The 72,089-nt window shown below is 37.2% G+C and overlaps 4 protein-coding genes across 6 annotated transcripts; 1 reads left to right on the top strand and 3 right to left on the bottom strand.

The window, feature by feature from the left end:
- Nucleotides 1-14,601: 14,601 nt before the first annotated feature.
- LOC126799112 (E3 ubiquitin-protein ligase PUB23-like) lies at nucleotides 14,602-15,991 on the bottom strand. Its single transcript, XM_050526235.1, has one exon. It carries the CDS (start codon nucleotides 15,937-15,939, stop codon nucleotides 14,740-14,742), a length of 1,200 nt encoding a protein of 399 aa, XP_050382192.1. The 5' UTR covers nucleotides 15,940-15,991; the 3' UTR covers nucleotides 14,602-14,739.
- Nucleotides 15,992-27,944: 11,953 nt separating this feature from the next.
- Nucleotides 27,945-29,356, bottom strand: LOC126799756 (E3 ubiquitin-protein ligase PUB24-like). The gene has a single exon (XM_050527022.1). The coding sequence runs from the start codon at nucleotides 29,298-29,300 to the stop codon at nucleotides 28,059-28,061; it is 1,242 nt and encodes a 413-aa protein (XP_050382979.1). The 5' UTR covers nucleotides 29,301-29,356; the 3' UTR covers nucleotides 27,945-28,058.
- Nucleotides 29,357-46,627: 17,271 nt separating this feature from the next.
- Nucleotides 46,628-49,715, top strand: LOC126799044 (BTB/POZ domain-containing protein At3g05675). The gene is made up of 3 exons (XM_050526155.1): nucleotides 46,628-46,774; nucleotides 47,672-47,746; nucleotides 48,082-49,715. Exons 2-3 carry the CDS (start codon nucleotides 47,717-47,719, stop codon nucleotides 49,390-49,392), a joined length of 1,341 nt encoding a protein of 446 aa, XP_050382112.1. The 5' UTR covers nucleotides 46,628-46,774; nucleotides 47,672-47,716; the 3' UTR covers nucleotides 49,393-49,715.
- A 3,964-nt stretch (nucleotides 49,716-53,679) lies between these two features.
- LOC126797951 (BEL1-like homeodomain protein 1) lies at nucleotides 53,680-57,813 on the bottom strand. 3 transcript variants are annotated; one of them, XM_050524727.1, is made up of 6 exons: nucleotides 57,657-57,813; nucleotides 57,403-57,461; nucleotides 55,846-56,748; nucleotides 55,220-55,593; nucleotides 55,054-55,114; nucleotides 53,680-54,872 (listed from the first exon to the last, which is right to left on the bottom strand). In XM_050524727.1, exons 3-6 carry the CDS (start codon nucleotides 56,677-56,679, stop codon nucleotides 54,024-54,026), a joined length of 2,118 nt encoding a protein of 705 aa, XP_050380684.1. In that variant the 5' UTR covers nucleotides 56,680-56,748; nucleotides 57,403-57,461; nucleotides 57,657-57,813; the 3' UTR covers nucleotides 53,680-54,023. The 3 variants fall into 3 exon arrangements, with proteins under 3 accessions (XP_050380684.1, XP_050380685.1, XP_050380686.1); XM_050524728.1 differs by lacking the exons at nucleotides 57,403-57,461; nucleotides 57,657-57,813 and adding an exon at nucleotides 56,851-57,250; XM_050524729.1 differs by lacking the exons at nucleotides 57,403-57,461; nucleotides 57,657-57,813 and adding an exon at nucleotides 57,087-57,250.
- Nucleotides 57,814-72,089: the final 14,276 nt, after the last annotated feature.

Genomic DNA, 72,089 nt, shown 5'->3' with positions numbered 1-72,089 from the left:
GCAAAGTACTCGCCACCATCCTAGGAATAACACGGACGCAATGTTCTCAATCCGAGACAACGCTCACCCCTACTTCTTGAGGAGTTGAAATAAACAAAAGCAATAAAAGGAAAATTACATAAAACATAAACAATATATGGAACTTGAACAACGATCCAAGCTCTGTTTATTTGCAATCAAATCCCAACCGAAGTCTGTGCTGGAACAACCCACATACGGTGGACATCATCCCGACATTCATCATCTACTATGAAATTAACCTTAAAAAGAAAAGCAGAAGCTAAAACACAAGCCCAGATTGAGCCAAAAAAACAAGGCCCAAACCCAGAAGATGAAAGAAACCACCTCCGTCGGCGAAGCCAAGGCTACCGTTGCCCTTGCCCGCATGATTCCCGAATTTTCACCAAGACTCGAGTCCTCTTTAAGATCCACCTTGCTACTAGAGAAAAAAAATTTGCCGATCACCATACTTTGCCCACTAAAATGCTCACTCTCTTTATCTATTGACACATGTCCTCTTTGTTAACCATAGTTAAATAATTAACAAAATAAATTTCTGGAAATTACAAATCATTCTCAGTTCTCATTATCTCTCTCTCCTAGTCTCCTTGCATCCTTAATCTCTGTCACTATAGGTATTTTGTCATGACACTCTTTTCTCATAATAAATAATAGTTTCTTCACAATCAATAATCAAACTTTGATATTAAATTAACTCTAACTCAGCCTAAATCGATCGCCTTAATTAACAACATATATACTTCCCAACAAAGACTTAATTCCTCTCCAAAATCACATCTCTTGCTATCACACCTCACACCTCGAACCCAAATCCTCACTGCAACCTTATTCAAAAGACCAAAACCCTCACCAAATTATGACCACCAGTGGAGTGAGTGAACATAATCATTAGAGGTTTGAGCGGGTTCACGAGGGAAGAGAAATACTTACAGAGGTTCATGAGAGGAGAAAAGAGTTCAAATATTGTTCATCTGGGTTCATTAACCCATAAATTTGTTTTTATATAAATAAAATAAAAATAGAGATTAAGTTTAAATTAAATCATAAGAAATTATAATTTTATTATGATAAGTTTATATAAATTGTTAACCATGGTTATACCATAGTTGAAAAATGACACATGTCATTTATTTGTGAGATGGGCATGAGGTAGGCAACTTATGGGTGGTTAGCAAATTTGCTTCATTGCCACTAGGCTGGATCAGAAGGTCTTCATTAGACCCAGCACCCCCCAAATTAAAGAGAGCCTAAGCGTCGATCCGACTCCAACCATTCAACACGGGCAACACAACCGCTCTCGACAACAACCGTGATCTCTCCCACTCCTTCTATGCAATCTCTCCCACATATTCGAAGACTACCACAGCTTAGTTCCACCCCACAAGCACAGGGATATAAATTAAGTCATGTCGGACAACGGCAATAAAACTCGCCGCCGAACAAGGTGAGGAGAAAATATTTTTCTAACCCTAGGAACTGACACCAAGTTTAGACCATACAAATCTCTATATTTAATGGAATAACTTTTTATCTTTGGTTCATATATAATTTTTTTAATGGAATCTCTGGTCCATAATTAGATACGTTGATTTTGTTTATTTTGTTTATTCCCTTCAAAGACTGGGACATTTTTTTAGGATGTAAATAAATTCATTCAAGAGCCAAGGAGGCCAAATACTTTACACATCCAACCGCTACCACATCACGATAGACAAGTATTTATGGTATGAGCCGCTACCACATCATGACAGGCACGAATGGAACTCAAAACCAAAGGGACACGTAGTAAGCACCATATTTTAGCAATGAAGCACGACGCCTAAAAATCTATGATCAAAACATGGGAAGCCAAAGACCCATTACAGGCCAAAAGAAAAAGAAAACAAAAATGAAAGCTAGAAAACGAAATAAAAACCAAAACAACACAACGAAAGACAAAACAAAGAGGGAAAAATTAAACTTTCTCCTTACCCATAGAGCTAGGGCTTGGAGTATTCACTGACACCTGATAACTCAAAACCAAAGACCCTAACGACATCTTGTCGGTTTTAGGCTTCTTATTTTGACTTCCAATAGGATGCCCTAGCTTAGCAGTCCCTGAACTCTTCACCCTCTCCCCTTTCGGCGGCAAAATCAGCCTCCCTCTTTTCAAATTCGGAAGTGTCACCACCCTTCCAAATGACTTCAAGAGCCCAGTGAAAGACTTAATGGTAGAAGCTTCTGACCTAGACACCGGTCCAACATCACTTGATTAAATACACGGCCCAACAGCCACAAGATCAGCAACAGTAATTGGCCCAAGATCTGATATTGGCCCAACAGTCTTGCATTCCGCTCTAGACCTAATAGAAGTCCCGGTCAAACTCAACCTATCTTGACCCTCATCCAACTCAGTCAACCCCCATTTTGAATTAAGGTTTCCCGCCTGAAATTTCGGAGAAGGAGCCGAGCGCAGAACCGGCACCGCCAACTGCACAGATGCTCCAACCTTTGCTTCCGGCTATGCACCTTCCACAACCCCCAGCGTCGTGTTCTCCTTTAAAAACTCAGCCTTCGCCACTGCCGAACTCTCAGCCATCTCCACCACTCACAAGCCTCGATCACAAATCCCTCCACCATGTCCAAACAATCCGCAATCCTGACATAACCCTTTGCATTTTTCATACATAAACTCCAAATCCACTGCTACCACCTCTGCAAACTGCCGAAACAGGTTTTGACGACGAACATCATGTAGCACACGAATTCGTTGAACATGAGTATGGCGCTTCAAAGCAGTTTGATCCGGCTTCACGAAACGACCAAGCAAATTCCCAATATAGGCCAAAGATCGTTCATTCCGGCTAGGTTCAAAGACTGGGACATTAATCTGTGAATGCCCCTATTAATTTCTCTGGCCGAAAATTAAAAACCCTAATCACATATTGATTCATCGCTCATATTAGCTAAAATCCGCAATACATTTATAGTATATGTTTGTATGGATTAACCTAATTACCACTACATTCCAATTGTTCGCATTGTAACCCAATACAGATCATTCAGTACGTCTGTCACTATGTCCACATTTTACATATATACGTTTTGAAGGTCTGTTGGGTCAAACATTGTCATAGTCACGGATTTTTTTGAAGCCTAGGGTTTGCAGCAAGGGTGGACTCACGTGGGGGCAAGTGGTGGCAGCTGACCCCACTCAGTTTTTGACACTTAGTTTTTTTTTTTAAATCAATGTACAAGGCATATATATAACTTGTCGTTGTATGATATTATTCATAATTTGGTGTGTATAGTTGTTGATTGCTCACTTCTTATCTTCATACTTCTAATAATTGGTTCAGAAGTTTTGAAAATTATAATATAGGTTGGTATTAGGATTTTAGCTTTAGTTTCTGTTGTATTTTGTTTTCTTCATCAAAACTAAACAGTCTTCTGCTCCTACCTCATTTTACTAAATTTTCTGTCCAATCCTCTTTTATCAACAACTAAATCTTGTATATACTAGAACCCTCCATAATTTTTTTTCCGCTTGGCGCAAATTAAACTATTTATTTGCCCCCACTTATGGATTGTTCTACGTCCACCACTCAGAACCTACGTTTTTGATATATTCCGTAGTCCTCAGTGTTTAACACGTGTCACTGTTGGAGTTGTTTGAAATCGAATCGGTCCATGGACAAATTAGAACCCACGAAAGAAGCTTCTGCCATTCACTGAGAATAGTCTACTGTTGAAAAGAATTTGCTGATGGTTCATATATAACAGAAATCCACACAAAAGAAACCTGCAGAATCTTTTATGTTTTCTTGGTCTTTTTCTGAAGGGGTTGTAATCGAATTAATTAATTGTGATCAAGAGATTAATTGTACAATTTAGACTGTTGAATTGATAACTTTATACTAAGTTACCAACTACTGCTACGTTGAAGTTCAACTACTTAATGCCTTTCCATCGAGACGATTAGTATCGAAAACTACCCGGCCGTCAATAATGAAAGAAATCAATTCTTGTCAAGATCATATCAAGGACTCCAATAGGATTGATATAGTCCAAGTGATTCCCTCTGCCCATTTTTTGAAAAAGATATATGATAGTATAATACAAAGCTTCTCTATGCGCCGTACGTTATTATTTGTCTTTTGGATGAGAAGCTAGGAAACTTTCTGAAAACTAATTCAAATCAAGGATAAATCGAAATCATGCTCAAGTTTTCGAAGAACTGATCCAGCAAAAAGCAGCTAGCTAGGTACGTAGCTCGATTCAAACTTATGTATACGTAGTCTACTATCTAGTCTTGATATTATTTCTGAAGTTAGTAATCGGTTAATTGGAACTTGGAGTGAGTCCCTCGTTAATCTAATTAATAAATGGAAGAGTACGTATGTGTAGCTAGTACTGGTGAAAGGCCTGGCTTAGCATATTTTAGGGGATTGCGTAGCTGAAATTGAGTGCGACTCTTGATCCCAGAAACGCTCATGATCCTAGAATAACTAACTTCCATGCCCTTTGATTATATATCTACTCCACTGACAAATGTCTAGTATGAAGTGCCTACAATTAAACTACAAAGTTAACCTCGTCAAATGAATGATACGTACCAGCTGCAGTTTATCGATCAGATACAAACTTGATATCGATCAGATTATTCAAAATTTTTTGATCATATTGGGAAATGCAGTTATAAAAATGTATTTGCAAATACAGATGATTATTAAAAAAAGAACGCACTAAAATTAATGCCAGCTGAAACATGTACCGAGATGGTTATTGACATGCCCCCAGCCACTTGCATCAAATGAACAACTGAATGTGGTTGTATTACGGGTGAAGTCCTGTGGTTGTAACGGGTTCCTCACACTCGTTACATGTCCTGTCTTCAAGTCTATTCACTTCCGAGTTCCTGCAGAAGGGGGTAAACTCGATCAAGTCACAGGTCAAGGCCGAAAGCGTCTCGCATATGACTCTTCAATGCTTAAACTATCGTACATCGTGAGTAATTATGTTGAGAGTTAAGAACATAAGAACATATTCCCTAGTTTAGAAAGTTGTCCCTGCTTTACTGGCTTCATGTGGTGGCGCTAGTCAGCTCACAACAACATGGAACTGAACATTGCCCAAGGCAGTGGGAAGTGTCCCAAGAACCCACCTTTAATTAAGGTGGTGCTAGCTGAAGGTCACTGGCTGAAGTCTGAGAATGATCTGTCACCACCCAGCTTGGCCTTTAGTGACCGGTAGGGGAACAAGCACTCCGGCGTTTCTAGCACCGCAGATGGGAGGTGAAAACAGGTTGCAAGTTAAGCATGTATTACACTCACCAATGCTTAAACTATCGTACGTCGCAACACCAAATTAATTATTGAATCTGTTAATCCACAAGTTTTGTAATTCAATAGCAATCACATAGTAAAACAAAAAAAAAGGATATAATAGTACGTATCAATATTAAAGAAAACAAAATCAAATATGCTTCTTCCTTTCAACAACCAAAGACCTTAATTAGATTTTCAGATTTTATGAAATAATAACAATTAAGGATAAGAGAGCCAAAAGTTCTGCATTTCTTTCAGTCCAACATTAACAAATTAAAATCTTTTTCTTTTTTAAAAGAAAGACAGACTAAGCGCGTAGACCCTTGGGCTTTGGACCGTTTACCCTTAGGCTTGACTAGACAGCCGTGGTTAAAAGTTTGATGCACCAACAATGTAAGCTTTAGACCTTAGGTTTTGAACATGTATTCAACTATTATTGAAGCGGCCTACGTACTAGGGGTGACACTTTTGAACCGAAAATTTGAGAACCGAGCCGAAAAAACCAAGCCGAAGTCGAAAAACTGAACTGGCTATAAAACCGAACCGAAAAAAAAAACAAAAAAAACAGAAAAAAATCAAACTGATCCGGTTCGGTTTCCCCAAACCGAACCGAACTGAGAAAAAAGAAAACGGCGTCGTTTTGCCAAAATATACATATCGCCAAAAAACCCTACGTCTTTGTCGCCTCAAAGTCTCAGACCCTCAATGCCTCACTCACTCACTCAGCCTCAAAGGCTCAAACCTGCGACGGCAGCGACGCCTCACTCCCTCCCCCACTCTCTCAGTCCCCGACGGGGCCGCCTTTTGCTCTGGAACCCGATGTTACGGCCTCAATCTGCAACCTGACGCCTCACTCACTCCCCGATGCCGACGCTATCTACTCCCCGATGTCGCTGAGTCTCTCTCCCACCCGTCGCGACCTTTTCCTCCCACCCACCACATCTCTCTGCTACCCGGCGCCGCCGAGGCGCCGACTCTCTCTCTAGTGATCATTTGAAATCAAATTTCAACTCTTTCTGCTACTTGTAATCTCCTTGCTACTGCTACTCCTAAAACTCCTAACTCCTAACTCCTTTGGTGTTTGTGGATTGTTTGTGTGTAATTTATAATTTTCAATTTGAAAACCGAGCCGAGGTGGGTTTATCTCTGTACGTACTAAAGTTTGGATCTTTTTTAGTTTACTCAATTGGATTCTGAAGGTTGTAGAGTTTGTGATGATTAGTGGTGTTTGTGTTGTATGGAGTAATCGAAATGGAGGTAATGGGTTTAAAGTTTGGGGCTTTCTTCGTAGTTGGACTGTTTATAGTTTTGGTTTCATCATAAATTTCAAAACTTTATGTGATAAGTGCTGTTGTTTGGGTTTCTGAGTTCTGAGATTTTTGCTTTGTTAATAATTTGGAGCATTTAAAGTTTTCATTCTCGGAATTGGGTTCGGGTTTGTGAACATAAAGTTGAGGGCTTTAGGAACTTATTGCAGGTCAGTAGGCTAATGGATTTGATAGTGCAGTCTCTACAGCCACACTGAGGTGTTCCTTTAGGACATGGTTAGATAAGTACAATATATAATACAATTCGAATCTGACCCAGAGAATGGGACTAGTATGTGCATTATGTTCTGTGTTTATATGCCGAGTTTGTTTTGTTATGGTGTTTCAGTATTGTAAGTGATGCTTTGGACAAGTTGAGATTTTGAAGTATGACCGAGCCCTCGCTGCTTGGAGATGCTGGTGAGCTACAGAGATACACATCAAACCCAACCCAGAGAATGGGACTATTATCATATATCTTGTATGTTGCTTCTATTTTATTTTGTTTCAGAACAACTTATTAGCTTGATTCAATAGTTGATGTTAGTTATGAATTCATGCTTGTTTATTTAGGTCCCCATGGTTTAGTATACAGGGTTGCCGAACAATCTTCATATTTAACCAATTGTTCTTGTTTCAATTTTTCCTTCTTCATATATGTATTTGGGGAAAGCCAATTGCTATAGAAGTCTATTTTTACTGTAGATTATAGTTGAGAGCTTCAGATCTTTGCTTCTGTTAAACTGACTATATACCCCAGTTTTCTTTCTTGTATTAATTCAAGTTTGTTATTCTGGTAACGTCACTTTAATTAGAATATTACTGTGTTTAACATGCATACATAATTGTTGGTTTGCTGAATTGGTTTTGCTACTATGAACAAAGTGATAATCGTTGAGTATTTAAAATGCTACTGTGACTTTTGTAGGATAAGATTCAGAGCGTTGTAGCATAGTAGTCTAACACTACTTTGAAGAGGAAAGCAACATTTCATAATTAAGAGATTGAAGAGGAAAACATCCTCTACTAGTACTCCTGGTTGTGCTACTATTTTAACTTGAAATGTAATCTAACTTGGAATTTAGAGGCTCTATAATCCCGTTTGTAATTGTTATGCTTACAAATTTGTTTTAACATAAATATATATATATATAAGAAAAACCGGAAAAAAACTGAAAAACAAAACAGAACTGATTTTGATCAGTTCAGTTTCAGTTTTAGCAATAGGAAAACTGCAAACTAAACTGAAAATAAAATTAAGTTCAGTTTTCAGTTTTAGTTCAAAACTGAACCGAATGAACCGAGTGACACCCATACTTCGTACGAAGTAAGTAAGTGTAATTGGTTGTTAATAGAAAATCAAAACAATACATATCTAAAGATAAAATGTTTCATTACCAAAAAAAAAAGATAAATGTTTTAGACAAAAAGATGTCAGATTTGTTTTTTGATATATAGTCAAAAATCACATTTCACAGCCACTACGATGTCTGCTGTGACTAGTTGGCGGGTGAAGTATTTAGGGCTGTCATTGTGAGAAATTTAAACCACATGACTTGTCACTTATATATGCATTCATATCTAATTTCATTCTAATTGCACATTGTGTGGTTGGTGATATACATTTTGTAAACAAACAAAAAAAACAGAAAATGTATTTTTTAAAGAGAATAAATAAAATGAGAGGAAAGCTATCATCCTTGCAGTCCAATGCATCAGTAGACTTGCTTAATGCATGTATACATTGTACATATATATAGGACTTGGTACAACAGTAGACTTTTATGTATTTAATACTTCGTTTATAGGTTTGATAACCTTCTACGCTGTCGATCATATCGATCGTGTTGGGTAACCGACTTGAAAAAATTCCATGGGATACGAGTCCTCAACTCCTCATAAATAAGTTGCAAATGCTGACTGGTATTCTAATTGGTGTTGATGAGGAATAATTAAGTAATCGACTATGACTCGAGTGGATAGGATATGAAGGACAGGCCATGCATAAATTATATTAACATTTGATGTCAGGAACCCTTGATTTCATTAATGTCTAATATTATACGGAGTATATATATTCATGTTGAACTATTGGTATCACGTAGAAATATTGTCGGATTTCATGAAGAAGTACTCGGAATGGTGCCATGTGTTGCATTACCATTTGCCAGCTGTGTCTTGCGAGTCTGGAGAGCTTCCTTTTTGTCAACTACCTAGCTCCCATTCCGGCGCCGACGACTGGCATGAATTGCATGCATGTATTTTACGGGTTTACTTGACATTATCATTAGAAAGTATAGAAACGGTTTTGCGTGTAGCTCTTTTTCAAGAGTATATCGCATATACAGATGCTATTAATTTTCCACCCAAGCGGTTATCTACTATTCCTCGCTTGGACAGTTAAATTAGCAACCTTTTATAAGACTATATATTATATATTGATCTGCATCTTAAGACCTATTTTTATCAGGTATATAACTTAGTTAGTACAACTAAGTCTGGCATGGTCGAATTCATAATCTTCCACTTATACAGGGAGAGCTGTGCCATTAGATGGACCAAATGAGACTGAACAAGCAACCACATGTCAATACAAGTATATATAATGCTATGAAATCAAATAAATAATAAAAATAATAATAATAAAGTGATGCTTGCGGCTTGCCAGAACAGTTTCCATAAATGGGAAGGAATAAAATATAAATGGAATGGGGTGACTATTTTTATGCATGTCTTTGGATCTTTGACGGTTCACTTAATTATTCAACATGAAAATTACACTATTTCGTAAGTTACAACAGTCCAGTAATGACCAAAAAATCAAATTTCCCATCAATAAAACAAGCATACTTATGATGGTTTGTTTGATAAAGCTCAAAGTATATTAGCTAGTTGGAAAAGTAACGCTCTCAGCCTTGTTGGTAGACTCACAAAAACAAGCATACTTATGTCATCCCAATTTATGTCATGCAGACTACTAGATTTCCCATCAGTTTTTGTGAGAAGATAGATAAATTAAATCGAGATTTCCTATGGGGGGACACTGAGGCTAAGAAGAAGGTTCACGTAGTCAATTGGGATATTGTTTGTAAACCTAAGTCCATTGGGGGTCTTGGTATTAAGAAAACTTCTGAGATGAATCAAGCAATGTTTGCTAAGGTCAGTTGGAGATTTCTGCAAAAGGATGCTGGTCTGTGAGCTAATATGCTTCAGAAGAAATATTTAAAGGATATGGACATCACTGATCATGATTTTTGTGCTCTTCTGATTGCTCTTCAGTTTGGAGAAGTATTTCTCATGGTGCTCATTTATTTAGGAAAATGTTAAGTGGAGAGTGGAGAATGGTAAAAAGATTAATTTTTGGCATGATGTGTGGGTTGGTTCTCTACCTCTTATTGATTGTGCTCTTTCCTATGCTCATATTGATCATAATGCTCTGGTTTGTGACTTCTGATGTGATTATGGGTGGAATATTCAGCTCTTAAATTTTGTGCTCCCTTCTTATGTTCTTCTTCAAATTGTTAATGTTCCAAGTGGTTTTTGTGATGATGTTGCTGACCGACTTATTTGGAGACCTACTTCTAATGACTATTTTGAGATAAATTGCGCTCAAAACCCTCTGTGGAGACTTGTTTGGAAAAGGTGAGTTGTCCTCCCAAGCTGAAAACTTTTCTTTAGTCTGTGATTCACAAGAAAATTTTAACTAATGTTTAAAGAGCTAGAAGAAGGTTTACTACAAGTGCTACATGTCCTATTTGTAACTCTGCAGATGAAAGTCTCATTCACCTTTTTAGAGATTGTTGCAGATCTAAGGCTATTTAGAATGGTATGAGTCCTCCTGTTTCAATTGCTAATTCATTCTCTCTTGATTGGAATGGTTGGTTGGTGGCTCAGCTTCAATGCCATCTTAAAATCAAGAATAACATTCGGCTGGTGCAATATTTTTGTCTTTATTTGCTGGTTTATATGGAAGTGGAGAAACAAATGTGTTTTTGATACCTCTTTTATCATGCATGTTTACACTGCTAAAATCATTTGGGATTATGCTGAAGAGTGGAGTTGCATATTAATGGCACTAGAAATTCTAACTCTGGGAAAATTGGTGTTGGAGGGGTGATTAGATATCAACATGGGCAATGGATTCATGGTTTTCAAATAAACTTGGGGATTGAGGAGATTTTGGATGCTGAGGCTTGGGGTTTATTTTTTTGTCTGAAACTCTTTGCCAAACATTACAGTGGAAATGTTGAAATTGAGTCTGACTCTACTATTCTTATCCAACTTATGCGAAGGGATAACACTTTTATGCATCCTCTTGGGTCTCTGCTTGCTAATTGTGCTTCTATGATTTCCAAACTACAGAATGTGAAGCTCTCTCATATTTTTAGAGAATGTAACATGGTTGCTGATGCCTTGGCCAAACACAGTATTTCTCATGAGTTGAGGCTGATTGAGTTTGTTGATCCTCCTGTACATGTTGTGTGGGCTTTCTTGGACAATCTAGCCAGTGTTTCTAGATGTAGGCGCACATGAACCTGATTTAATATTTAGTCTCTGTGTTTTTTGTTTCTGGACCTTTTAGGTCACATTTGTAACCAAAAAAATAAAAATAAAAATAAATAAAATAAACATCTTTCCCAAACCTTTCGGTTTTCCTGAAAAATGGAGAAGCATCAGCGCCACTAAGTATGTGATTCAGCCATTCAGGGGGTTAAATAAGTAGACACAATGCAACTATCTCCGGCCTTTCGCTTTTCTTATTTTTTTTGAGAAATTTTCAGTAATGTACACGAACTGTCCTCCATTGATAATTATAATTGCTTAACTTTTATAAGTACAACATAAGTGCATGAAGTATTAATTTTGAACCAACTTTCGTACATCCCATTAATTCACTGTTGCAAGCCATGCCATTATAGTAAAGATGAAGGGTAGAATGATATTTGCAAAATCTTAACCTTATCAAATGCACACTCACTCATTCGAGTCATTTCACTCGGCCTCCGCATGTTCTCCATTTCAAATTCACCTTCACCTCTCTATAGATTTATGGCAATAGATTATACTCACCTTTACTTAACAATGGGCCTTTTATGGCTGCCAATGAAGCTAATGTTGAGCAAGACCCCTAGAAAACCCAGCCAACACTCCATATTCGCACATATCATCTTCACCAGATCGCAGCCATGTCAGGAGTCGGACCAATCTCACAGGACTTGGGGGACCCGTCATCATAAGGAAGAAGGCCCCAACGCCGCCGCCAAAAAGAACAAGAAAGTTGTCAATGCTGCTCGCGAGTTCCAAGTGAGCCCTAAGAGCATCTCCCACCATAAGGCAAAATTGGTAAGGTATAAGAGATATATGGCTTACCACTTTGGCATATTCCTTAGTATCTTTTATACCTTTGGTTTATGTGTTCCCACCATAAGGTATAAATGGTAAGGTATACATAAAGTTTTGGGTTTGCAATGACTATTATTTATGTAAGAGGTGACGATGATCTTCTAGAGTACTGAATTCGGTGATTAGTGACTTCTCTTAATATTTATGCATTATTTAGTTATTTTACTTTTATGCATCAATGTGCATGGTACTTTTTCCGAGTTTGGAGGTCATCTTCAAGATTTTAAACAGACCGTTAATTATCGTAATAAATCATAGTAATTATTATGCATTAAAATAATTTAGCCCTGATCATATTCAATATTAGGCTCATATGAAAGAGCTCATTGTGAGATCCGTGATGGTATAGTCGTTATTTGTAAAAAAATATAAACACGATGTTTATGGAGAAAATTAAAATGTAACTAAAACTAAAAGGGATATAATATGAATATTAAAAATGTAAGGAGGATAAATTAGGAAGAAAATGACAAAATAATAAAATAAGAATCTCATTTACCTTACCAAATGGTATGCTATCTATGGCCTTCAACTGTTCACATAAGAAAAAAAAATTCGGGAAGTGGGAGATGGCTTATGGTGGGAGTTGATGGTAAGCTATATTGAGGGTTTTACCTTATGGTGGGAGATGATCTAAAGCTGAAGAAAGCTATTATGCAAGCTCGTACAAATGAGAAGCTTACTTAGGCTCAGCTTGCTAAAATTATCAATGAGAAGCCTCAAGTGATCCAAGAGTATGAATTTGGGAAAGCTATTCTAAACAGTGATGGATCTAGGAATTGAAACCGAGTGAGACTTAGAATTTACACTATAAAAAATATTTTGATGGTGCGAGCAATATATACATTGAAAATAAGCTAAATAATAATTCTAATATTTCACAAAATAAGATACATAATCATCTTAATGTAATTCAAAATATATAGGTGTAAACCAAAGAGTTTTGTTGTATACGGTAGGAAACCAATAACATGTTATTTCACAGAAATTTGACACCAAAGTGAGCCAACTGTAAACTATATATTCTCCCTAACTTTACTTCGACAATATTTGAACAAGCTTGAATACTTACAATTGTCTTATGACAAATTCGATAATAAAAATAAGAATGTGAGAGATTGAGAATGGTTAATCACTTAATCTTGGGTGGAGACCGTGGGGTACGAGTGACTTGCCAAGAGTAAACTTGGTACTTTTTCCTGGTTTTGGAGAGCAGACATGCATATATAAGAGATTTGCTTTCGTACGTTGGAAGAACGCATGTCCCTTGTTTAGATCAACTTTAAAGTACTACTAATCAACTTGGTCTCTATTAAATCAATAATTCTTATGATGTTATAACAACAATCATATCTACTATACATGTTTTTTTTTCCTCCTAGATTTGGGTGGGACTTGAGTCCCAGTGTCCTTGGTTGTGGTTCCGCCCCTGATTCCAATCAACATGTAATTGGCAAGTTAGAGAGAAACTGCGTAGAAAGAAAAAATGAATTCTGGAAAGAGATGGAGGATGCTCGGCTATTAAGTCTGAACAGACCTAATTGCCTTTTGCAAATATGCCAGATGATGTTGAGTTAATGGTGAGTTAATGGAGATGTACGAAAACTAGTTAATTAGGATTCAATAGTTGATGTACTTAAGTTGTAGTTATGAAAGTTGAGCAACCATATTTATGAGTGGAGAAAAATTCATGTACCATTTTTGAAAATTTCTCTTTTTTTTTTGAACGGTGAAAGGGTTATTGAATCTGTTGCATTTACAAGTAATCACATCGATCAATTGTTATGACAAATTTTATGTGGTGTTGGTTAATTACCTACAGTATATATGTCAAGATCTATTTTACTTTCTTTCGGTGCTAATGCTAAAGAGGAAGATAATTGTAAAATATGGAACTTAAGAATCCCAGTCCACAAAGATGTGCAAATTGATTGTATAATGCACTTCCAAGAAGAAGGTAGACTTTTTAATATACCTGACAGTTGGCTGGCTGGCTACTGGCTGTTAAGGGAAGTCCACATAGATATAGACTCGAGAAGTACATCGCCTAACTAACCTACCTTGTTCTTTCCTTTCTAGGAGCTGCTGGTACAATTTGGACCATTTCTCAACCAACTTGCAAGAACAAGATCAAGACTACCCAGAATTTCCAAACAACTTGCATGCTTTCATTTATGATCTCTGCTCTCCTAGAAATTTCCAGATCTGCCAAGGCCCTTCATTTCGATCTGTATATCAACGATATGGCCATAATGTTATTAGATGGCCGGATGGATGCACCAGAAAATATGACTTTACTAAAGTGGATTGATTCGACTTTACGAAGTGAAACTATTAGTTTTGAACGTTAACCTTTAGACTATGCATAAATTAATTAACATATATCAAAACAATTTACTTGATACTTGTACACGATTTGCATATGATTGCATGAAACTCGAAGATCATGAGCTAGCGGCAAGAATCAAAGAAAGAAAGATCGATGCTAATCAATTAAGAAGGGTAAGCCCGTAAGGGTCCTGTCATCGATTACTAATCTACTGAATCGGCCGAAACAACTGGTATGAGCACACTTGTAGAGGTATATTTGATATTTCATGATGATTAATTCATATAATCGTATCAATCAATTTTGTACACAAAAAGTAAAGAAGTTGCTAACATGAGAAACTAAATTGATCCTAATTTCTTGTTTGAAAATATTAAGAAGGATAAGAAGAAATCAAATTGTTCGGTATACAGGGGGAGCTCCTCCATGTCTTTGCATGCATTTTCAAGATCTCTAGAGCCTTTTCCTTGGTCTTGCTCCCACTATCCACTTGGAGCACTAAGCAAAGCTTTGCAACCACACCCAGCTGCAACATGTCTTGCAAAACACTGGCCGTGGCGGAGAACTTGCAAACCGAGAACAGAACCCGAACCGCCCTCTCGCTCGCTACCTTAGAAATCCTCATTATTTTCTTTGAGACCACTGCAAGCCCAGCCCCGTGCTTGAGAAGCTCGGCTCGCCCCTCGGCCGAGCTACAGGCCATGTCGAGCACCATCATTGCCATCTCGTGAGTCCTTCTGTCCGGAGAAGCATCCAAAAGAAGATCGATCAAGACATTAACGGCTCCGGCTTCGACGGCTTTGATTCGGTTTCTCCCCCAAGGACAGACCTTGATCAACAGTTGCAATGTGGCTTTTGAGGCTTGTGGGGAAATCTGATCTCTCAATACCTGAACTACTTCGGAGAAGAACTCAGGTCTCAAGTTGATCATCTTCATTGTGTCGGCGACTTCGAACATCGATCTCAGCATCATCACGGCGTAAGCTCTCGACTCGTAAGTACCTCTTTGGATGAGCTTTATTAATGACTCGATGAGCTCGCTCTCTTTGCCTTGAAGACTCTGGAGTGCGGATTCCGAGACTTGGAGATTGTATAGGACGCTCAGTGCTTCTGCCTGCTGTTCAGTATCTCCTTTAAGAAGTACCGAAGCCAAAAACTCAACTGCGCCGACGGATTCCATACATCTTTTGTTGGCCTCGCTCTCTGAGGCGATGGATCTAAGCTTGTGGAGGCAGTTTGTGATGGACTGTGGCGACTTTGCGGCGTCATTCAACAGCTTGGAGATTTGAGCTTTGCTGGCGGGAGGCTTTGGAGTTGGAATTCTTTCGATACCGTGAGAAGCGTTGAGTGTGCACCAAGCTTGGAGCAACCTCCGGAGAGTGTGGTTGGGGGTTAAGTCGGGATCGGAAACTTCTTGATTCGTTACTGGGCAGGTCTTGTTCTTGCTCGAGAACAGCCACTTCTCGATGCTCTCCCTGTCGTAGGTTATCCCCGTCGAGATAGTCACCGGATCTTTCATTATTTGCAGAGAAATTGGACAGATGAAGAACGATGGAACGTCGATTTCTTCCATTTGTGAGAGAAGAGAGAAAACTTTTGTTGTAGTTATCGCTAAAGCTGTTGGTTAACGTTGGTTGGAGATGTTGTGAATGGAGTTGAATATGGTATATATAGGTGAGCTGAAGACTGGGATTCTTGAAATAAAATAAAGTCAAAACACGGGGTATTCGAGAGCGTTGAGAGACAGAGTAGAGGAGGATATATGAAGACTTTTCTATAAGCCTCTAACAGGTCATTATGAGCGTTGAAAGGCTCAAGATTGACGAACTTTACCAGGTCATTATTTCCTATGCATACATAACATATATATATTATGCATGATTATATTTAAAGGGCACCACAATATGAATTGAATTCGATCGCATAAAACCCTACCCCTTTGACTTTCTCTATGTAGAAAACTTAACCTAGTGCCTTCTCTTTTTATGGGTCTCTCTCTCTCTCTCTCTCTCTCTCTCTCTCTCTCTCTCTCTCTAACAAGTGGTTTTTACGAATTCTAATGCCGACAAAGTGTAATGGGTGTGGGGGCGTAGCGGTATTTGGGGTATAGAACGCACAATATTGACTGCTGCATGCTCACTCCTAGGGTTTACTTGCCATTAAAATTGACTAAACACAAAAATTATATAGAGAAAGTTCTACGTTTAATTTTGGCACATGGAAGAATATTTGGACTGCTTGATATGTGATATGGGTGATGAAAAACATGTGCGTTTGTCCGAGTCAATCTTACATATTTACGTTGATGTATAGAGAAACGACTCGAATCAATAATTGTTTATTATGGAAGTAAAGGGAACGTGGTAATTACTGGGTATGTGGGTTTGATGCTATGAATCATTCTGCACAATCATTTGTCTTCATTACTGGAACAGGTCATTAAAGCTCCAAAATCATCAGGTAAAATAATAACGGCTAGGTATTCCAACTAGAATATAACGGAATCTAAATTGAATTCCGACGCGTACGTCTGCTGAATGTACATAAACTATACGAAAAAAAAAACGGAAGAATTCCTCCAGGACGATAGCCGGAGTCCAGAAAATGCTTATATCCAAATTAGTTGTTGAACTATGAGACTAGTCTATTTCACCACAAACCTCGAATATGATACATAAATTATGGAATGAACAAAAGAAATTAGCATGCACATCGTAATTAATTAAAAAAGCTTATCTGATGACTGTAGATCGCATCATAAACCACGTAGAACTTGTAAGCGCACACATATTATTGTACGTGTTAGATCATGCATGATACGTTCTGAAAGCTAGCATATATTAATATAATTAATTAGATCAGAGATCTACGAAGCTCTTTAATTAGAGCAAGACAACTGATCCTAATCTGTGTAGCAAGCTAGGGAACTAATGAAGTATCTGAATGCTCACATCTAAGCGAAACTTTACAGTAGCTCTCACATTTACAAAAGCTCACATTTAAACAAATTGAAGAAAAAAAATCTTATAATTAGTCTACACTTGGATCCGAATGAAGCACCGATACCCATGCATCTCCCTCACTAGCCCGAGCTGCGGTCTGACGTCCCATCAGAGGTCACCCTCTCCAAAAATTCATCTTCAGCAGTGGCGAAGCAGAAACTTGAAGATACGTACTGGGACGTACACGAGTTTTTCTTACCGATGGTGATAAGCAAGGATACATTAAAAAAACTTAATATAATATTACTCATGAATATTGAACAAAAAAACAACACTAATTGCAATATTGATGAGAATTAATGATCTTATTTATCTATATTTTTAGGAGTCCTATACTCCTATCTAACGAGAATGTATGCATTCCTGAAGAATGAAAACTATTGTGTACAAATTAAGTCAGTTACAAAAGGACGGAACCGATTGAAACATTATAAAGTAATTTATAATTCTAAATCTAAAACAATAAAAAATATAAGCTTCACTTATCCGTACCGTATCGAACTTTAGCTCTCTTGGTATATTTGGTATATACCCTTATATTTTTGCAAATGTCTACTTCCATATGCAACACGATTCGAATCTTTTTAGATTAATTAAGGACTAAAAAATACTAGCTAGTGATGAAGTGCATGACGCAAGAGACATCGTTATGCATGCATGCACGCTTCAAGGTCCCACCAGCACTCATGCCCTAATGCAGTGATTGTGTATTGCATGGGCAATTATGACTTTGACTAGCTAGCCTCTTTTCTTTGCTACCGGCTAGTAAGTTTGCCATTCTTATATGGGCAACGTCTGTTAGAGGAGCTACTCACTTAGCGCCTCGCCGTTAGAAAATAACGTCGTATGTGTGCGTGTTTTCCTTCTCCTTCTCCTTCTCACTATTTTCATCTTTTTCATAACCTGTACTCCCATCACCAACTTCCACCATTACAAAATAACCTGGGTTTCTCTTTTCACATCAACCCAGAGAGCAAAATCCGCAAAATATAATCATTTCCTCAATCAAAATCAATATATGGCCTCAGTTTATAACCAATTTGTGTAAAACATATCTAATCTCACGACATAAATAATATGAGTTTTCTCTTTTCACATCAACATTATATTTGAGAGAAAAATCGCATTAACTTGTTTCAATCTTACTGGCCTGTCTCATCCATTGGGAAATATTAAAGAGAGCTACATGCCTCATATTTGAATATGGGGAAATTTACAGATCTCGTCGTCCGCAGTTGGATGAATCGTGATTTCATCCTCATGTGTTGGTGGTCAACAGGAGAGTCATACCGAGAATTACTAAAACATAGGTTTTAGGTTTTTTCACCCTTACATCGGAGCAGTTATCTCCATCTCCCTCCTTTTCAAAATAGGCCAATCATTCATTGACACGTAACAAGTTTTATTTTGGGCTCTCGGAGAGTAGGCATTTTGAAGAACTTGCCTCTTATTAGTATAAGCAGCTATATCTAAACTTAAGTATATATCGCCCACAGCAATAGGAGTAGTCCATTGTCAAAAAAAAAAAAATAGGAGTAGTCAAGGCTGGACTTTTTGTGGTAACATACTAACATACAATACGTATAGTCGCAAACGTGTACACGAAGCGTCAAATCCGCCACCGCCAGCCACAAGGAGGAGGAGCGCCGGCTCGTTCTTATCCATTCCTCATTCTACAATGTTTTAAATTTTGATTTCGATTTATTCTTGAGGCTGAGAGTGAGAGATCGAAGGTGGACGTGTTTCACCTTTCATCCCCAATCCTATTCTAGTGGACCTGCATGTCTCTAGTTGCATGCCTCTTGGCTCTCCCAACTCGCACACTAGCTGTTCTTTGTTGCTAAGGCCGTATTTTAAAAAAAACAAAAGATGCTAAGGCCGGTTACTTTCAACATTATCAAACATTATGTAAAACTGGTCCGATGATTATTTGACCAGACATTATAATTGCTAAGAAAAATTAGTAATTATGTATTGATTAATGGGTTTATATAATCAATTTAAAGTCAACTCTATAACTAATGGCCATATGTCGTGATCAGCCAGTCGTGGCTGGGATTGAATCATGCGATATACAATGCATTCAATGGTTTTGATTTCACTCAGACTAAGAGAGTGGTACGTAAATCATTCCACATGTGACTTTGAATCTTCAACACAATCATCACCGACTGTGGAAACTATGCTTTTCTTAATCTCAAGCTAGCAAAGCAAATTTCGTAACGTCCTTAGTTGTAATAATTTTACACGATCATCCAACTCAAAATTTGCCCGTTCGTTCTATATCTCAATTATAAGATTGTTATGATGGTTTTGATGCGTCTCTATGTAAAACAAGGAGCTGTTAAATCTATTAATTAAGAACAAGTTCAATATCAAATAAAATTATGGAAGAAAAGGAACGTCTCTGCATACGTACTCCTCTTGGATTACCTTCATGCACGCTGTAGTGAGAATTTGAGTCGTCTTAATTACTTAGGCTCATATTTCTTAGTTTGCTCATAAATTCATGCTATAACTCCTGAATTCGCATGTAGGGTGTATTTCAAACGTGACAACTGAACACAGAAGAGAATAATGAATCTAGCTAAGAGATACATCAACGACGGTAGCTAGTGATCGCGATTGAGTTTGATAATGTTCCGCAATCTAGAATTTTAGATAGTGATAGAGTATGATCACATTCTCATACTGATGCTACATAGTGCAAACGGAAGATCTATTCTACAACTCTACACTGTGAAACTTGAAATTAACTTTTCAATTTTCATGCACAATGAGGGAAGAGGGCACTGACGACCATGATATAGATTATCCCCCCCCCCCCCCAAAAGGCCATGATCTAAATCAATTAAAACATATATTTTGCTAATTCGGTACACTTAGTTTTCTTTGACTCAATAAGCAATAAATAAAAGTTTAGCAAAAATTGGTCGAACTCTCTACCTCTAATTTATAAAGTAGAATCTCTCGTCACCAGGCCAAATGATATTAAGCAGTCTTTTAGACTCATATAATTAAGTATTTGTATGATATACAAGTAGATCATAGAATATTGGTTAGAAGTTGGACTCAGAGTAAAAAAGGGCTCCGCCCAAACTGGAATCGCTCTAGGGTTTTGAAGAAAGAAAAATGGTTGTCCGATGACGCGTCCACCGACGTTGCCGTCAGACTGGAATTAGGGCGGGTCAATCGGTGGTTTCGCTTGAATGGTTGCTGGTGGTGGGTTGAGAGGGGGTAGCTGTTCGGATGTGGGTTGAGATGTTGTTTGATTCCTATTTCCATGGCTTTCTGCTCGACGGAAAGGCCATGGAGGTGCTCTAGGGTTGCAGATCGAATCTCGTGGCAGTAAGAAGCTGGGCCGATGTGGTGGAATGTGACCAGATGTGGTGGTGACGATGGTTGATCCGGGGATTAAATCCGGGTTGGATTGAGCGACCCACTGTTTGGGTTTGATTTTGGAGGGGTTGTTTGCTTCTCCTCGCCACAGATTCGGGGTGTGGTTTCAAGGCAGCCTCCGTTGTTGTTGTTGGGCAAACAATATTGCGATCGGAAGATGCGGTCATTTGGGCCTAGATTGGGTCAATTAGGGTTTTTTAGGAGGGATTGGGCTTGTTATCCAAGTTTTGGTGTTCTATTTTTTTTAAGGTTTTTTTTTTGTCTTAGTCATCCCTCCTCCTTGAGCGAGGGTTAGGGTATCGGTAGATAGGTTTTTGGTCGTGTCGTTGGGTGGACATGTTTATGGTGCATGTCATTTCCTGAGATTATTTAAAAGTCAGTTCTTTTGGGGTGTCAATGTATTGAGGAGGTTTGTCTCTGCAAATATGCCAGAGGTTTTGGTATGTGATGCTATTGGAGCGATTATCTTCTTGAAATTAATGGCGAGTACGTATCGACTACTTCTGGAATCGGTTTAATTGATTCAGGATTTGGCATTCTTGGCTCATATCTATTGTTTTTTGCGATAGTCCTGTGACTAGCAGTCTTGGTAGGAATGAGCGTGTGAAATCTAGTTCCACCATCAAGTGTTCCGCTTGGTTGTAATTTTTTTCTGCAATATTTATCGTTTCTTTTTCTTAAAAAAAAAAGATCGTAGAGTTTCCTCAAAATATGCTTATGAGTTGACGATAATTGACTGCTTCAACTCAATAGAAGAGGTACAAAAAATCCATCTCAGAACAAATTCAAGCTCTTCTAATAAAATAAAGATTCCCCCTACACTTCTTAGCAATATATGCCATGAGATTTTGTCAATTGCACCGTTTTGTTTAAATTTGCATATATGATGCATAACGTATGTCTAACAAAGATATTACAATTCTCGTGAATTTATCTAATGATGCATGTGAATCGAAATGATAACATATTTCCGAAGTACATCTTTCACATAAGTGACACAACAACCAAGGGCGACCCATGGGGTGTGCCATTTGTGCAACAGCACAAGGCCTCAAACTTGTGAAGGTCTCAAAAAAAATTCTTTAAACTTATTTATGATAAAAAAGTCACTTATTACTAAGTCAATTGATAGTTCAGTTGGTTGAGGCGCACGTCTTTCAAACTATGTGATTAGAGTTCAAATCACCTTACTGAGCCTTTTTCCCCTCGATTTTTTTATCCCTTATCTATCCAAAAAAACTCTCTCGACTTCTAATATAGTACCCTCTCATTAATCAAGTTTTTATTATATTTTTTATTATAAGAAAAACTTGATTATGAGAGTTTAATAGATGACTTTGCATCTAAGACCCTCTGGACTTCTAATACAGTCTTTTTATAAACAAAATTTAATAGATTAATTTGAATAAAAAAAAGTTTAATAGATTATTGATAGAAGCACTTTATGCGAAGTTCTTAACATGTTTTTACCTCCAGTTGTACTTTGCTTAGCTATTATTGTTGTAGTATTGAGTCATTTAGTCTAGTTAGGAGTCTATGGTGGCATCGATTGCATTTTGGTGTTAAAACAAGTTGAAACAAACATAAATTATCGAGAATCCTATTTAGAGTAGGATTCCTTGTGTAACTAGGAAACCTAGTTAAATTAGGAGTCTTTATTAATCGGCATTTCTATCACATTTATGATATATTGAGAATCCTAGTTGCATTAGGAATCCTTTTTTGACTAGAAAACGTACTATTTAGGAAAATCCTACTTGAACTGAAACTCTTATTCCGTAACTTTTATAATCGTATTTTCCTACTCCGTAACTTATTTGTCTTTATTCTTGTCTTTTATTATTTTCAGAATTTAAAGATGAGATTGTGTAGCTAAAGTGAAAGAAAAAGAGAGAAAGAAAAAGAAAGAGAATAAAAAGAGGTATTGCAAAAAAGAAAAAATGAGACACCTAAAAAGGAGAAAAAGAAGGAATTTATCAAAGGAGATTGCATCCACCAATGACAAAAATAAGTGAAAGAAAAAAAAAGAAAAAAAAACAAGAGAATAAAAAGAGATTATGCAAGAGAGATAGAATGAGACACCTAAAAAGAGAAAAAGATGGAATTTATGAAAGGAGATTGTACCCACCAATGACAAAAATAAGTGAAAGAAATTGAGGAGAAAGAAAAATGAAGAGAATATAAAGAGATAATACAAGAGAGAAAGAAGAAGACACCTAAAAAGGAGAAAATGAAGGAATTTATCAAAAGAGATTGCACCCACCATTGACAAATATAAGTTAAAGAAATTGAGGATAAAAAGTTCAAGCTATAGTATTCAATGAGCCAAAACTCTTCTATAAATAGCACATCATTCACAAAGAAAAATCATCATTTCTCATTAGCATTCAAGAGCCAAAACTCTACCAAAACACCACCATAAACTTCCCTCACAAATCAGCCAAGCCATCCACCCCAAAACCATCATCATCTCCACCAAGTTTCACATATTGCAGTCGTACCTTTAAGGTTCATACAATGTGTGATTCTCGCAACTCATCTCTATGGTTTCGTTTATTTGTGTTAATTTACAATTATTTGTCTATGAATATTGTAAGTTGTTGTTTATGTGGAAGTATTGGTTTTGTATTTGGTTTAGAATTTTCATATCATATTTGATATATTTTTGACTATGCTGAATTTATGTTCTTATAATTATTGAAGTTTGTATTTCTATTGTTGTGTTCTACTCTTCTTTTACTTGCTCTTAGATAATTTTCAGTTATATGCATACGAATTTAGTGCTTGAATATAGTCCCTAAGATTGTATTTGAGTGTTATCTTCATCATCCATATCGACACAAATCGAATCATGCCTTAAGTAGGTTCGGTTTGTGTTAATTAAAGTGAGAAATTCTGGAAATTTACATGTACCACATGGTGAGTGACGCCACCGTGAAACATGTCTCCAACAAAGATTTGGTGCTCAAATGTAATCTTGTTTGATTCTACCCTAAGTCTTGTTAAACTTGATTGCATGCAATTTAGATGAGGCCCTAAGTCAACCTAAACGTCAATAGAAATTTTGCATGATTAGATATTCCCCTAAGGCTCTAATTGTATTGGTGTCTAAAAGTATGTAATCAAACGAATTAAAATGCATGATAGAACCAAACTTGTAATTATGTGGTGAATTGCTGAAATTAGTTTAGTTTGGTAAAGAAAAGTCGATCATGTAAATAGTCATTTAAGTTTTATTTTAGTAGTTAATAATCAATCTCAAACCCTCCATTATTTGTTAACACTAAAATTTTAGAGTTCTCTTCAATTCCCTGGACTACACGATATCTGCTTATTTTATACTAACAATGATATTTTACAGGGTTTATTGTGAGACGTCTTAGAACGCTCCATCAATTATGAGAGTTTAATAGACTCGGATTTATTTTGTTTTTCATCCCTTATTTCCTCGATTTCAACACTCAAAAGATCTCATATCTACAAAAAAAACCCTCTCAACTTCTAATACAGTACCCTCTCATTAATCAAGTTTAATAGATGACTTTGTACACAGAGGATATGAGAGTACCACTTTTATTGGGAAGATTTAGTTGTATTGTTTGTTTGTTTATTTTTTTCATATATTATAGGACAGAAATGGCTCAATACCTAAGCCACACAAGGCTTCACAAAATGACGGACCGGCCCTGACAACAACAATGTCATTTCAGATTGAAAAGGCAGAATACGCCTTGTAGAGAGATCAAAATACTCCATTCCTCCATCAATGTAAATGCATGCAACTAAATAAAATTTTGAATGTATTTCAGGTCAACCGACACAAAAACTGGGTGCTTTTGTAGTATCCCTATAGTGCGGTTTCTAAATAAAAACGTGGTGTAGTGGGTTCAGATCGATCCAATTGGACAGTTCTATTTCCAGATTGCCTCACTTGTCGAAAAATCTAAAAGCTAAAATTACATTGTTGCACTGGAATATATTAAATGATGGAATTTTCTTAGGTACCCATCAGTATATAGTACTCACATTTGCAAATATGATTACAAATTTATCGTTATTGTGGTAAAACAAATAATTATTTAAATATTTGTAGTTCTACTATAGGTAATTACTTCACTTACAACATTTTACGAGTTTTTAAATAAATTATTGTAATAGAAAATTACTTAGTGGTACTAGACCACATTTAAATTAACTAAAAACTCATTTTTCATATTTCTTATATAAATTAGGACATAAGCCCAAACCCAAAAAATAAGTAAAACAAAATTAATTAATTAATTAATTAATGCAAAAATATCTAAAATACCCTTATTTTCGTGAAAATTACCAAATGTCCCTCATAGATATAACAAATTTCTCTCACCTCCTTTTTTAGTTTTTTTCCGGCAAATTTAAGTTTTCCGACCAAACCACCGGCAATTTGGAGGTGAGCCAATATATAAAGTTGTTCCTTATGTCATGGGCTTTCATTTAAGTGCCATATTGCATATGTTTTGAGAAATTTTGAAATTTTGAAATTTGCTAACCAAAAACCACAATAGCAGTTAGTTTCTGAGTTGATAGTAGCAGGTACATTTATAGTCGACAGTAGCAGGTACATTTGAAGTCGACAGTAGAAGGTACATTCGAAGTCGACAGTAGCAGGTACATTTGAAGTCGACAGTAGCAGGTACATTTGAAGTCGACAGTAGCAGGTACATTCGAAGTCGACTGTAACAGTTAGATTCATAGTCAACAGTAACATGTACCTTCCAAGTCGATAATAGCAAGTGTCTTCCAAGTCGACAATAGCAGCTAGTTTTTAACTCCACAATATCAGTTAGTTTTTATAGTCGATAGTAGCAGTTAGTTTATATAATCGACAGTATCAGATAACCTCTCCATTGATAGTAGCAAACACAATGGGTCAATGGGGGTAAAACAATAAATTATTTTATGACATGTGGCAACTCGCCATTATTTTGTCATTATTTGTAAATTTTCGTTCTTAAGTAGTGAGTTATTTGTAAACTAAATTGTTGTCGTGTACTTTTAAGTTGTTTGTTATTATTGTAATGATGATAATTTTGTTTAATTATATGTAAATGTGTAAATGAATATGATAATTTTGTTGTCAATGTACAGTTCAATAAAATTGTTGTCATTGTGGTAATTTTGTTCAATCAATTATAAATGTTTGTATGATATACATTCTCGTACCATAGATGACCCCATTAAATGATTATAACATTGTTTTTGAGAAGTTTCCTTTTAATTACCTAAAAATTTACATAACATCCACATGGTGTTTGAAATCTTCATATTTGGCTATTGTTGTAGTTGGCCAGAGCGTTGTATTATTGCATGTAATATTAAACCAAGGTCATAGACTATTGTTACACCGCGTATTATGAAATTTTTATAGGTACCCATCTATATTTGATACCTACATTAATAGATATGATAATAAATTGTCGTCATTGTAGTAAAACGAATCATTGTTTATGTAATTGAAGTTATATTATAGGTCTTTACTGCACTTACAAAATTTTACAAGTTTTTGAATAAAGTGTTGCAAACATGTAATTTTATTTAATTATATAAAAATATGTAAAATGAATGTGATAATTTTATTATTAATGTCGTAATCTAGTTCACTTGAATTATTATGGATGTGGTACAAGCCCTAAAAGAACGCGCTAGCTCACGCACCTGGGCCAAAACCTGCATCTTTCTCCCTGTCTGGTGACGAGCCTCTTCGCCATTGTCGGACATGCTTTTGCCGGTCTCGGTGGATCACGTGTATGTGATAATCGATCTGGTGTTCTTTTTAATCTAGGATTCTCTTTGTAGGTTTATGTGGGAAGGATGGAAGAACTTGTGGTGGTTTTCCGACCTTGGTTCCGTCTTCTGCGTGATGTTAGGCGCATTGAGCCAATGTCGGGGTTTCGGCTGCAGCTTGTGGGTGGCCGAATTTGGATGGTGCAGAGAGTGATTGATTTGCTCACCCAGATCTCTATGGGATCTCTTGGATCCATTAAGCAATCTCATGGATCTGATCCGCCCATGACTATCCAAGTCTGTTTGATGGCGACGTTCCAGGAAGCGCAAAGACACCGGGCCATAGCATCGGCGGTTGCGGTGACAGTCGTGGTAGAGTATGAAGCTTGGAGGCCGGTGGCAAATTTTCCTCCTTCGTTGAATAAAGCTTGAGTTTGGGTCATGTTCTTGGAAGAGGTCATTCTATTTGGGCCTAACGTATTTTATTTAATGTTATTATGTTTGTTTTGGTTATTAGTTTTAGCTGGTAAGGTGTACTCCATAGTTGTTGGTGAGAGTCGAGGTGGTGGCCATAGTAAGTGGGTTACCCCGATGCAGATGATGGCTGGCGGCAACTTGGATCTGCTTTCAAATAAAATGATCTTGGATCATAGTCCAAGTGTCATGATTTCGGGTTTATGCACTATTTATTTTCTTGCTTTAGTTTATTTCAAGTTCTTAAGAGTATGGATGAGCGTTGTCTCGAGTATGCACCTTGTGTGTCGTGTGTACTCTAGGACGGCGGCAAGTACCTTATTTTGTCAATTGGTTGTTGCCTCTTAGTTGCAAGATGAAATCTAATGTCACCGGTTATTTAGTTCGGTGGCCACATAGTGGGGAAGTTGTTTGTATTAGAAACTTTTGGCTCCTAGTGAGCATTATTTTCCCGTTAAGTTGCCAAATTTGTAAAGAAAATAGAGTTGTGATTGTTGCACTATTTTCTAGTTAGTGTGCTTTGATAGAGTACATTAATTATTAAGTTGAGATTTCTGCTGAGATTTCAAAGTTTTCTCTTCTGAGTGACTATAATTTGGGGTTTAAACTCTATGTCTCCTTATATTTTGTGGTTTCATCAATGGTTATTACTTAGGGCTGCCGTTTGACCCTACTTCAAAAAAATTATTATGGATGTGGTAATTTTATTCCATTAGTTGTAAATGATTGTAAGATCATACCGTAAGTCATAGATGCCCCCAAAAGTATAATTGCCAGAAAACTTCTCATCTCATTCTTTCATTCATTTAATATGTTGTCACAAATTTCCTTTTAGAATTATGATAATTTATCATAATTACTAAAGAAAATCATGTTCAAATAAATGGGTATGATCTTCATATCTATTAATTATTAGTTTAAGGTAAATATAAAGATCATGTGTCTATCAATACAATAATAATTAATCCTGTTTAACTACCATTAAATGATTTAAATCTAAACATAATGGTAATTGAGCATAATCTTCTCGGATCGGATGAAAAAATGGCACGTATTATCCATCAATAATTATACTATGGCCCGTGACAGAGCTGCGAGGGAAACAAGGAGAGTTCTTCCACTCACCGGAATGTGAACTAATAATTTCCCTTGCTTTTTCTTTCAAATATGGAGCACAGTCGACTTGGATCAGCATTATAAGCTTCTTCACTGCTCCAACCTCCAACATTTCCTGAAGCACCATCTTATTTCCAGAGTACTTGCTTATCAAGTAAAGAATCAGAACAGCTCGATCGTCGGTCGCCTGCGAACCCCTTAAGATCCTCTCGGAAACTACAAATATGCTTGCTTTATGACAAAGAAACTGAGCTCTCCCTTCAGCACAAGAACACAGATGGAACAGTATCCCCAGAACGAGCTCAGTAGTTTTCTTTTCGTGAAATGCATCACCAAATTCGAGATCAATAAGCTCATAAACTGCGCCGGATTCAACCATTTTGACTCGATTGCTTCCACAGCGACAAGTATCTAGCATCACTTGTAAAGCCGCATTGGTGCCTTGCTTTGTGACTGCACCTTTTCTCAAAACCCCTAAAAGGATCCTGAAAATTTCTGGGTTGAGAGTTTCTAGCACGCTAGAACTCACCTTCTGAATTATGGACTTGAGAACCAACATGACGTGGGTGTTCACCGCGATTTGGTTCTCCATTTCGCGGCTTAAAACCCAGGTCAACGAGTCCATGATCTGACTGTTCGCTAACAAAAGATGGTTTAATTCATCGGGCGGAATCCGAACAAAGTGAAGCACGCTGAGTGCTTCTTCCAAACCATCTACCCTACCATTTTTACAGCATGTTACGATGAATAACAGCATGGTTTTTGCCACACCGGCTTCCGCCATATATTTTAGGTTACCTTCGTTTTCGGTAGCAAGCAGCTCCAGTTTCCTGATGATCTTAAGCTGGAACTTCGGGTCTGAAAAGTCCTTGAGCAGCTTCACGACTTGAGCCTTACTGAGAGGCGGTTTCGGAGTCGGAATTCGATCCACGCCTTTGGAGGCATTGTCTGTGCACCACGCCTGGATCAACCGGCGTAATGTGTGATTTGGAGTTAACTCGGAGTCTTTGGGGAGAGGCTGTTTGGTTACAGGGCAGGTGGTGTTCTTGGCGTGGAATAGCCAGTGCTCGATGCAGTCTCGGTCGTATGTGATGCCTGTAATGACTGTTACAGGGTCTGTCATGATCTGAAGGGAAATGGGGCATACGAAATACTGAGGAACATCAATATCTTCAGCCATGAATGTGCAGGAAAGAATTGTCTGGAGGAGGAAGAAGCTCTTCGATCGGAGGATTGTGGTGGTAATGCTGAGGTTACGGCTAAAATATAACGACCAAAGGGAGTGGACTGGTCTTTATATCATGATATGATTCGGTGATGGTTTGTACTAATCTATTCAAAGGCAGGCTGAGCGGTCAAAAGAAAAATTGTGGGCAATGATCAAAGTAGTTTAATGAACACGGAATAGTATGGAGCAAAATTTGGATTCGGGGCCCCCTTTGAAGTCCTTTTTTATATCCCAGTCAAATGTATACTTTTTTTTGTCAATGAGTCAAATGTATACATGAGCATCTCGGGAGCACGGTTGACACAGATCCATACGAACGATTCGATTTTGGAAAAAACTCATAATTTAATCTAAATTTTAAATTCGGTTCGGTTCGATTCAGTTTTTCTATTTTAGAGACTGACCCACAACCCAATCCAATCTGTACGATCCGGTTCGGTTCGTTTTTTGTTTCGGTTTTACCCGTATGTAAAATACGTAATATTATATAGTAATTTTAAAAGTATAAAATTTAACATAAAGATAAAAAACTAATGGTCTTATTTCATACATAATTGACTTAGGCCTCATCATTTAGCCCGCGGAGCCAAAAAACCCGCGGAGGCCCGCAAGCCCGATGAGTTTTTACCTGAAAACAACACTAATATGTTATAAGGGAAGACCCATTACACCAAAAGCTGTTTGCATAACTGAAATCACCTAATTTTTTTCACCGATTGTGTTCGATCGCACTAAAAAAACTCATTTGGCAAAGCCCCGGTCAATGAGGATTTTAATAAGTCAAAACGTTTTTTTTTGTTCACCATAAGTACGAACGGTCAAACAATATCCAAAACGGACGAAATTTTTACGGGTTCCCTAAATATATATACTGATCACATCTGCAGGTGTCGATCGACCATATTTCGAATTTGAGTTATCGATCGCGGAAGTGTCCACTAATGTATCATTACCTTTATTAGGTTTATAATAAAACTATCGCATTATGAAACGACTATATGAAGGAAACTTCTGGGATCGATCGATACCATTCGATATGATCGGTATATATAATTAGTGACCATGTAAAAATACCATCCAATTCGGACCTCGTTTAACCGTCGGAATTTTCGGTAAACGAAAAAACCACTAATATGTCCTAATGGAGGATCAATTACAAAGATGCGAACGCCGAAAGCCGTTTGCATATCTGAAAATTACCTAATTTTTTATACTTATCGTGCGCGGTCGTACTGAAGAAATCTATTTGACAAAGCCCCGATTAATGAGGTTTTATTATGTGAAAACGCCTCTTTTTTGGTTGACCGTAGGTACGAACGGTCAAACCATGTCCAAAACGGACAAAATTTTTACGGGGTCTCTAAATATATATACCGATCACATCTGGTAGTGTCGATCGACCATATTTCGAATTAGAGTTGGCGATCGTCTAAGTGTCAACTAATGTATTATAACCTTTATATTAGGTTTAGAATAAAACTATCGCATTATGAAGTGACTATATGAAAGAAACTTCTTGGGATCGATCAACACCAGCCGATGTGATCGGTATATATATTTAGTGACTCTATGAAAATTTCATCTAATTCGGACCTCGTTTGACCGTCAGAATTTTCGGTAAATCGAAAACACCACTAATATGCCCTAAGGGATGACCTATTACAAATATGCGAACGCTGAAAGCCATTTGCATATCTGAAATCACCTAATTTTTGTTACCTATCGTTCGTGGTCGCACTGAAGAAATATATTTAGCAAAGCCCCGGTCAATGAGGTTTTATTATGTGAAAACGTCTCTTTTTTGGTTGACTGTAGGTACGGACGGTCAAACCATGTCCAAATGGATGAAATTTTTACGGGGTCCTTAAATATAAATACCGATCACATATGCTGGTGTCGATCGATCATATTTCGAATTAGAGTTGACGATCGCCTAAGTGTCAACTAATGTCTCATGTGAGCCGTTATTGATACTTATTCGCTGAGAATATGGAACATTAATATAATTATTGATTAGAGAAATCAATTTTTAGAGAAATCAATTTTTAGAGTGACGGTACAAAAAGAAGCGACATAAAATGGGGATCGAAGGAAGAGGGAGGAGGGAGGAGTTATATGGACTGGTTTTGCGGAATGAAGTGAACTTTTACTATAGCGCTAAACTAAGGAGTGAGGATTTAGTAAGGGAGAGGGTCATAAGTTTTTTTTTGTATGAGAGATGAGAGAGACCGCAAGATTGATTAGATCAATTAGGTTTATGCTAGCTTTAGTTTTACTTTTTTTTTAATAATAAAAGTAAAAATATACCAAAACGATGACGTTGACCGTTAACTTCGGGTTATTTGGGTCGATTCGGTTTTGTTTGGTTTATGAGGGACTAAACTCAAAACCTAACCCAAACATAATCGGTTCGGTTCGATTTTTTTTATTTTTGGTTCGGATTTTTTCAATTTTTAGTTTTTTCAGATTCAGTTTGAATTCAAATATGTTTTTTTTCAATTTTCGGGTCTCCGCGTCTACCCTTACTCGGGAGTGTTAATTAGAAACCAGAAACTCATCTGATCGACATCATTTTTCTTTAGTTTAATTTCATTTGTATCTTCTCGTAAAATTGAAAAGGTTATATATCATCTGTGAGGAGATTCAAATTTTCTTCTCATGTAAGGAAAAAAGAAATTTAAATAGAATGATGATCTCTACGATATTAACCAAATTTGCCGTTGTTTTCTAGCAAGGTTTTATATTTTGTGACAATCAGTCTAATGTTCTACTATGATGTTTTTTTAAATAGAATAAACAGCGAGGGACATGTGATATATTGAATCTTGAAAGTGTGCTCAATAACTATTTTGGGTGGCGTGGGTATATTGGCGCTGCCACTCAGACTATAGATTAGGAAATTATATCTCCTAATTTTCATCGTATTACACTTGTAAAAGAGCAAAACTAGTGATTTTTTTATACATAATGACTATTTGATACTAATTTATCTCGCTTATTATTTGTTCGAATGACCAATTCATAACGTGACCATTTACTTTTAGAGCATCAAACCACATTAGATCAAATAGTAAAAAAACGATTTTGTATATATTTTTACACTTTTATTCTTATCTAATTGGGCAGATGTTAGGTCATCATTTTTATTTTTTTATTTTAAATTTGTGGAGATTATATTCCAATAGCGAACACACCACACGAAAAACTTGTGCTAAGTCAAGTAGAAGCAAAAACTTCACAACAAAACTAATTAGTTCCAAACCAAAAAAAGCAAAGAAAACGAAATAAGCATCAAAACAAACCAAGCAAAATCCAAACAATCAAACAATCCAAGAAAACTAAAGCAACAAAACTATGAACTTGCATGGAATGAAAGAGAGCTTGACACCAAGATCGTCAGGCCTAAGACCACACTGTACCTTTTAGGCTTTGGGCGAGCAAACATCTCGAACACCATGCAAAGATTTGGGCTAACATTACCCCTTGATTACTCCTCGCTAGGACCATCGTTCTCCTCCATATTGGAATCTGGTTCTATTGCCTCAACCGGATCACCCGAGCCTGGATCATTCACGAGCTCCGTCGTTCTAAAAGTTGATGCCATGAAGTCGAAGTTTAGACTCTTGGGCGGTGCCTTCACCCTGTTCTTGCTACCCCTTGGACACCCCTTCTCTTTGGAGATTTGTGTGCAATGCCAATGGAACCATCTTGTCCAATCTAGCTCAAAATTGAGATCTTCCGATCCCAATTCAAAATGGATTATTTCCAGGTAGTGCTTGGAACCTTTCCCTGAACCAGAGTCCTCATCAACCCCAGACCACCGAAGACTTATGACTTTGGCCGGAGAAGGGAAATCTAGCATATCTCTGATATTAACTTGATGGCGTTCGCTTGGAAACAACACCAAAGGAGAGGGATAGAGACTCGCCGCATAACCCTTTTTCTCAAAAAAAAAAAAAAAAACCTAACTTGGGGAAACCCCATAGGGATAGAGTTTTATACCAATTAAGTTTATGAGTTGGAAAATGTTAGGTTATCTTGTGTTGAAATGAACACATTCTAACATATTTCATTAAAATAGGTAGAGAATGAATCAAATTTTTATCAATGGCCATTGTATAAAATAAAAATATCTCGTTAGAATACTATCTTACGTAATTCTTGATTCGATCGTATTTTCTTTAGAGAAGTCGAAGTCATAGTCATACTTATAAAATATGGAAAATTAAGATTAATCGATTTGATCCAAATAAAGTCACTCAAATGTTAAAACAACTTATATACATATATTCACCTTAATGCATTAGATAATTTTTCGTAAATAATTGCGAAATTTTTTATTGATCGAGTGACCCGTATAATTATAATATTTGACAAAAAGATGTAGATTTTGATGGTTATGATTATAAGAATTCTAATTGATGAATAACTAAAAAAAATTATTATATTCTTAGTCACACGTATATATACACAACCGTATGTGCCTCTAAATTATACAACATACGTCGTTAAAATTATAAAAATAAAAATATGAATTACACATTTTTACACTATTGATCTGATTTTACACATACAAGTTTCTTTTTACCTTGTCACCTTCCTCATTTTAACTAAGTACAGTATAAGAAACAAAAATTGATACCCTTAATTTTTAGGTAGTTTAGGTGTGTATGTTTCGAGTACATAGTTGCCAATCCACAAGACATCAATGCATTATGCATCAGAAAACGTGTGATGTCTTGGGATAAAACCCCACAACTCTAATTTTCCAACGGACATGTGAAAGGAAACATTTTTTCTATTCTTGATGACCAACAAAAATAGAGTATGATAAAAAAAACAACAAAAAGAGTGCACATACGTTGTTTCTAGATCACTCACTAATGGTTTGAGCATTTGAGGACGTGCTGTTTTGGATAATGTTATCTCATGTTGTGATTTGCATCATTCAAATGCAGAACGTACATACGAAACTTCCTGGAGGAAAAATTATCGTATTTCCGTTTTTTGAGTCAAGAGACGAGTCAATCTGAGGACCTGCAATAAATGGTATCAACGAACAAATATGAACATACACAAGCTAGTAGCCTAGTACTACTGAAACTAGAAGTTTCTTTCAAGTTTACAGATTGTGCAGAGCGCGTTCTCTGGTCTAGGATTACAAGTTAAACATGGATGCGCCTACACTGAGACCTTTATTTATCATTATTAACAACTGAGGGAGGTGCTATACGGAATCATGAAGACCTAAATTAATATGATAATCTTTCCGGCATATCTACGGAGCTTAGGTTAATGTTGACTTGCAGTCTTCAATTTCCTACTAATGCCCGTCTCAATGCGTTACTTGTTGAATCATATTGCTTTCAAATGCAATAATATCTTACAGTAGCGGAGCCCGAAATTTGAGTTTACTAATGCACAAATTTTTCTCAATCGGGAATAAAATTGAATTTTTGTATAATAAATTGAGGCTATAAAAGAATTTCAAAATTAACAATTTAAATAGGTTTGAAGTTTGATTACATGAGACCCTTAACAAAATTTAGGAAGGGATATAGTGTTGGTCTCATTTTGAAGAGAAAAACCTAGCAAAAACCTTACTGAATTAGTGAAAAACAATAATAATAATAAAAAGGACAATGCTGCTTGGATGATTCGAACCGCAAACTTCATGTATGGTAGTAAGGTGCCAATCTATTACAATAAACAAACATTTATGGCAAAAATTGAACAACATATATAATTATTGGTACATAGGAACCAGTAGGCTACTGTGTGACTCCGCCTCTGATATCTTATCAACTTTGAATAATCTTGATTTGATCAAGACTTGTAGCCGTGTTACCACCGCGTGTGCTCGAGTTGGTAATTATTGGGTGTGGAACCCTCATACCTAGGTTTCACTCCTACTCTGATTAGACTATAAATCTCAATATTTTAAGGTTTTTAATTAAGGGAATTGACTTCTTGATTCTTTGAAAATAAATTACTAATCACTTGTATACTTTATGGGTCTTGACATTTTAATCATTAATTTTAATTTTAACAGATGTTCCTCAAACTATCGTATCTCGCTCAATGTGGTCTATTACGAACATTTTCTTCCACATTGATAATTGATTGGGTGAAGTGGCAACCTTGAGGCGTCATGTCTATCCATGTTAGGTTATAAAATGCCTTGAATACTCATCATGTGTGAGAAATTATTGTCAAACGGTGACAAACGTGACTCGTGGATCAACTATACCAATAATTGATTCGTGGATCAACTATACCAATATTGTCTCAACTTAACTATACCAATATTTTTCACAGCTCTCTCGTGCATCTCCATTTTCCACATTCCAAAATACTATGGACTTCCTGCAAGACCAAAATGGCGCACTCCACCTTTCTATGGAAAATCTTACCCACCAGGTGCAAGTCTCTTAGTTGCTTTTGAAAACAAGATCTCGGCTCAAATTGCATCTCTACAAAACACGATTGTTGTTGCTGCCGTTTACAAGCACACGACCCAGGCTTCTCCACAACTTGATCTGTTTTTGAGCCAGCTCCTGGGTAACGTTTCCTATCCACCTCCATTCCTTCCTTTGCTTGGCCCTATCTCCACCACTCTCTAATCTTCTTTCTCTGTCTAGAATAGCAAACCGGTTTACTCTATGATTACTACCACTCATTCGACTCATTAGTCGCCGCCAGGCTTATTTGGTTCTTCTCCACCATTTTCTAACACCCAAACCCAACACACTTCATTCCCACCACGTTACAATTACAACCCACCACATCAAACAGATCAACACCACTACAAAACACCTAAGGTGGAGTTAGGCCCAACGGGGAAGACGTGCTTGACTGGATGGCAATGGTGGAGAGGTATATGAGGTTTTACAATGTGCCATTACAAGACTGTGTGTATCTTGCTTCCTCACACCTTGGTCCGGCAGCGTCGATTTGGATGAATGCCTTCGAGCAGCGACATCCCTGTGCTACATGGCAGCAGTTTGTTACCGCCTTACTCGACCACTTCGGTGCCGACACCTCGTCAAATTTTAAAGCGGTCCTCTCTCACCTTCAACAAGAAGGGTCGGTGGAGGACTTCATCACCGAATTCACCAAGCTCTCTTGCGAGCTCCGGGATCGGTCTGATGCGGATTTGGTTCCAATGTTCTGTGGTGGGTTGAAACCAGATATCCGGCATGTTGTGTTGGCCTTTGATCCACGTTCTATGGCTCATGCTCACCGCCTTGCACGGCGTTTTGAGGCCAAAGTCAAGGACAACAGAGCTGTCACTCTCCGCTCTGTGAAAAGCCAGCCCCGACACTTATCCAGCCGTTCCTCTTTGGGTCCACAAACCTTGTCTCCTTCTCCCACCCAACGCACCTCTGCAGGACCACAGACAACCAGCCCCCAAACCACCGAATTTCCCCCACTAGATACAACCAACCTCCCACCAAACTCCGTACTTCCCTTAGTGCTGAGATTCGTGAACGAACAGCCAAGGGTCTTTGTGACCATTGCGATGAGCAATATTCGAAGACTCACACATGTTAAAACCCATTTTATGCCTTGTTGGAGCCACCAACCGCTGAGGAGGAACCACATGTGTTCCATGATGCAGTGACTTCACTGGATGAGGCCCAAGTTGAGCTGAAGGTGCATCCACTCCATGCCATATCCAAATCAAGTTTGAGTGAGGTTATGACTTTGGATGGCTCAATTGGTGCAATTCCAATACGTATTTTTATTGATTGTGGCTCTGCTTCAAACTTTCTCAACCCAACCATAACACAAAAGTTGGGCTGCACGGTGGACAAAAACAGCACTAGGTGTTTCACATCAACGTCGGGCCACCGCCTCACCCCGGCCGGCACCGCTCTATCCGTCCCTGTGCACATTCAGAGCTATGAATTTACTGATGATTTTCCTCTACTTCCAATGGTAGGATGTGATTTGGTGTTGGGTGTAAAATGGTTGAGCACCTTAGGATTTATTGGGATACATTTTGCAGAAAAGGTGATGATCTTCTTCCAAAATGACCGTTGTTATATGCTTCAAGGTCACCATGCTCAGAGAAAGCAGCGTGATAACGCTGGGATTCTAGCTCTGATGGAGACAGAGCAACATTCTTCATTTTTTAACAGTATAGCCCAAACAGGTCAACCAGTCAACACATCCCACCCTTCTCAAGCCCAAACATTGGTAGCCTAATACAATGACCTCTTTGACCCTCCAAAGAGAGCAATTGACCACTGCATCCGCCTCCACCCTCATACTGGACCGATTCGAGTTCAGCCTTATCGATATGCCCATTCACAGAAAAATGAGATTGAGGCCCAGGTGAAAGAAATGCTACGAGCTGGTATTATACAGCCTAGTTCCAGCCCTTTTTCTTTGATGATATATTGATTTATAGTGCAGATTTGCATTCACATTTAAATCATATACATGTGGTTTTCAATGTATTGAGAGAGAATCAGTTGAAGCTCAAGTTATCTAAGTGTACACTCATTCATAACAAAGTGGAATACTTGGGTCATGTGGTCACGGCCCAAGGTGTCTCAATAGACCCAGAAAAGGTTAAATGCATACAAGAATGGCCTCAGCCTATGAACCTGAAGCAGCTGCGCAGTTTTTTAGGATTGCCCGATTATTATTGCCAGTTTGTGGCCAATTTTGGAGTGATTGCACAACTCCTGCATCATATGCTGAAACTCAACAACTTTGTATGGACTTCAGCGGCTCTAGCGGCATTTGTAAAGCATAATGAACCCATTACCACAACCCATGTATTGGCATTACCCGACTTCAACAAACCTTTCATCATTGAGACGGATGCTAGTGGGCTTGGCATAGGGGCAGTACTCACACAAGAGAAACATACAATGGCTTTCTTAAGCAAATCACTCTCTCCTCGCCATCAAACCTCCCTACACATGAGCGTGAGATGCTTGCAGTCATGTTTTTTGTTGACAAATGGAGACCATACACACTCGGTAATGCATTCAAAATTCTCAAAGATCACCAAACACTGAAATACCTATTGGACCAACGAATTTCAACACCTTCTCAACACAAATGAGTGGCCAAGCTGATGGTGTATAACTATACTATTGACTACACGGCATGGAAAACAAATATGGTACCTGATATACTCTCACGGCCCACGCTTCAGCACCTATCTTTGACAGTATTGACCTCATAGACCGTGCATGCCTACATAATCCAGAGGCTCATTCACTGCAATAAACAATGGTTCCAATACCAACAATAGGTACAAGTTGCAGAATGGGAGGCTCTTTTACAAAGGTCGAATATATGTACCTGAATTGTCCGAATGGAGGTCCAAGCTTTTACATGAATTTCATGGAACGCTGCGCTGGTCACTCTGGTTATCTAAGGACTTTGGGGCGTATCTCTCGTAACTTCAACTGGTCGGGCATGCATCAAGATGTCAAGCTCTATGTGGCTTCTTGTGACCAATGCCAACGCCAAAAGTATGAAGTTGTGCATCTCCCTGGTCTCTTGCAGCCCATTCCCATCCCAAGCTTGGACTGATATCTCAATGGATTTCATGGAGGGACACCCACATTCTAATGGCTTGAACTCAATCATGGTAGTGGTTGATCATTTGACAAAGATCACACACTTTGTGGCGGTGTCTCACCCTTTCACAGCAAGTCAAATCGCAGATACATTTATGCGCCACATTTTCAAGCTCCATGGTATGCCTCGCTCTAAAGTCAGTGATAGAGATCCCATATTCCTTTCAAACTTTTGGCTGACCTTCTTTAAGCTGCAGGGCACAACCTTGTGCCATAGTTCGGCATACCACCCACAATCGGATGCCAAACAGAGGTCGTCAATCGATCCTTGGAGCAGTACTTACGAAGTTTTGTGCAAGATAAGCCTAGTACTTGGTCTGATCTGTTACACTGGGCCGAATGGTGGCTGAATACTTCCTACCACTCTTCCATCAAGCTTACTCCCTTTTTCAAGCTCTATATGGATATGCTACACCCTCTGTTGAGACATATATTTCCAGCACAACATCCATTGCGGCAGTGGATACCGCACTCAAAGGCTGTGATGACCTCTTACAGTACCTCAAAATGCATTTATTCACAGCTCAGAATCACATGAAACAAATGGCGGATAAGGGCCGCACTGAACGCCAATTTGTTGAAGGAGATTGGATTTTTCTCCGGCTTCAGCCATACCGGTAGAAGAGCATCCCCAGGAGACCTGCACACAAACTAGCTCCTCGATTTTATGGTCCATTTCAAATCAAACAGAAAATTGGCACAGTAGCTTACCGTTTGGACCTTCCGTCTAACTCCAAGCTGCACCTAGTCTTCCATGTGTCCCTTTTGAAGAAAAGGACTGGAGATCACGCACCAGTGGCCGGAACCTTGCCCCAATTTGATCAAACCGGTGAAATTGTGATGGAACCATTGAAAGTTCTGGATATGGGCTCAAGGAAACGCCATGGCCGCACCATCACTACCTGGTTGGTCCAGTGGAAGGGATTTACAGAGGATGATGCTACTTGGGAGGATGCTTTCGCCATGGCAAACAAGTATCTGATTTTCTACACCTCGGGTCAGGTTGCATCTCAAGGGGAGGGGGGGTACTTGTTGAGACTCATGGGGTATTGCTCTGCTGAGGCCCAAGCTATGTTAGCCCAGTTTTTATCTATGTCAGTATTGTCCAGATATGGACCTATATATAGTTTCCTATGTACTGCATTTGAGGCATGAATGATAATGATCGTTATTTCCTACCTTCTGTTTATTTTCTTCTCTGCATTTACATTTCAGTGCTCTAAACCTTCAATTACATCTCCAATTTAAACTCAAATTCAAACCATGATTTATGAGCTCAACATAGTACTAGATCTATCACTTGAGTCCTAACCGGCTTAAGATCTTACAGTTAGATCCCCTAAAAGCCGATCGGAAACCTTGAGAGGAAAACCATCACACTTTAAAGACAAACATTGATATTGTCTTTATACAGCCTTCGCATGCACCCCACCTTCGAGGTTGGCATCTACCAGGCTGATGTCTCTGCCACGCCGCTATAAACTCAAAACCCTAGGTCGAGACCTAGAGAGAAGAGAGCGTTCTCTCCCATGAATATTGTTGCTATGGCATGCTTCCCTTGAACTATAAACTAATTATGGGCGAGCTGGTTGTCAGGCAAAGTATAGCAAACATTAGTTTATTTGGCATTTATAAAGAGTGTAAGAGTAAACTATGGAAATTGCTAAGTTGTATGTGAGGGTGATAATTTTTCTTCTTCTTTAATTTCTATGAGTATCTAAGTAAGGGAAGGATTAAGAGCAACTCTAACAACTTTTCTATACCTTAAATTTTCTCCATTTTAGAGAAAATTTGGCTGTTTTGCTCCAACGTATAGTTTCTCTAAACACATTTAAAAAAAAGATAATTTGATGAGGGGACAAACTATCATTCTCTATATTTACAGTAATCTTTATAATTATAGACTAGTATTCAACTAGGATTCTATAGGATTTTCTTGTATTTTAGGAATCTTTTGAAATCTTGTGGTATTCAATTAAAATTTTAAACAATCCATTGAAATCTCAAGGTATTCAATTAAGATTTCAAAAACTCATATGAATTCTGGTGGTATTCAAAAATAGATTGATTTTGAATGATTTCATTTATTAGTTGATTTTGTAGGATTTTAAAGTATTTTTACACTATATCATGCTTGTTAGAAATCAAGCATCTAGACATGAGATTTTGATGTATAATCTCTCTCTCTCTCTCTCTCTCTCTCTCTCAATAAGATTGAAAAAATTTATGTTCTTAATCATGTGTTTTATTTTAATTGCTCAAATCAATTTTCTGGGTTTTTCTTATATTTTGGTATAATTGTTGTAGGCAAAAAAGAAATTATGGTTGTTTTTATAATTGTACTAATAGTTGTTTTGCTAAAAAAATCAATTGTATAACAATCAAATTTCAGATTTTAGGATACTATTGAATGTTAATTGAGTGAAAGTTTATAAAATTGTTATTATATCTTTGATCCTCATTCAAGATAGTTGCACCTTTGTGATATTGATCTTGTACCTTTGTTTTATCGATGCTCATGGAAGTTTATAGAATTGAATCAAACTCATGTGACTTTAGGATTATGTAAAAATGAGATATTAATCCCTAATAATATATAGGGATGTTTGTTATTGCTTAACATGTATGTATAAAATTAATAAGGATGTAAATAACTAGTAAATCTTGCCAACATACTATCGTAAAATCTATTAAAATCTTCCAAATACAATACAATAGATTCTTCTCAAATCCATACAGAGTTTAAATAATCAATGGATTATGCAATTCAGTAAAACTCCACGGATTATAAGAATTCAAACAAAATCATTTGAAATCTAGATTGAATACACCCCCTTAGAGTGTATAATTTACCATCATGTCTATTCAACAATAGATAAAGAGAAATATAGTTTAATAAACACCGGACAACTTGTGTAGTTTATTAATATAATACATATATATATATTTTTTTTTTAAGTAAGGCGACTTTCTCATGAAAGAAAATAAATCTCAATTAATTGTACATTCTATTGTTTAGTTGACTTATATGTAGAATTCTTGGCCCAATATATCGGTCATGGAAATGTAGAATGTTGCCATCTTGAACATATTTGGTTATATTTTGTTTGTATTTGTGATTGGGGAGCTTTAATTCCCACATAAACTTACGTGATACCCTCATACTCACCTAGCTAGGTAGCTCTCATATGCATTCTGCATTTCTGTCATAAGCATCTAGAAATCACCTTTTGACAATTTCTTGATTCTTCTTCTTTGTGGAGGTACATGTAACGTTACTGGGAGGGTATGTATCATAAATACGGGAATCAATTCATCCTTGATGTAGATCGATGTATAAGTGAAGGGAAATGTCAGGGTTGGAAAGGAGCTATAAACTGAAGAACTAGATTTAGTTTAAAATAGGTCAGTAGCCCAGTTTAACTGCAAACATTATGGGCCAGCTTCCAACTCATTGTCGGATCATACACCAATCATGGTCAAGCTATTCTCGAATAGTGTGTATATATATATATAAACATAATAACATATTATTCAAAAATTGACTAGTAATTATATAAAAATGAATTATCTATCTGCGATTTTGAGGTAGGTATCTGCAATTCTGCAGATGAGTCTCTCCCTCACCTTTTTAGGGACTGCAATTTTGCCAAACAGGTTTGGAATGACATTCCTAAACCATCTTCAATTGTCAATACTTTTAGCTTGGATTGGAATAGTTGACTTAATGCTCAACTCAGCTGCAATTCTCTTACTCACAAGGGTATTAAATGGTGTAAATCTTTTTATTGGAGCTTGCTGGTTTCTATGGAAATAGAGTAACAAGGAGATTTTTGAGCCAAGTTTTACTTATCCCATTAATCATGGGAAAGTTATTATTGATGCTACTGTGTAATGGAAGAATGTTGTTCTAAGGTCTAAAATTACTGCATCTTGTGATTTTAATATGTTCTCTTGGGTAGCCCCCTGAATACTTCTTAAAGCTTAATGTTGATGGTACCAGGGTTGGTTCCTCTGGCAAAATTGGTGCAGGGGAGTCATTAGGGATCATGATGGTAGTTGGACTTAAGGTTTTCATATTAATCTTGGTATTGGAGCTATTATTGATGCAGAAGCTTGGGGATTGTACTATGGTCTTCCACTAGCTAAAAATCTTAATATCTTAAATTTGGAGGTTGAATCTGATTCTGCTATCTTAATTAATCTCCTCAAAAATCTTAAAAATCTTCTGCTATCTTAATTAATCTAATTCCACTAGCTTTCTCTTCACCCTCTTGGATCTTTGATCACTGGTTGCCAACATCTTCCCTCCTTCATGGATAACACAAAGATTAGCCACATTTTCAGAGAATGCAATATGATTGCCTATTCTCTTGCTAAGAGAAGCATTGATCATGCTCTTGGTGACCTTTGAGGAACCTCCTGCTCATGCCATTTGAGCTTTCATGGAAGATCTTGACAGTGTTGCTAGACCTAGAAGAACTATTTCTTCTTTGTTTAGTTTCTTTTCTTTTTGGGCCTATGTGCCCCATTGTAACAAAAAAAAAAGAATTTGAGGTAGGTTGATCATAACACAAAGGAATGTCACTCTCACTCCTCTCTAGGGTTTTGAGCGAGTGAGCATAAAGATATGCGTCGAATCCGGTGTAGATTTCTTTGTTGACGGTGTGTGGGTTAAAAGACTTTGTGTGGAGATGGTAGTAGGATGTGGTTGAGCTCAGCGAGAGACTCAGATCAATCTTGCAGGAATACTTGGCTTATGAGTTTTGATATGAGATCGGGGATTGATGATCATCTTGCAATTGGTGGATAGCCCAGCCCCTCATAGGTGTGAAGTCGGGCTCGTCTACAAAAGGTGGCAAAGAATCTAGGCGGCGACCTTGATCAGCAACTTCGTGATCAAGATGAGTACCTACGGAGGTCATCCTCTAGACTAATGACTGAAATATCCATAATTTTCTCGATATTTCTGTGAAAGTTTCCATTTTTTAGCATATAGATATATATGTTGCATACCAAGCATTTTTTGAATGAAATTTTTGAAATTTCTCGATATTTCATGATATATCCGGATGCTTCGAAATTTCCCTATATTTTCATAATATCATTGTTTAGGAGAATCGAACTTCCGATCCATCTTTTTGCAAGTACAAAGTTAGTCAACTGTACTACACTAACTTATTGTTATATATAGTTCTTTTTATTATATTTTACATTCTATGTCTCAACATTCACCTAAAATTGAAATAAAACCGAACTAGTTGTTGAGGGGAATCAAACCTCTTTGATCTAGGAGAAAGCAATCATGACTCTTACCCTTATGGGAAAATTCAACATGCCTTATCCACTATATTTATTCTTTAATGAGATGCAATTAAGTGAAAACATATAGAAACAATCTGATGCACAATCTTCATAAAGCTATGGTTATGGTCAATGTCGAAAATTATTCGATCCGAATGAGAACTACCAGTACCACAACCCACAGTCTATAAAGATAATGTATCATTTAATAACTATTCTTCACAATATACTCAGGGTTTTACTCAAGGACCATAATGAAGATAGTGAAAATTTTGTACCTCATAGATCATTTATGTGGTTCTAAATCACTCATGTAATTTTGTGTTTAATGTATCATATGTAAATAAGGCGTGATGATTTAGCCTCCTATTGGGTATATATATATATATATATTTTTTTTAAGTAAATTTTTAATAATGTTCGACGATTATTTCAACTCAAATTACTATAACTCACTATAAACTAATAGTTATATAATAATTTTTTATGACATATAGTAGATAATTGATCAAATAAACATTTCTCAAAGTTTCATTCAAAATTTCAATGTTTTTATATAAATTTCGATCAATTACCTAATTATTTTTTAAAATCAAAATTTCCTTGAAATTATGGAAATTTCTAATTTTCGGATCCTCGATATTTCCATTCTCGCATAAATTTTAGTCATTACTCTGGACAACACATTATGGGCTTGGAGGGAGACTATTGAAGCCGTGGTATGAACTTGGGCCTTAGGGTATAGGTTTAAGCTTGGGTTTGGGTTGGTCTTGGGCTCGAGGGGAGTCGGCCCCTAATTTCATCATAGTGCAGCTCTTATGTGAGCAGTTAATTCTATGAATCTTCTATGTAGAGGTCAGAAGGTGTAGACGTATCTGTACCACATATGCATGTTAGGACAAAGTAGCTAATCTAGATCCATTAGTTCGTAGTGGAGGGTTTTGCTTAGTGGTATATGAATTTTGCTAAACTTTGAGTGTATCAACCACTTTACTATAGGAATAATGTTCTGTATCCAAAAAAATACAAGATGTTACCCTCAAAGTTTATAGATCCAAACCTAAGCCCTTGAATCCTTATGCGCCCCTCGTTTGGAATATCATATGTATTTTTTCTATATATACACCTTTTTTTGTCTTGTGTTATTCCATATGTGGCCTGATGAGATTAAATGTTGTTGTATTGCAGATGGCTTGCACTCGTAACGCATTGAAATTCTTCACCAAGAGAGGAGGAATGACCTCAAGGTCAGAAACTGACTGAAAGTTGTGGTTATAATTACACCACTTAGACAACTGAACATTCACTAGAATTTTCGCATATAATTACATCTTTACCATTTACTCTAATAGTTCCGTCGTTCATAGTCAAATCCCTATAATTAAAACCTAGTTGGGAGAGTCAATCCATCTACGGATGCAGTCAAACACTCGAAAAGGATGACGCTTGTAAAGGGGTGCGACCCCAATATGCCAAATCCTTTATAAAAAAAACTAGCGTTGCTTTCCCTAGAAATGAAATCATTTTCAATGATTTTACAAGCTGAGAATTGTTAGGAAGTTTTGTTCTAATGCAAGGGTGAGCGATTCTCAATAACTAGAACTACCCGAACCATAAAGTTTCTTAAGACTCATCAAACAGATTACAACTCCGAGACACCAAACAAATTCCATTCTCTCGGGTTTGGCCTCCTTTCCGGCAGGGCCACCTCAGATGACTCCAACCGTTGAGTCCGGGGCTCCTAATGAGAAATTTTCAATCTCACTAAAAGGCCGGGAGGTTTGGATTTTGGGCTTTTGCAATATTTTGTATGATGGGGGTAGGCGATTACTATTGCCAGCAGGCCCAGCACCATCTTCAAAGTTATCGAATGTTACAACAAACGAACCGTTGAATTCAACATGCAATTTGAAGAACGAAGCCACCGGGCAGTGACTAAATGAGCTAGTGAAGGAGATGAAATTGGCGGCTAAAGAAGAAGAAAGTAGGAGGACCGTAGTTTAGGGAATGAGAATCAAATGTATCATGGTTTTATGTAATTTTTATAATTTTAATGAAATTAAAGTTTTTTGTGACGATTGTCTCTTAATTTTAATTTTTTAAGTTTGAAGCTTTTGGAAGGCTGAGGTGCCACATGGGATTGGGATTTGGGAGTGACGGTTTTTGGGAGGAGATGGAATCGGAGTTAGGTTTAATAGAGCAGCAATCAATCAACAGTCGAAGCTTTTAGAAGCTTTGGACGAATTGCCGGAGTGTTATTTAAGGGATTCTTTTTGTATATACACTAAATTAGTGGCTTGGGCTTGAGTCAGTTGAGTGAATACAACCAAGGTAAGACCCCAGTTTTGGGCCCCAAATGCTATCAAACACCCGCACTCCATCACTGAGAGAGAGAGAGAGAGAACCGAGAGGCCTAGACACAGACTCAGAGAGGAGGCGAGACTGTGAATTACCGGGTTGCTTGCTGCTGCGAAATCAAATCACCCCAGAATCCAATTCTTTTTACGGGAATAAAGGGTATCAATCCCCAACTTCGTTAATCTCTTCAGTTTGATTTTGCTTTGCATTTGTTTTTACTTTGTCGTCTCACTAGTTATTTTTGTGGGCAATACGTACTCTCTATTTTCCTTTCGCTATTCTCTGAACTTGGATTTTTTTTCTTGCTTTTAGTTCCTCATGCTTTGACGTCTTCTTGTCCACTAGAAAGTACTGTGTCTGGGTTTCTCTCTAGTTGGAAATTGTATATTCATTTTCAATTCCTTTCCTAAAGAGGTTTCTCTTTTTGGTGAATTTGGGATACTACTGGGTGAAAGATGCCTTCAGAAGATTCAGGCTAGCTTTTAATATCTTGGGTTTTTATGAGTGATAGTTGGCATGAGTGCCCAGTTTTTGTCAGAATCTCATTTGCTGAGTTTCTGCACTTTTTTTTTTTGCATGTTTGTTTGTCACCTATGGATCCCATTACTTGGTGTATGTTTAGCTGCACAATGAACATAGAAAAACTGTAATTCAAGAACTATTCCTGGTAAAGAAACAATTCTATTTTCTGTTCTTTCTGTCACTTGATGTTTGAATAAATTGGATGTTTATACTTGTATTTTGCATAGCTAATAGTTCAAGTGCCCCACATTTATATTTAAGCTGGTAGTTAGTCATTTGCTATTGGTGAAGTGAATCAAACGATGGCATAGTTGAAATTTAAAACGTAACAAGAACTCTGAAATTATCGGCTGTACATTTGATGGTTGTAGTAGAAGTTAGTACAATACAAGAACGCTGATACTAATTTGGTATTCATGAGGTCGGTTTTACTAGTGAGCTCATTTTATACTGGTATCATCCAATTCGTATAGAATCTGGTATCTAATACAATTTCTTGGTGCTAACAATTTGGTTTATCATGTTCATATGCAGATAACATGATGTGTTCATAATGCGTTTATAGTGTTTAATGCTTCAATGGAGTCTAATACTTCGACGGAGTCTCCAGTAAGCTTTGCTTATAGTTTTGTTTTCTTTATAGCTGTTTTCCTTGTTGAATTTATGCATTCAGTCATACTTGGGACAAAGGGTAGATGAAACTGCTTTATTCATTGTTTGTCTTTCTGAGATTGGTATATCACACTGACACAGTAAGAGGTTTGATTTCTGTGAAAATTAACATTTTACTAACTGATGACTTCGTACATAGAAATGATAGAATCAAACAACCTAGAAATTCCATGTTTTGGCCTCACAACAATGTTTCATCACTTTGTTTTCCTGTTTATATATTCTACTCTGTTATTCGTAGCATCAGTTTTAACAAATTGTATTTGATTCAGGGTTGTGAAACAAGGGCTCCTACCAGGATTGGGGACCGATCAAATAGTGATGTCGTGGTGAGAATAAGAACACAGGATACCTGGGATGAATGGTTATATTGTCACTCCCACATCCTCATAGAAAAGAGCAAGTATTTTGCTGATCGCCTATCTGATAGTTGGCCAACCTGTCAAATTCTTGACTCACGCAACTGTGTTGAGGTTTACTGCCAGGATTCAGATTTTGACTATCATGTTAGTGTCCTCCGTCTTCTCTATGTGTTGATAGATGGCTCAGTTGATGACATGTGGCATGGTGTTAAAAATGCCCTTGGAATTCTCCAAGTAGCTGTCAAGCTTGAATGTCCCCAAATAATCAGTGCGTGTGTGAAGTATGTGGAAGCAGTCTCTTGGGAAGAGTCTGAGGAGGAGGAGATTTTAAAAATCATACCACGCATGGGTCCACAAGCTGAACCTATTCTTGCCCGCCTCCAACCAGTCACTCAATCTGCAATCATGGGAATCTTTTTCTCAACCATCCAGTTTGCCACGTCTTCCCCTCCTCCAATCATGAATGATCTCAAGACTTCAGCACAGGAGCAGCTTGAGTACATGCTAACAGAAGATGATGATTCCCCTCTCTTGGCAGCTGATGATGAAATAAAATCTGAGGTAAAAGAATGTGTAAAGAGACTATTTGATAGATTTAATAATCAATTGGAAGCTTTGTTATGTGAAATGGAATTATTTTCTGATAGGGGAAAGATACTATCATTTCAATCGCTTTTATCAGATTTATCATGGGCATGTCAGATTTTAACCAAGTTGGAAATTATGAGAGAATTCGTCTGCAACTGGACAGATGCATCAGATAAAATAGTTATGGTTGTCAAGCAAGCAAGTCCCACAACTGAGCTAATTGAGTCTAAGCTGAAGGTTATTGAGGTTGCAGCAAAGGTTCTAGAGGCCATAGGTTATGGCACTGTGATTTTGCCAACAGCAAAACGGCTTCATATGGTCAATGTATGGCTTCCTTTTGTGAGGGTTACAAAACCTCTTATTGATTCTGTGGTGGCAGCCACTGGTGATGAAGCTCCAGCATTTAAAATGGATGGTGAACTATGGCAATCCTTAGAATCCACATTTGTTTCTCTAATTCTTGCACTGCCATCCACTGAGCAGGCAGGGATATTGACGGAATGGCTAGGGAATGAGCATATTGAATATCCTGACCTTACTGAAGCATTTGAGGTGTGGTGTTACAGGTCCAAAGTTGCGAAAAGGAGACTATCAGTGATAGCTGTGAACCATGACAAGATCGATACACATTAAGTAAGTAATCTCTTCTATTGGCTTTTGCAACCTGTTCATTTCCTAACTCTTGAACATCCTTTCCTAAACCAATATATTCGCAATATCTAAAGCGGAGAGGGTATACATGAAAATCAGAATACATAGCACCTTCTTTAGCTAAGAAGCCTTTTTTTTTACCAGTACCATCTATATTCTGGTTTAGGGTGTCATGTCATGTGATTTTGGGTCCTGTAACTCCTGATTAATTGTAAAAATTGTAATTGATGGATTCTGTAAGTTAGTAGGCAATGAAAATTTAAGGTTTTATTTATGTACCCCTTTTTAAATTTGATCGAGTATGGATACCTTGTTTTAGCAGAGACAAGTTAGAACTTTTAGTTATGCTCTGTTGTGTACTTTTGTTCATTCTTCTGTAGAAAATTAATATAAGACTTGATCGGTAAGGCTCCAGTTTGCTTTTTTAAACAACTAGAAATATCTCTTTTGAGTTCTACTTGTCTTCATTCACCATTATAAAATAGGGAACCCTTGGCATAGAGAAGCAATCTTAAAACAGCTTAAAGAAAAGCAAGTATCTTAACAAACAAATGTTGCTTCCAAATACTTGGATGATAGAGATTTGTCGTTCTTGCTTTTTGTATAGAGCTTGCACTACAGATTCTCCATGTACACCCTTTCTTCCCATAGTGGTCTCTCTCTGCGTCTTAAGACTCTTCTTTCTATTTTCCACAAGCAGAAGATACACGTCGATCCTCGTTAATGCATTATCAAATCTAACACTTAAATATTGCTACCAATATCTTTATATTTTTCAGTTTGAGGGATATGCACTGACAGCTCTGTTATACTTTTTTAATAGGCTTACTTTCCAAGTATAAGGTTTCCCCAATAAACTATATTTACAGGTTCTAGAAACTACACTTCCAAAATTATTTTGTTGAAACTGTACTTCTTAGACTACTCTGATATTTTAGAGTTGAACTCTAAAATAAACATATTGGGGAAGACCGGCCTAAAATTTGAGAGTTGAACTCTTATTTAAAATTGCTTGTGAGCAGTTTAAAGAAGGTTAATTAGAGCCTCATCTTAGAAGTAAAGAGGATTGATGGGGGAACATATGTATAATTGTATATATACTGCAGTGAAGCATCTGTAGAAGAAGCAGGCTTATCATATGCCCCCCCCCCCCCCCCCCACACACACACACACACATAAATTGCGGGGATTCTCACCTTCCCCATCGACTTGACTCGATAATGGACAAGGGGACAAGTGAATCACCGCTTTTGTTACTCTTCTGAAGGGAGTGGAAGAAGGGACAGGGGTTAGCTCTGAAAATGTGTAGAGCCAAGTGAATTCATGTCTTAGTCGCGGGTAGTTATGGCATTAGCACAGGAGTGGAATATCCATCATGTAAACATCAGAAAATAGTGTCTTTTGCAGATAAATGGTTGTGTAACATATCAGTACAACATACATAAACTCATATCAACGTTGTATAATTTATCATCCTCCAACAACTATATATTACTTCCATCTAAAAAAATCAGAAAATTTGTAGAGTCAGAGCAAATTGTTGCTTCGAAGTACAGCGAATGTGCAAGAGGGGGAACCCTGAAATGAGGCAGTCCAGACCATCGAATGAATTTCCCAGTTCATCAACAGAACCTCTTCTTTGTCTTTGTGCTTGTATAGTTAATCAAAAAGCAACAAACAAACAATGATGGACAAATTATAAGTCTACTTAATTACTAATAATGAAAACAAATGAAACCCCAATCTACCAACTTTCACTCCCACAATATAACAGTATTGATGCAAGCTCTACAAAGAAAATCAATAATTAACCAGTGATGATCCAATGAAAAAAATACATAGCTCTTACCCCTTAACGACCAAATGAAACAACCAAACTAGAGGTCCCGTTCCAGAACCCACCTGCATCATTAAAAAAATTACACAACCCAAAAACAAATTAGCGAAAACCGAAGCAGCAAACACAGATAGGAGTTAATCAAAATCTCTCTATCATTTCAAAGTAAGGCTTACTTAATGTATAAAAAGACTGCATTAGGAAATTGTTACTCTAGGGTGGCAATTAATTGGTGACTATGGATGTTATTACTATGGAAATTTATTCGATTTTCTAGTTGCAAAGGTGTTATTCTCATCTTTTAGTTGGGTACCGGTTAGACACATTCAAGCTAAGATTATTAGGATTTAAAGTTTTTAAATTTCAATTCTTTGCTACTTCGTGATATCAATGGCAATCCATTGCCAGACTCTTTTTTAAGAATCCGGCATAATCGACGGGGATGCACAGCCGATAACATCTCTTTGCGCCTTGTCCCGATGAATACGGAACTTAGAGATCGTCTCTCCCTCTCTGTTGTGCAAAGACTGCAAACCACAACGGAACCCAGCCAGACTCCTTTTTCCAATATAAAACAAACGTAAAACAGAAGTAAAGAATTCTCAAATCAAAACTCAATTGGAGTAAATTCAATCTACGGGAGAATTTAAATCATGCTCATATGAAATTCACTCACTTGAATTGACATTGGTTACAAAATGAACCATAATTGGATATTATATTGAAAAAGAGTACATCGGAACACCTTGGGCTGCATCAGAAAGTTTGTTTAATATGAAATCAAATCATTTGGAAAAGCCACACAATCAAAAATATTGGGAAATTTCAGGACTCTTACCCACACTATTAGTTTTTTTCCTTAGATTCGTAGGCTTCTTCCTTAGCATAACTGATATCACACTGGCGGGAGAGAAAGAAAGAAGAGGTGGGGCCGAACATGAACACCAAATACGAAGCCAGGTAACATATGCATGGCCGGACCTGAGACTTCAAGACCTCAGGCGAGATCCGAAAACGGTGCCTTCTAGTAATTTAGTACAAAAAAACGTATAAATAATTTAGTACTAAACTACTCATTCATTCACCTAAATTCAAAAGCCTTGATAATTATTTTTGTATATCAATAATCAATTACAGTGGAGGCCGAAGAGAGTTCAAATCATTAAAAAAAAGTTATGATTCTAGAAGTTTTGAAGTATATATTCCATATATAACTAATTACATGTCTTTTAATTAACTCAGTACATGTGTTAACGTACAAATGACTGAATGAGTACAATCGTACATGTAATAATGAGCTCTAATTTTGTTAAAACTATTGAAGTGATAAGCATGTGTGGAGTCTTCTTTTGAGTATGTGATTTTATTAAGCTATAAAGGAGCTTAATCACCTACACCATGGTTTACTAATATAGAGTTTATAAAAAAAATTGGGCAATGATTTGGTGTTTGAGATGGCCGCTGCTACGGCCTCATCTCAGGTCTGGGCCTAAACATATGTGGGGTATTTTTTGAATTGCTCGAGCTGCGCCGAGCCAGGACGCACAAGTTCTATGAGAGGCACATCGCAAGGTTAAGCCAAAATTAACTGTTGAAGAGAAGGAGAAATTGGGAATGCACGTAACGGCTCAGCTATAGCCGACACTGTTCTTTAGCTGATGAACAGTGATTGGGAAATAGTATATAGGAAGTCAAAATTACAAGAATGGTACATAAACTATCATCTACTAATAATTAAGGGTACTCAACTTTCATATCAACAACATTAGTACGTGAACTATCGAATTCAAACAACTTTTCGTACATCTCCGTTAACTCACCATTACAACCATGTCATTACTAAAAATATGAAAGGGTGGTATTTACCTAATCTTAATCTTAACCTTATTTGATGCACTGATAGGCAAAAAAAGTCAGTTATCTCTAGATCTATGGCAGTTGATTCTGGACTCACCATATTCCACAATGGAGAAAGAGATTCAGTAGTCAAATTTATTATATTTAGAATTTATGGTTTGGGTGGGAGGTGAATGGTGTTGAAGACTTAATAGATAAATACCACAATTAGGATTTAACATGGAGGAAAGATTCTTATGAGTATGCAGTATGTGGGGAAGAAGTTATGCCTCAGGGCTGAGTGGCTAACTATACAAGTTGGAAGCAATATCAGTAAAGAATAAGGGTTTAGTATAACAAAATGATGGGAAATTGGAATAGCTAGATGAAATGATCTTTGCAAATATGTCATGATGGTACATTTACCATTCTTGAAATTTTGCCATATAGGAAATGTCTGCACTGTTTTAGTTTAGCTGATACTACCACTGATCCAAATAAGAAAAGAAAAGAGAAGAATACATTAGCATTAGCATACATGCCTGATTACTTAACATCAAATTATCTATATATATATTGGTATACCCATATCACCACTTAACTAAGGTTTTACACCAATCAAACTATCCATCACCAAAACTTACAAAATAATATACAATCCTGAACCATATGTTCTCAAATCCTAAGCTGTCTAAGATCTGAAATGGTTATATGCAAGAGTATATACCTATACTAAGTAATTCTTCTTTCTATACACTACCACATGCATAGTCCCTTGTCCCCAATGTATTTAGAGGGCATCATAGAAAGAAATTAATATTGGGAAGACCAAACGCTGTGGCATGAATATATATATATATATATATATATATATATATATATATATATATATATATATAGCCTGCCATGCTTCTTCTAGGTGGTCTTCTTATTTGAGATATCACGCCACAAAGTCTGGCAACAATTGTGCTACAAACCTCTTTCGATTCTGGATGTCGATGCTTTCGTATCCAGCAGAAGAGTGAGGAGCTGAAGTATTCATGGTTCCAAACTGATCATTTGCTTCTCCAATGTGATCAACTCTTCTTCCCAATTGCATGTTTTGGTTTGGTAGAAAAGTTTGGTGATGGGCACCTGACAAGGAGAGGTTTTCACAATGAGGAAGACCAAGAGTGAGAGACACACCATTGCCTGAGAACCGTGGCGTGAATTGGTCTGCATCGAACCTCCCAATTTCACCAATTGGGTATTGTCCAAAATTCCCAATAAAATTGGTCTGTCCTCCCATGAATGAGTATTCATCTCTGCTCTGCCTCTCATCCCCAAATTTCATAGAAACTTGGTCATTGCTCACCTCTTGAGGCTTGATATCCATATGGTTCATCATACTATTTGGGGAATGCATTATTTCAATGCTCCTTGGCTTCTTTGGACTGCCTTGTGTGATGCCATCCAATTCTGATGATCCGATGAGGCTGAATCCGGACTGGTTCCGAACAATGTTTGTGGGAGATGTTGAAGCTGAGGACATTGACATTGATACGGATGGAGGAGCAGCAATATGATTTGTGGAAGACTCTTTGGAATTGAAAGTACCATTGGTTTGGTTGTGATCAGTTGCAGGACTTCTCTCTTGTGGAGGTGTGGACTTTGATGCAGAATCCTCATTGCTCTTGGTCATTTTCTCAGATGATCCATTAAGCTCATTCTCCTTGATTTCCTCCAAGTACATTTCCTCCACCATTGGCTTCCACAGACGAACTCGAGCATTTATAAACCAATTTGAAACCTGCATAATGATCAGTACTAAAACTTATTAATACAATATCCCGGCAAATAAAGTTCTTCCATTCACAAACTATTGTATGCAATCTCTCAGACGATCACATTGTTAAAGAATGACTATAGAGTGTTGAAGGAAATAATACTGACGGAACTGAGTAAACATATAAAATCTGCAAAGGTTTTACCTGGCTCCTAGTAAGCCCTGTTTGCTTTGCAAGCAAGTGCTTGTCTGAGTCCTTTGGGTAGCTGTAACAAATAAAAATCAATCGCTGTTAGTACCGGAACATGCATGAATGTGATAGACAATTGAGACTAATTAACTCGGAGGAGAGAAATTATGAGAGTGCTTACGGGTGCAGGAAGTGTTCGAAAAGCCAAGCACGAAGAACAGAAACAGATCTTTCAGGCAATCCCCTCTGGGGTCTCCAAGCATTGTGCTGGATCATTCCCAACTGTTGGAGAGCTCTTTGCTGTCTCAGCTGATGGTCGACATATTTTAGCCTTGAACCTTCAATCTTCCCCCCACTGCAATCCTCTTCACCTAAGCTCTTGTTCGCGGCTCGAATTTGGTTTGTGATTGCATCTTTCAAGCACCTGAATTGCTTTGAGATTGTTTGAAGTGCAAGAGCTGTGTATGTTCTGGCTGAACCAATCCCGGCTGCTTGCTCAAACGAGGAAATCACCATTTGCATCTGGCGATGGTATTGTCGGTACCTTTGATCCACCTAATTAAATCAACAAACAAAAATGTTAATTACCTCTCTGTTCCTAGATAGCACGTAAAAATTTGGAAGTTCCTTTAGAAGAACATAGATTCACACTTCTCTAATGCAAAATTAAGCATCCATCTAACATAACATGTCAAATATCTCAAAGTGATACGAAAAACCCCAAGTATAAGAAAACCTCTCAATCATCAATTCATCATCAAGAATTAGTACTAAACTAATATGCAAATTAACTATGAATTAGCATACCTCATCAAGCATGTTGATGAGCTTTCCCTTCTTCATCTGAATTTCCTGCCTCTCGGCAGTGCTTAGCTCAACAGCACGCTTCCCACTATCTTGATCTCCACCGACCGAACTCTCTCCGGCGGCCGCCATAGAAGACTCAGCCATGGACTTACTCTGGCTCCCATTACCCTTCTTAGGCAACTCAGTCCTCATCCCACTTCCAACGTTGACAACCTCATCAAGAAGCTCCTGTGCAGCCTTCAAGTACTTGGAGCTCAGCAACACGCTCTGCATACCCGAAACCCCATTAGTCACACCCGAAGCCGAAGAGTTGGAGCCGCTTGAAACCCGAATATCCTCACCAGTCGGGACATCCCGGTCAGGCGCCCCACGGAAGGACCCAAACCCTGGCTGCTGGGACGACGACAGGCTCAGTGACAAACCCTGCTGAGCGCGTGGGGTGTCACGCGCGGAAGGGTCGATTGAGTTCCAGAGCGCGTACTGAGTCTGAATGCGCGGCATGAAGGCGTGGAGAGCTGCCATGTCGTGGTGAGGATGCATGGCCTGCGAGTTACTAGGGTCTTGAGACGACACCGTAGGGAGCGGTATGCCGACAAATTGCTGGGTGTGGGAGGGCGGCGCGTGGGGGTGAGTAGAGCCCTGAGCGAGCTGATTGGCCCCGGCTGAGGAGTTGAGGAAGACAAGCTGTTGGTTAGTGGCTGCTGCCGACGGTGACTGTTGATGTTGATTAGTATCTGAGTACTGGACGTAACCGCCGTGGTTCATGAGGACTAAAGTCTGCAAGCCGCCGTCGGGGGATTGGATTTCCGAGTTACCATGAAAGTACGTCGCCATCGAAAGTTGATCTGATCAGTGGAGATTGATGTATTTCTTTTGTTGTTGTTATTGTTGAGGTTTACTACACTGAAAAGAGACTACGTTAGTATAATAAGGGCTTGATCACATCATCATCATACACACACAACCAACTAACCCCATGGAGGAAATTAACAAACAACAACGTACACAAAACCAAATGAACACGCCACTCGCTCTTTCTCTCTCCCCCTCTCTTCTGTCTCTACCATGCATATAAATATAGGTATTTCTCTATGTACATGTAGTTGGAGTGAAACGATTTGTAACTTGTGAATCGGAGGAAGTCAATTATGTCCATGGATTTGGGAAGTGAGGGAATTGGTGGGAAAATGAAGATAAATCAAATAAGAGCGTGCAAATATCTGATCAGGTCATACACGTACTGATCGGATACTCAAGCTCAGAGTACGAATCTCCTCTTCCCTTGTAAACTTGGCCCTAAACCAAATCAGATCGGAAGAAAACAGTACAGATGACATCGGCTTCTGGGTGTTGTTTCTTGATCATCAAGCAGCATGAGAGTTACTGCTCGAAGAAGTAAGAGAAAGGGAGAGTAGGATATGGAGCTGTGTTGGCTTTATATGGAGATAAAGAGATGTGGAAAGAGAGAGGGAGAGAGGTCGGGTGATTGAGAAAGAGAGAGAGTGAGTGAAAGGGAATTGAACGATTATAGTATTTGTTGAATAAAAATATTAGTACCTGCTGGTGTGAATGAAATCTGATGAGTATACACGTGCTTCATGATCACAATCTCTGCACTGCAAAGGAAAGAAGAATTTCAATAACAATGACACAAAATCCATGAAAGGTTTGGAGAGAGAAAGAGGATCAGAGAGGGAGGGAGCTAGAGACTGGTGAGTATGAGCAGTTATGGCTACAACACATGAGAGGTAAGTAGATATGGAAGATTGACATGTACATGAAAAGAGAATTCAAGCACCAAACAAACCTACCTGTCTATAACCATGTGTGATCTGTGTATCTATCTATGGAATATTGGGGTTTATGATTTATATCAGTCCCTTCAATTCATAAACATAATAGAGAGAGAGAGAGAGAGAGAGAGCAAACTCTGTCAGACTCAAAATCTCTGCAACTTCCCCCACTAAAAAGGAAGTAAAGAGAGAGATGGGGTTAAAAAGGCAGGTGATTGAGAAAAAGAGACCCATCTTTATTTATCACTACATTATCCACACACTTATGATCATGACTGCCATTTTTATTTCTCCTTGGAACCAAAGGTTAAAAATGATAAACATTTGGTTTAATTTTGTGACAATTACATTTAGTATAATTAGCTTTTAATTTATCACTTTGTTGGGTGAAGTACCTGCGAATTGATCAAAACTAAAGAGAGCTTGTGATTTGACCCTCCCTTTTCAGATCATCTGATGCAGCCAGGCACTCTTTGATGAGAAACAGAGAACTTTTTTCAGAGAGAGAGAGAGAGATGGGTGTGCTGTTTTAGACAAAATTATGTATAAAAATATGACGAAATTTTATATATTTCATCAAAGTTCATCAGAAGATACAAACAGCTGAAAAACGAGGAAACGTCTTCTTCCACACCAAAGCTTAATAAAAATAAAAGAAGGGGGGAAGGAAGGAAGATGATGAAGAAGTGGGGGTGTGGAAGGGTCCTATTCATCAATTCAATAATAAATATCTGCTTGTCTTTTTTCATGCTGTACACAAGTTTTTTTTTTCTTTGTGATATTTTTTGTGGCTGGAATCCAGAGTTTGAAGATAAAGCAAATTAATTGCCAAGAAACACAGGACCAACCACCATAACATCCACTTTAATGCCTATGAAGGTAAGGTGTGTTTGTCTTTATTATTTACCCCACAAATAAAGCATACCTCTATATTATGCATGAGTATAGAAAATTTGAAAAACACTACACATATTCCCAATTTCATTACTAATCCATTTGTGACCCAATAAACAAAACTAATTTGGATTTAAAATAAGAAAACGGTGGAAAATTAGCTATCGAGTCCCATAAAGGAAGGAGAGCCTAAAAAAATAGTTTCATCTCTCTCATAGCAAAAGGCCAAAACCCTAGAGTGGAGGCAGCGGCGCGCTTGCTTCGGCAGGCCGACATCGGGAAAAATGGAGAATTTTTGGTAGGGCTCGATCGCGGTTTCTAAGCTAGAAAAATGGAGAACTTTCGGATCCAATTGTCTGCGATTTGGATCTAGGTGCGCGTTAGGACATCGGCTTGCGCGTGGGTGAGAGATGATCAGGGGGTTGGTGGTTTCAGTGACCGGTGTTGGTGAATGTGGAAGGCATCGACATTCTTTCCTGCTCTTGATTGGCGGGAGGGCTCAAAGCTCACTTGGTGCGGTTTTGTACCGGGTTCTCTTGGTGTCGACGCCGTGACCTATGGCTTGTTCCTTGCTATGGCGGAGGGGCGGGTTCGCCTGTCGAAATCCAAGCATCGGACTTTTTGATTGGTGGAACTCTCGACCATTCCTTACGACGAGCTTGAAGGGTTTGTTGGGTTTGTGATATGGGCCAGCTTTCATCTAAAGTCTAATGGGTTTGGGTCGTTTCCTCTCTCGACATATTTCTTTCGGCCTTGTACGACTTATGCCACATGCAGTCCTCTTCTGAAGGGGTTTGTGGATTTTAGGGTTGTGTGGCTTTATTTTCTACATCTAGTATTCTAGCAAAAGCTATAGCTGGTTCTCATTTTTGTTTTTTCTTTTGATTTCACTATCACTGAGAGTAAGCAAATTGATGTCATGGGGTCGATGTGGTAGTGTCCAACGTCGTTAGTTTAGACTTGAGGGAGTTACTATGCTTTGGTTTTTGTTTTAGTGTTTTTCCATTGTTCTTTTCGGAGTTTTCATATACTTTAGTTTGTTTGATAAGTGTGTTTTGCGCCTTTATTTGCTTTCTTAATTGTTAGCGTGTATAAGAGATGGTTTGTCATCTCTTGTACTTGATCCTTGTGGTCGTGAAAGGGCTTTGCCCAATGAAGTAGCATTCATTCCCCTAAAAAAACGGTGTTAAGTTCTTTTTATACATATCCCTCGATTGAGCATATTCACTACATCGCGTGTGTGAATGCTTAAGATTAGATGGTACGATAAAGATACATAGTTTTCATCACATATAAATTTTTTTGAATACTTAAGATTGCATAGTGTACTTACACTCCGATCATACAAAAACTTTTGATCGTTTAATTATAATCTTGAATATTTTATAGTTATGCCTTAATATTCTAAAAAAAACTAATTAACAAGTGTGTTTTCATGTGCTCTTAGAACATCTCCAACAACTTGTCTAAAACCCAAATAATCTCTATTATATAAGAAAAAAAAAATCAATTTTTAGCTCCAACAGCTCCTCTAGACTATTATCTATAATAGAGAAAGTGAGAAGAGAGATAAACAAAATCTTTAAATTTGTAGATTTTTCAAAATATGTATAATTTTCAAAAAAATCTTTGAACTTTATTTCTTACCAAAATAAATTCACTCTTGATCCTAAAAAAATAACAAAAAAATGAATGATTTATCATTTTTCTCTTGGTATAAATTATGACATTATGAGATTTAATTTAATTTTCATTGAATTATACACATTTACATTTAATTTTATACAATAGTATATAAGAGTTGTTAGAGTGAAGGTACATATATTGGCCTCCATATAGTTGATGAAGATCCAAAGGTGTGGAGGACAAGTCATGAAGATTTGATATGCAAAAGGAGAATTGAAGTTGTTTCCTAATTGGACTAGGAAAAGATTATGGTTTATTTTTCCTACCAAAGAAGTCTCCACCGATTTGATTATGGGTAGATTGATATATATTTGGGAATATTTATTTAGTTAAATGGTGTTTGGGAATTGTTATAGAAAAGGGATTTATTTTAAAAGGTGTATTCCATATTTATATGGATTTTTTCCTTTTCTATCTAAAGTTGTATTAGGAAGGGATTTGAGTTTAATACCTATTTGTGCTAGGGTTTAGATGATGGCCGGCTGGTATATATAGGATATATATGTGCAGTAGGTTTGTGAGCCTTCAAGTACACACGGATAGAGAAGAAATAAGGTGAAACCAAATAGAAGAAATTTCACAAAAAGGAGAGCTTAGTGCTAGGAGATCTGTGTGACTCCATTGAAGACCTTAGTGGCAACATCAACGTTCTTAGTGAGGTTGATCATTCGTGTGACTACAACGATCTTAGTGAGGTTGTATCGACATTTGAAGCAACGATCTTAGTGAGGTTGTTTCATGCTTGATTATGACTATCAAGTAAGAAGTATTTTTACTTTTGAGAATAACATTATTATTGATTAAGGTGTAATCATTGTAATATCGTTTATTCAATAGAAAAGTAAAATTCTTCTACATATTCCGCTGCTATTACTCGTTATTGTTCTATCTTGTATTTTCAATTGGTACCAGAACAGGTCACTAGACGTACTTAGTGAGATCTGTGGGATTAAAGATGGAACGTCAAGGATTGAATCAACCACCCATGCTCTACAGTATGGATTTCGCTCAATGGAAGCTTCAAATGAGATCCTTTATATATGGTATTGATTTTCATGCATGGAGAAGCGTTGAACGTGGATGGAAACCTCCAATGAAAGATGTTAATTCAAAAGCTACTGATGGGACATCCACTGGTGAATTAAAAGATGAAGATGAGTGGACTGAAAAAGAGATTAAGGCTAGTGAAGGAAATCACAAGGCACTTAACGCTCTATATGCGTCAATGAGCAGAGAAACAAGGAAAAGAGTTCAGAATTGCGTTACAGCCAAACAGGTTTGGGATAAACTTTGTGTTTTAAATGAAGGTAATGATACTGTAAAAGAACAAAGATTACAACAATATTATTCTGAAATCGATGCCTTGAAAATGAGAGATGATGAAACTATTGATGATTTTTATAGTCGTTTTACTGATCTCTCTAGTTTATGTGAAAGCCTTGGAAGACCGTTACAAGAATCTGATATTGTAAGAAAAATATTACGGTCTCTTCCAAAGTCTTACAGGATGAAAAAGACAACGATTCAAGAACAATATAATCTCAACACATATTCTGTGGACTTGTTGATTGGAAATCTGAAGGCTTGGGAGATGGAGCTTGAAGAGGATGAAAGACCGAAAGGTAAGAATTCTAAAAATATTGCTTTAAGTGTTACAAAAAATCCTAAATCAAGCTCTGAGGAGGCTGAAAATAATGAACTGTTGATTTTAGAATTTGAGAAAATTTTGAGTCAGAGAAAGTCAATTTCAAATGAACAAAATAATCAAAATTCTAGGAGGAATTTTAATGGAAATAATAGGCGTTTTGAGAAACGTAATGATAATTACTCAAAAAATAGGTTTGTGAGCCTTCAAGTACACACGGATATAGAAGAAATAAGGTGAAACCAAATAGAAGAAATTTCACAAAAATGAGAGCTTAGTGCTAGGAGATCTGTGTGACTCCATTGAAGACCTTAGTGGCAACATCAACGTTCTTAGTGAGGTTGATCATTCGTGTGACTACAACGATCTTAGTGAAGTTGTATCGACATTTGAAGCAACGATCTTAGTGAGGTTGTTTCATGCTTGATTGTGACTATCAAGTAAGAAGTATTTTTACTTTTGAGAATAACATTATTATTGATTAAGGTATAATCATTGTAATATCGTTTATTCAATAGAAAAGTAAAATTATTCTACATATTCCGCTGTTATTACTCGTTATCGTTCTATCTTGTATTTTCATAGAGTTAAAACCATTTTTTATAGAGATTTAGTGTTTTCATCCTTTATAATAGAGAATTTTAAGAGGAGCTGTTAGAGATGCTCTTAACTAGGGTGGATCAATCCGGTGTACAAAACTTTGAGTTCAGTTTAGGGTGTGGAATTTTATTTTGGTGCTTTTACGGGATGGAAAGTTGACTAATTAATGATCAGAGTATTACTGATTTTTAAGTTATATTTATAGCTAGCTATTGTACACTAAGGCCGGGGATACCTAAGTAACTAAAAGCCAGACTCGGACGTAGTACCACCACTCCAACATGACGCAGCTAGTACGACTGCTATGAGCTATGAGCCTTGCCCATTTCTCAACACAACAAAAAGCTCATGGAGTGGATGAAGTACGTGGTGGAATACAAATTACATATTATGTATTAGAAACACGGTGCACCACAAGTGGTCGAGTTAGTATGTAACAACTTTGGTGAGGAACTTTAGGCTCCAATTATCTCGTTGATACTAATTTGAATTTTATCTAATCATTCTTTGTTTGGCCAAAGGAAGTAGTTTGACATGATCTCTTGCTACATTATAATTTTCAAGCCTCTAAAACATTTAAGTACCGTGTAATCTCAAATATTCTCAATCAACAAATTTAATATCATGTGTACGTTGGACATTTAGTAGTCGTAAACGAGCAAAATGGATCACACGAGACTTAAATCTAATCAATATAAAACTTTATTAAAATGAGTACTAAATTCAAATTATATGGACAGCCGCAAAATGCTGGCAAACTTAATTTACGATTGTCAAACAGTTGTGATATGTATTAAATTAGAAATGATTGAATCTCTAACCTAGTTTAATTATATCTATTATTTAGACATACTAGCCTAAAGCACGGTTAATCTTCCCACTCATTAATATTGAGATGAAAACTGATTATCATGTTCCTTAATTTTCTCAACTACTATCCAATATATTTCTCTTTTTATTTTTTTTTTATTTTTTTTTACCATAGTACCATTCCAACATGTTTGTTATATGGACTAATTTATTTATATTAAATGGGGTTTTTGAAATTTTGAAAGAATGTTGAATATATTGACACTAAAAGTAGGGGTGTTAATTGAAAACCGAAAACCGAAAAAAAAACCGAACCATAACCGAACCATAACCGAAAAAAACCGAAGAAAAAAAAAACCGCACCAAACCGCAAAAAAACCGCACCAAACCGAAAGATTTGGTGTGGTTTTGGTTTGGGACGTTTGGAAACCGAAACCGAACCGAAAAACCGAATATATATATATATTATAAAGAAATTATATTATTTATAGATATTTTTAATATACATAATTAAATATGTTATCGATCGAGACCCAAACTTTATCAAAATTCGGTGAATTTTTTACCATATATGTATTTATATATGCTGATCACATCCGACGGTCGAAATTTCATAATTTGAATTTTAGATATTGGAACCACAACATGTCTACTAATGTGGTATAACTTGTTTAGTGGTCTTTTTGCAAATGTATGCAGTTGTGAAGCAACTATATCTTATAAATAGAATTTTGCAAATTTGTCCGCATGATGCGTTACGTATAGTGAAATATGGTTATAGTAAAAAAATCACATATTTTCGATAACGTTTGTGTCCCGATCGAGGCGGTCAACCTTTTTTACGTTATTATCCCCTATGGGTAGCCTTATCCCTGGAACGTAAATTTTTTGAAAATTTTACACGATCTGCTACATTACATATATGTAAGAGTGTGTGCATGAAAAAATCCACCAAAACTAGTCAAGAAGGAGGGGGTAAGAACAAATTCACTTAATTAGATGAAATTAAGTTAATGTTGACCACATCGATCGAGACCCAAACTTTATCAAAATTCGGTGAATTTTTTACCATATCTGTATTTATATATGCTGATCACATCCGACGGTCGAAATTTCATAATTTGATTTTTAGATATTGGAACCACAACATGTCTACTAATGTGGTATAACTTGTTTAGTGGTCTTATTGCAAATGTATGCAGTTGTGAAGCAACTATATCTTATAAATAGAATTTTGCAAATTTGTCCGCATGATGCGTTACGTATAGTGAAATATGGTTATAGTAAAAAAATCACATATTTTCGATAACGTTTGTGTCCCGATCGAGGCGGTCAACCCTTTTTACGCTTATTATCACCTATGGGTAGCCTTATCCATGGAACGTAAAATTTTTGAAAATTTTACACTAGCTGCTACATCACATATATGTGAGAGTGTGTGCATGAAAAAATCTACCAAAACTAGTCAAGAAGGAGGGGGTAAGAACAAATTCACTTAATTAGATGAAATTAAGTTAATGTTGACCACATCGATCGAGACCCAAACTTTATCAAAATTCGGTGAAATTTTTACCATATATGTATTTATATATGCTGATCACATCCGACGGTCGAAATTTCATAATTTGAATTTTAGATATTGGAACCACAACATGTCTACTAATGTGGTATAACTTGTTTAGTGGTCTTATTGCAAATGTATGCAGTTGTGAAGCAACTATATCTTATAAATAGAATTTTGCAAATTTGTCCGCATGATGCGTTACGTATAGTGAAATATGGTTATGGTAAAAAAATCACATATTTTCGATAACGTTTGTGTCCCGATCGAGGCGGTCAACCCTTTTTACGCTTATTATCACCTATGGGTAGCCTTATCCATGGAACGTAAAATTTTTGAAAATTTTACACTAGCTGCTACATCACATATATGTGAGAGTGTGTGCATGAAAAAATCCACCAAAACTAGTCAAGAAGGAGGGGGTAAGAACAAATTCACTTAATTAGATGAAATTAAGTTAATGTTGACCACATCGATCGAGACCCAAATATTATCAACATTAGATGAATTTTTTACCATATCCTTATTTAAATATGCTGATCACATCTGACGGTCAAAATTTAATATTTTGAATTTTAGATATTGGAACGACAACATGCCTACTAATGTGGTATAACTTGTTTAGTGGCTTTTTGCAATTGTATGCATTTGTGAAGCAACTATATCTTGTAAATAGAATTTTGCAAATCTGTCCGCATGTTCTTTTTATTTCGTTAAGAATTAAGTAGATAGACAAGGAAAGAAACTCCGATTTTCTTTACAAAAAAACCGAAAAAAAACCGATATAAACCAGAGAAAAACCAAACCGAACACAATTGGTTTTTTTTTCAAAAAGTGAAAAACCAAACCGAACCGAACCGAATAAATAGAACGGTTTGGTGTTCGGTATCACTTATAAACCGAACCATTCAAACCGATTAACACCCCTAACTAAAAGATGACCTCCAATTATAGTAGTGGAGATGAATTTTAAAATACATTTTCTCATATACAACTTTATTTATTTATTTTGATAACATACCACTTTATTTATGTTGTGAAATTTTTTGTAGGTGGCCTTTGAAGGTCCATATAAATGCTCATCAAAATTAACAACGAAGACAATACAAAGAAACAGATAAATGCGGCATTCATTCAAAATAAATGAGCACAATTGACCAATCCAAGAAAACCCTAATGAAAAAGTGAAGGGTACGGACAGTAATTTAAATTAATGAGTTTAAATAATTACCTCCTCATTCAGTGTCGTCCCATGTTTAATCAGAGGCATGCAGCACACCCTGAAGGAAAGAAAACTACCACTAAATTAATTAATCCCATCTGCACAATTCCCAGTTTCGATTTCCCAAACCTTAATTCACCTGAAGTTTTTCTATCACCATCTGTAACAATATGACGGAATCAGAATCAATTGTGACGAAACTTTGAAGTTCCTGATGTTAAAAGGACATTACCAAAATTATATATATATTATGTGTGTGTTAAAAGGACAGCATCATTCATTTTTTTAGTTTCGAAAAATAATAATACGACATTCATTTTCAGAATCTACAGGCAACATCACATATAATAATATAGGGTTTCTGGAGTAGTGAGCATTACAGGCTTTCTGGGGGATCAACTGTCATCTCCCAAATCGATATCAATGAGAGTAATGAATTTTTTTCTCTACTTTTCCCAATTCCCATGATTGAATCATGAAAGGTTTTAAAATCTGCATACATCTGCAGGAATATGACGTACACAGCAAGAGTTTACTCTTTTTTTCCATCGCCGCTGAAACAAAAGCCGCAGTCATAAATAGTGTGCTAACTATGTTAATGTCAGTCGATTATCCGAAGTACCTCATTGGTCTGGTACCACCCTTCACGTAGGACAATGGAAAGAGTAGTCGTCTTTGGAAAGAGCCAGTCATGCGTTCAACCTTCGATGGACAATAACACTCCATCCACATCTGATTTAACATTTTTTCACAACCGATCAACTATTAGCTACCTACCTTATATACTAGCGAGAGTTACCTCTGTCAACTTCAAATCCATATTATTTATACACCCACCTACGTACGTACCCCAGTTTCTTTCATTGATAGGGTTCATGTTTCGGACGTCGATCGTGAGGGCGAAAGGTTTGGGACTCGGCTCTTCTCAGGCTCTCAGTGGAGGTGGCATGGATGCATCAAAAGTTTGTAACATTTCTGTTGATTGATCGATATCATTACATGTTGTATTTCAATTTGTCACGGTCTTGGTAATCTACCAAGAATTGTATGCTTCTTCAATTAATTATTGGTCGATGATTACACTAAAGTCATGATATCATCTTAAACACAAAGTTGAGGATACGACTTGAAATATATTATCATCACGATAACTCATCGGATATTCTGTACTCAGTAATATAGTAAACATGGCTTTTGATTTCTTGTACACGGGGGGTACCAAATGTCCCCTAAATGGTATAATTAGTTGGTGAGACTGAGAGTTTGAGTCATAGAGGTGGCACATATCACATCTTTAAAGTAACCCTGAATCCAAAACTTATCGACCATATTACTGTGCACGTATTGTCCCACTCCCCAAACACGTCTAAGCTTAATATAAAAATATCGAAGTGGGAAAGGCCAATTGGTCTATCCATTTCAAGTTTTCAACAAACATATATAAATACACACACGCACAGTTGTAATGAGACTCCTGGCATGGCCTGCCGTTTGTCTCTTCCTTGAGAGCTCCCTAATTCCTTTTCATAAGAAAATGACTACAAACGAAGAAAACATTGGAGAGCTTCGGATTTGCTACATAAACAATTCCACACAAGTGTGACAAAGAGGCTAGAAATAAGATTAGAAAGGTGGAAGTCGGTATGCGGAGATAGAAGCAGAAGCACGTGTGCAAGAGTTTCAATCATCAAAAATAGATTCAGTTCCATCATCATCATCAAATATCTATGCCATTCACAACCCGTCCAATAACCTATAATATATAGTTCTCTGTCATCACCATCATTTTCCTCTCGAACTATACAACATTTGTAAATTTTCAAATTTTGGGTATAGCTGATCGATATACTATACTATAAAAGGAAAAGATAGTTGAATGAAGAGTGAAAACGATTATTGAACTCGTATGTTACCTTGGCTTCTTAATTCTTTAAAAACCGCCGTGGATTTTTTTTTTGTTGAGAAAAATGAATTATTTCATTAGGCATCAAGCCAACATCGACCAATTATTACAAGTAAAACCTAGGCACAACAAACCCTTTCGTCGGACATAGGACGTTCCCAAGGTCCGCGGGTTCATCAACCTTGTTCAGAGACAATTTGGAGGCTAATCTAGCAGTCATTGATGCAACATAAGCTATCAGAATAACCATGGGAGCTCGCTGCATAGCCTTGAAACCCTTACGAAACTCTCAAACCCTAGAAAACCCTAGGAGAGCGAGAGAATAAATAGGGGAGATCGCGGTATATTCTTAGGTTATTTTTAAACAAAAAACTGCCATGGATTTCTTTGGCATCTATTTGGTTTTATTAAACACAAGCCTTTACCCGTGTATAATGTTTATGGACTTGCACAATTACGTAAAAAATTATTAATATTAGTTTTATCAACGTTATTTAGAATTTATAACTTACCCCTATCTATTACCCTAATTTTTTAACCACACATTTCTCTTTATTTTATTATTTTATTTATTTTTATTTTTGGGAGCTTCTATTCATACATCCAAAAACGTTAATTAGACATCTTTACTCAATAAACCTCAATTTTTTTTATAGATACCTAAAATACTATTTAGACCTCCAAAGTGATCATAAAATGCCCATTATCTAATTTGATATATTAAATTATACTACTATCTATTAATTTCTTTCATATTCTATTTTAAATTCATTTATTATATACAACTCGAAAAATGCATAATAATTACACAAACTATCTTCTCAAATTAATTCGATCATTTTCCACTCGTTTTCTAAATTCATAATAAATCGGTAAACTAGATTTTTCATTCATTGATAGTAACATCAACGTATATGAAATAATTTAACTTCTAATTAATGAGTTTTGTTCATCAACGTATATGAAATATTCTAACCTCTAATAAACGAGTTTTTTTTTTGCTCAAATCGAAGTTTATGAGAAATTCTAGATCCCAGATCTGAATCTGACCCAATTGGTGGATACCCTTATCGATTGAACTTGACACCTCCACTACAATAGTCATGTTCCCTCCGAACTCCAACTGGATTAGAGACGTGGTTGCCCAGACGTGAGGGCCCCGACGTCATAATTCAGAAGCAGTCACTCTACCTTGAAAACTCTAATTAAAAAGGTTCAAACAAAGGTTCATAATCAAAATTTTAAAACAAATAAGAACAATTAATGACATAATTGAATCCCAACATTTTTCTCTAGATTGTTTTCTTCTTTTTAAAATACGGGATATATATATATATACAGGGCTTCTCGACTGCGGATGTACGGTCGCAGCTGTCCCGCACAATGCGTGACACAACCCGCCTCAAATATTAACCTAATTTCTACAGTAAGTCGTGCGAGGACCACTATTTAAAGAAATATACCAAATTTTTTGGCATAATGTCTTTTGAAAGTAGCCGACCCTACCTGCATGAAAACGACACTTCTACAATCTCCATACCAACTCAACTCCGAAGCCTCCATGCGCCCCACAATTTCCCAAACTACACAATCTCAAATCATTTCATATAAAAATAATCACATAAGAGAATTCAACAACAATTTATAAAATAGAATCGCATGCATAGTAATTAGGCCAAAGTTCTCTTAGAGAGAAAATACGAGATCACACAACGCTGGACGAGTCACCAGCCCCCCTCTCTCTCTTTTTGAGCCTCTCTCCATAATCCACTAGTACATCCTCTCTCTTCTACCGACTTAGTAGCATCAAAACCGTTGTTGGTTGATCACCTCTCTTCTAAACCTATGTTTTGCTGGTTCATCCCCTCTCTTCCGGTTTTGCTAGTTCATCCCCTCTATTTTGGTTCTGCAATATGCTGAGACCACTAGTTCATCCCCCCTCTTCTAGTGTCTCAACATCCTGCTGGTTGATCTCATCTCTTCTGATCCTGAAATCTTCCGAGATCACTAGTTCAACCCCTCTCTCCTAGTGTCTCAACATCCTCCCGGTTCATCACTTCTCTTTCGGTTTCATACTCTCCCTTCAAAGCATTCAACACAAACCCCATAACATAATCCCAAGTCTTCCTCGTAACAAATATACAACCACTCTCTTGGACAAAATAACAAACCATTACTATAATATAGAATACGTGAACCTCAACCTATAAATCTCATCACGTACTCACACGATCACCATGCTCATAAACAACTAACTAAATGTTCAAACACACGGATTCACATGAAACCAAACACACCATTCTTCTAGTTCGTTGTTGATACCGTGTAACAACCACACTTGACTTTACACTTTGAAACCCAAAGTAGATAAATAAAGAAACAATATTTAATCTAAAATAATGGTGGTTGCACCGAAACCTTGGTCGAGCTGCCTACATACCCTTTTGAAATGGATCAACCACTCGTAGTTCAACTCCCGGAAATCCTATTCCCGAATATATTGTCAACAACTCCAAAATCTCAAATAAGATGTATAATCCTCATACATTATTCCAAATCGAATAACCGAAAATCAATATAATTAACCAAGAAAAATAATAACCCAATATCACGCCAAAATTAATTATCGGTAATTATTCATAAACGATCACAAATTCGTAACCTTAAACCTAAAATCTCCACACACGATTGTTACGACAACCAAATTCAACAAATTATATTTCGTTGGGTTCGTATCAATGACCACAATCTAACAGAGCCACCCATAGGCCTCACATGCCACCCCACTCCAACCTCACCAAAATCATTCGACCTTGACATGAAAGTTGTAGATCATACAAAATCAAACATCTTTCATACGTGCACCGAAGACCAAATTGGCCGGAAGTGGCCATAAAACGTGGTGGAACTTCAGAACAGTGCACCGATCTCAAAATTGTGATATAGGCTGATTCGTCGCCAATCGTGACATGCCCAGAATGAAGGATAACGTCGATTAGTAGCAACCCCGAACTCTGAAATCGCTGAAAAATGTCGGCGTCGGCGTTGACCTTCGGCTGCAAACTTGCAGCGATGACTGCGTCGTGAGACCGGTATGGATCGACTAAAAATGACGAGACTGTTCGAATGGAACTGGAGGTGCGTCAATTGGTGGCAGGACGACGGAGATCGGCATCGGAGCCGAAAACTGGGTTCGACAATGAACAGTAGTGCGAAAATTAGATTTTCAATTTTTTTTTAATTTTCTTCAATTTAACCCCATATTTATACTATTTTTCTAAATTGTCTCACTTCCCTTTTTTATTTGTAATATTTTCATACGAATTCTGATTTAGGCGTGCCGCATGTTTACGAATTTATATTGACGAGCTCTACAACTTTCGCGAATGAAATTTTCTCGAAAAACTTACGTATTGAAAAGTCAACTTTTAGAGTCGTTACACTTGGAACGACTCTCAATCCGAGTAAAAAACAAAAATTAAATCGTAAGAAATTGTAAAAGATTCGCGGGATTTAACGATCGGTAACGCGTAACGACGGCGCAGATGGTGCAAACCACACTCCCCCCACCCGGCGGTTATGTCTGTGTCTGTTGGAGCTGCAGCGCTGGCGTGGGCCAGTCGAAATCTTGAAATTTCAAGTTTTCTGGACACCGTGCAGACATTTTGATATTCCGGCAGCCGTGGACCGGCGCTGCAACTCCGACCGGCACATACATGAGCGTCGGGAGGGGGGATCACGGCCGACACCATCCGCGTTGTTAGTTGTCGGTTGCTAGAATCGCTGAATCTATACTGTCCGCACAGTGCAGATGTCTGCAGCTGAGAATTTTTGTGTATATATAGATATATATATTTCATGTCACCAACATAATTGCGTGTCCATATAGGAGACGATGTGTCCAATTCGTTTGCAAAATAGAGTACGCGTGTCCGGGCGTGTTCATCTCATATCCGACACCATATATGAAACTAAAGCACATCATGCTTCTTAGCTGATAAATAGATTGTGTTGTGTCGTCACATGTGCCTCTCACAAGTTTTTTAATTATTAGTAAATATAACGGACAAGTATGTAAGAAGCGTTGGCTGATCGACATTTATATATTTATAAAAACGGCTTGTGATTTC

Source organism: Argentina anserina, chromosome 6, assembly GCF_933775445.1.
Source record: "Argentina anserina chromosome 6, drPotAnse1.1, whole genome shotgun sequence".
NCBI lineage: Eukaryota > Viridiplantae > Streptophyta > Magnoliopsida > Rosales > Rosaceae > Argentina > Argentina anserina.
This window is presented reverse-complemented; position numbering and strand designations above follow the sequence as displayed.

Bases quoted from the DNA above. Each gene is read 5' to 3' on its own strand.
- LOC126799112 (XM_050526235.1), bottom strand. From the start codon at position 15,939: ATGGAAGAAATCGACGTTCCATCGTTCTTCATCTGTCCAATTTCTCTG.
- LOC126799756 (XM_050527022.1), bottom strand. From the start codon at position 29,300: ATGGCTGAAGATATTGATGTTCCTCAGTATTTCGTATGCCCCATTTCC.
- LOC126799044 (XM_050526155.1), top strand. From the start codon at position 47,717: ATGGAGTCTAATACTTCGACGGAGTCTCCA. The intron at 47,747-48,081 runs GTAAGCTTTGCT...TATTTGATTCAG, and splicing joins ATACTTCGACGGAGTCTCCA to GGTTGTGAAACAAGGGCTCC.
- LOC126797951 (XM_050524727.1), bottom strand. From the start codon at position 56,679: ATGGCGACGTACTTTCATGGTAACTCGGAAATCCAATCCCCCGACGGC. The intron at 55,115-55,219 runs GTAAGCACTCTC...TATTTGTTACAG, and splicing joins TTCGAACACTTCCTGCACCC to CTACCCAAAGGACTCAGACA. The intron at 54,873-55,053 runs GTAAAACCTTTG...ATCATTATGCAG, and splicing joins CAGGGCTTACTAGGAGCCAG to GTTTCAAATTGGTTTATAAA.